At 35.2% G+C, this 72089-nt stretch overlaps 1 non-coding gene across 1 annotated transcript; it reads left to right on the top strand.

Annotated features, from left to right (window-relative positions):
- The first annotated feature begins 45965 nt into the window (after positions 1–45965).
- On the top strand, positions 45966–46037 carry TRNAY-AUA (transfer RNA tyrosine (anticodon AUA)). The gene has a single exon. It is a non-coding gene; the product is annotated as a tRNA-Tyr (tRNA).
- Positions 46038–72089: the final 26052 nt, after the last annotated feature.

Below are 72089 nucleotides of genomic sequence, written 5' to 3'. Positions count from 1 at the left end.
TTGACTGCTACCATTGCTGTGATAAAAAAAGGAAGTCACATTTGGTAGATTGGTCCTGTCTTCGTCTTTAAGTGATAAAAAATTTGATGAGAAGGGTTCCTGCACGTTGTGGGTGGTCATTAAACTAAAAACTTCTAAACAATTCACCTTTGCCTTCTACCTCACCTGGTTTAGAATAAGCTTAGTAAGGGCCGATATAACTTCGTGAATCATCCAGTTTATATTTATGTTACGAATAGTACGGAAATAGTTCATCCTGATTAATGCAGCATGTTGTACCACAACTCTCGTGCTCTGTATGCCAGAAACGAAATGTTACCCTGTCTCATCGAGATGTAACTAATTAGTGTGAAGATACGGTACCGAAGTAGGTAATTGGTGAGCGCGGTAATGAGTTCTTAGAGGAGCAATAATTTCGCTTTGAACCCGTTTTCTGACCCTTTGTGCCGCTGCCACCTCCTCTGTGGTAACTGCTAGTCTTGTCTGCAGGCCCATATTTTAATAAAATTAAGCCTCCGTCTGCACCTAGACGCCACTTTTAACGCTGCGGAGTTCTTCATAATTGAGAAACGGGCAAACTTCGCGTACAGGTTTATTCAAAATGCTATCACAGCTTTGTTACATCATTAGACTAGTTTACAATTTTATATTTCTTTCAAAAAGCTTTTGTCATCTAGTCTGCTGTCAAAAAATCTGAAAGTTATAATTTATAAAACAACTAGGCCTATATATTACCGGTTGTTCTATATGGCTGTGAAACTTGGACTCTGACTTTCAGAGAGGAACAGAGATTGAGGATTTTTGAGAATAAGGTTCTTAGGAAAATGTTATGTTTTATTTAACGACGCTCGCAACTGCAGAGGTTATATCTGCGTCGCCGGAATTTTGTCCCGCAGGAGTTCTTTTACATGTCAGTAAATACTGACATGAGCCTGTCGCATTTAAGCACGCTTAAATGCCATCGACCTGGCCCGGGATCGAACCCGCAACCTTGGACATAGAAGGCCAGCGCTATACCAACTCGCCAAACAGGTCGACTCTTAGGAAAATATTTGGGGCTAAGAGGGATGAAGTTACAGGAGAATGAAGAAAGTTACACAACGCAGAGTTGCACGCATTATATCCTTCACCTGACATAATTAGGAACATTAAATCCAGACGTTTGAGATGGGCAGGGCATGTAGCACGTATGGGCGAATCCAGAAATGCATATAGAGTATTAGTTGGGAGGTCAGAGGGGACAAGATCTTTGGGGAGGCCGAGACGTAGATGAGAAGATAATATTAAGGTGGATTTAAGGGAGGTGGGATATGATGGTAGAGAATGGATTAATCTTGCTCAGGATAGGGACCAATGGCGGACTTATGTGAGGGCGGCAATGAACCTCCGGGTTCCTTAAAAGCCAGTAAGTAAGTAACTACCGGTAAGTAAGTAAGTAAAGTATATTTCTTTCATAAACACTGAATTACAAGGTGGGGCAGAATGAACTAATGATTTTGACTGACGTAATACCTATCCGATAGTTGGGGTGGATTGAAACTATGCATGACATAATATTGTCAAGGTATGCCATTTAAGATTAGGATATCAATGAAATTGTAAAATTTCTTTCTTGTGATGAAGTCACGATCCGACAACTCTACACTACAGAAACACACCCCCACAGGAAAGAAAACAAAAGGCGCCAAGACTAGCAACAACCAGTTCAGAAGAAGGCCAATAACAGGCCGAAACATGTAAACGAGGTAGAGTAATATTTAACACGAGAAAGACATATAATATATATTCCGAAGTGATATAGTGTTAAAAGTTGTATAGACTAATCAATTAATATTTTTAGAGAAAAATTCGCTCCGGCGCCGGAACCCGGGTCCTTGGTTCTACGTACCAAGCGCTCTGACCACTGAGCTACGCCGAATTCAATCCACAACACCGGACCGAACTTTCCTCCTTCAATGTTTCCCTTTGTGGCCTGACTCCAAGTTAGGCATATATGTTGACGTGTATCCAATGTCAACTGCTATTATACTAGAAGCGCACTCAACTGAGTGACTTGTTGGCCGGGAATCCGCAGTTATTATGCCTTTTTAACTTAATTGTTTAACAATTAATACTTGAGGAGAAAATTCACTCCGGCGCCGGGGATCGAACCCGGGGCCTTGGTTCTACGTACCAAGCGCTCTGACCACTGAGCTACGCCGAATTCAATCCACAGCACCGGACCGAACTCTCCTCCTTCATTGATTCCCTTTGTAGCCTGACGTAGACCAAGGACCCGGGTTCGATCCCCGGCACCGGAGCGAATTTTTCTCCTCAAATATTAATTGTCAATATTAAAGATATTATTCTGTAGGACAAATTAATAAATCTATAATATTCTCATAGCTGCAGTGCATATGTCTGTACAGATTACTGTGCACTTAACTGCGGAATCGTCCACACCTGTGGAGTAACGGTCAGCGCGTCTGGCTGCGAAACCAGGTGGCCCGGGTTCGAATCCCGGTCGGAGCAAGTTACCTGGTTGAGGTTTTTTCCGGGGTTTTTCCTCAAACCCAATACGAGCAAATGCTAGGTAACTTCCGGTGCCGGACCCCGGACTCATTTCACCGGCATTATCACCTTCATATCATTCAGACGCTAAATAACCTAGATGTTGATACAGCGTCGTAAAATAACCCAATAAAAAAAACTGCGGAATCCCGGCCAAACAAGTCACTCAGCTGAGTGCGCTCCTAATATAATGGCAGTTGACACTAGACATATACGTCAACATATATACCTAACTTGGAGTCAGGCCACAAAGGGAAACATTGAAGGAGGAGAGTTCGGTCCGGTGCTGTGGATTGAATTCGGCGTAGCTCAGTGGTCAGAGCGCTTGGTATGTAGAACCAAGGACCCAGGTTCGATCCCGGCGCCGGACCGAATTTTTCTCCTCAAATATTAATCGTCAATATTACAGATATTATTCTGTAGGACAAATTAATAACTCTATAATATTAATTGTTTAAGTTGCCTCAAAGTTTTATTATTATTGGGTGTGAATTAAATTTATTTCTTGAAAAACCAGAAACCATTGCAACCGAATAACATATCACTACCAAATAATAATTATTAATATTCATAAAACAATAAATATAATAACTATTTAACTCCTTCGAAATCGGGAAACAAAAAATCACTGATAGCTGAGAGAATATGATAGATATATTAATTTGTACTACAGAATTTATCCGTAATATTGACACTTAATATTATAGGAGAAAAATTCGCTCCGGCGCCGGGGATTGAATTCGGCGTAGCTCAGTGGTCAGAGCGCTTGGTACGTAGAACCAAGGACCCGGGTTCGATCCCCGACGCGGGAGCAAATTTTTCTGCTAAAATATTAAGTGTCAATATTACAGATAAATTCTGTAGGACAAATTAACATATCTATCATATTGTATAATCAAGATATTAATTTGGTGTTGACAAAACAGCTCCTGCTTGGACCTCATCCAAATAAATGAGTCTGACCTTTTACTATCAATCCTCAGTGGATACCATCTAATTTCTTTAGGACTGAATGGAGTGTGTATTCTGTTTTGGTTGTACTCAGTTATCTTGATTGTTGATCTTTACATTATGCCGACCACACTGTGAGAGAGTTCCGGTACTTCTGGATCGTTTTAGTTCGAAAGCATCACACAGTAGTGACAACAGGACGAACCAAAGGATCCAATTTCTGGGAATATGTTACGGTAGGAATTCGAGGGGTAGTTGGTGTGCATAGTGTTGTGTTCTTTTTTTGTGCTCAGTGATTGGTTCAAATATAGCTACTCCTCTTTGGAATATACAGGGACATCATTTTATTGTTACTTCAATTTTTATTGTACCTGAGTTTTTGAATGTACTTCACTCCCACCTCTTCTACTAATGAAGTTCCAACTGTCCTCCACACGGAACCAAGGCCGCATATAGTAAACAATACTGAGTTACAGAGTATAGTACGTTCCAGAAATATGTTCGAGTTTTCCTGTGACGAAAGAACTTTCAATATTGAATCATATTTTCAGACAGGTACTGTCGTCAGTTTGCCTACGTCGCATCCGAGTTCCCCCACCTGTTTCTGCTCGACCCTCTGTAAAAGCTAGTGGCTTGAATGTCTTAGCTCTTTTCTGAAAACATTAATTTCTGTTAGGAATTGGACGTCTACGTAAAATTTATTATACAACTGTTTAAAATAACTTAAATAAAAGGGTCTTGCGACATAACCAATTGAACGGCCAGTAAATAGCACGTCTGAGTAATTTTATCTATGCGGGTCGGAAAGAAGTGAAGATTGAATTTACAATACGTAAGGCACTCTTTTATAAAGTAGGTACAGAATAATTATTTCAACATCAGTTAATAGTACAAACGACGAAACTGGTAATTGGAATTAGATACAATAGTCTATAGTGCGGTAATATGCACAAAAGAACTGAAGCCTGTATCGAAATGAATGGCCACTATTTTCAAAATTGTGTTTAAATATCCATATTATGATCATTTTTCAATTTCACTTCATTCTCTATAGTGTACGCCAATGTGCTGGAGACAGTATAATATACACCGCATAATGAATACGTTCGCATGGATAACTCAGTTCGTGAGTAAAAACACTTAGCCTATTATTAATACTGTACTGTATTTTGATTAAACAAAAACCCAAAGAAAATTATCAAACTCAAAATCGCGATATTTTCTAGTTTACGTAAATGGATCAACTACTTTTGTTCCCTCCTGTACCTAGTAAAGTGATTTTCCAGTCGTGGAAAGGAGTAGCAAACGGTGTTTCCGGTTCTCAACCGTTAATCCAAATATATAGCCAGGTTGATATTAAAAATGTTAGTTAAAATAAAATGATGTCCCTATACATTGCATTAACTGTATATAGGCTTTGTATATTATAATTCTGTGGAAACTACCTTGACCTTTCGATACATACGAGGATTCTTACATAATGAGAACCCGCTCAATCAATAACTTGATTCTACATTAGTAAATTAATTTATTCAGTTGTTTGGGGCTTTCAATTTGTTACTATTGTTCGGAATATATTCAAATGAAATGCTTTTTATTCTGTTTATGTGAGATATGAATTAGTATGTGTGTGTCTATATTAATTATATATACATATGATATACATTTACATAACGTTATGAGTGGCATTTTGTCACAGAGTGAGTTGAATTGTGGAGTGGGTGGCTGTGTGGGTGTCCATAGAGTTTAATATTTTACTCCGTCTTTATTAAAAAGTACTAGTGAGAATGGAGAAAGTTACACAACACAGAACTGCACGCGTTGTATTCTTCACCTGACATAATTAGGAACATTAAATCCAGTCGTTTGAGATGGGCAGAGCATGTAGCACGTATGGGAGAATCCAGAAATGCTTATAGAATGTTAATTGGGAGGCCGGAGGGAAAAAGACCTTTGGGGAGGCCGAGACGTAGATGGGAGGATGATATTAAAATGGATTTGAGGGAGGTGGGATACGATGGTAAAGACTGGATTAGTCCTGGTCAGAATGTCAGGGCTTATGTCAGAGTGGCAATGAACCTCCGGGTTTCTTAAAAGCCATAACTAAATAAGTAATCAGTGAGGTATCTACTACATATTTTACATCCACTTATTGATGAAAAGTACTTACACTGCTTCGTTTTTATATTACTCAATATTTCCGGGTTCTGCAAATCGCATTCGTTGAATCTAGATGATATCAAACACTTTATTTTTGCTGTTTTGGGAAAGGAAATTGTACCAGAACAACAGAAGAAGTCCATAATAGAAATCTACCTTTAAGCTTGGGGAAAAGACTAATGCCTTGTTTCTCCCAGAAATGTTTAATTTGGCTTTATTAGTGTTAAATTAAGAGCCTGTTTATTTTTAAGGTTTTGTTACTGTTTTTTTCATTTACTCAACATAATTTTGTTTAAAACAACACTTAAAAATTTGAAGGGGTTACATCAGCTTCTTGTCTAAGCGGATGACGTGAATATGTTAGGAGAAAATCCACAAACGATTAGGGAAAACGCGAAAATTCTACATGAAGGAAATAAAGCGATAGGGTTGGAAGTAAATCCCGAAAAGACTAAGTATATGATTATGTCTCGTGACCAGAATATTGTACGAAATGGAACTATAAAAATTGGAGATTTATCCTTCGAAGAGGTGGAAAAATTCAAATATCTTGGAGCAACAGTAACAAATATAAATGACACTCGGGAGGATATTAAACGCAGAATAAATATGGGAAATGCCTGTTGTTATTCGGTTGAGAAGCTTCTGTCATCTAGTCTGTTGTCAAAAAATCTGAAAGTTAGAATTTATAAAACAGTTATATTACCGGTTGTTCTGTATGGTTGTGAAACTTGGACTCTCTCTTTGAGAGAGGAACAGAGAATAAGGGTTTTTGAGAATAAGGTGCTTAGGAAAATATTTGGGGCTAAGAGGGATGAAGTTACAGGAGAATGGAGAAAGTTACACAACGCAGAGCTGCACGCATTGTATTCTTCACCTGACATAATTAGGAACATTAAATCCAGACGTTTGAGATGAGGGCATGTAGCACGTATGGGGGAATCCAGAATTGCATATAGAGTGTTAGTTGGGAGACCGGAGGGAAAAATACCTTTGGGGAGGCCGAGACGTAGATGGGAAGATAACATTAAAATGGATTTGAGGGAGGTGGGATATGATGATAGAGACTGGATTAATCTTGCTCAGGATAGAGACCAATGGCGGGCTTATAAGGGCGGTAATAGGCCTCCGGGTTCTCTGAAAACCATTTGTAAAGAAGTTATAAGAAATATAGGGCACGGTATAAGTTTACGGTATGTGTAAGTGATTTTAACTTATCTTAAATTCAAATAGCATGTTTGCTATAACAACTGCTCTAAATGACCATCATTGTTCACAATACATTTTACAATATCTAGCCTATATGTTACAGAATTATAGATTCCACCACACAAGTCAGGCATAAATTTCTGATCTGTAATTTCTTTCAATTATTCGAAATTGTGATGGTCTTTGAAGAAAAACATAGTTTTTTTTATTATTCTTCACTAGAGGTCTGCATCGGACGTTTTCGCTCGAGCGCCAAGTAGTTCATAGCATAATCCGATAGGTAGCGCACATGCATGATGGGTAAAATTGTCACGAGCGATAAATCCTCGATCGGTATAAGCCGAGCGTTAGACATTCTTTCTTGTTACAGTGATGAACTGTGTAGTAACATTATAGATGTTTATCATTTCAAAACTTTGGAGTATTTAACGAACCTCTCCATAGTACAACTACAAAACTTGCTTTAAAATGTAATATAAATGTTGTAGGTAAATGTTTGTTCTTTTTTTTTCCACACAGGAGTGATTTTGTTTTTGCCATATCTGATAGATGTTATTGGATGTAAATGTAATTATTATAAACGGAGAACACAATCACGATAATGCAAGAACTGTATCAAGTTTTGTAGTAGTAATAATAATAATAATAATAATAATAATAATAATAATAATAATAATTATTATTATTATTATTATTATTTTTATTATTATCTCTAATAATTAATGTATCAAACTTTGCGTCTGCAACAGTTGTGCAGCATGATTATTCGTTTTGTTATATTTTCTGTGACGTTATCTCTGTGCTAATATTGTTATTAATCTACTGCTATAATATAATAATATTATGTAAAACGTTTCTACATTGTCGCAGTATATAGGCGGAATACTATGTATGGACCTATTATATTATATATGTGGTAAATCAAATATTGAATAATTATTAATTACCAATAATAACTATATATCGAAGTTTTTCATACTATTTTATTTATAACTTCATGTTCCTGTTTTGGTACGTTCCATTGACTGTTCCATTAAACGTTTGTCATAAACGCAGATAATAAAGCTTTATTTTTACCGTGTGAGCAAAACATATGTGTATCTTATCTGTCGCCTTCCATACAAGGTAAGACATGTCGGTGAGATGACCTTGTACTGTGCTTCTATTTATTACGAGCGTATCACGACCGATCGTATCTCACTCGAGGGTGCGACACTCGACCGAGTTAAAACGAGCGATTTAACTTCAATGTGGCACTCTGTTTTACACATAGGCAAGTGACAGAGGGTTAAGTCAGGCAATTTTACGGCTAGTTAATGGTCCCTCTTCCCACTATCCTTTCGTTGAAGTAGACCTATCTATTTAAAAAGTCTCGTACAATGAGTACAAAGTAAGAGGGTGCTCTTTCCCTGTTTCCAGATAATTCTTTCTCATGTCTTCAAAAAAAAAAAAAAAAAAAAAAAAAGAGCTATTCTCCAGTTCAACGACAATTTCGTGTCGCATTTCCAGGTAGTTTTCCGTGGATACTATTCAAGCAAAGTGATAGAGCTCAATTCAATGGTGTACTTCAGGTCTGGGGGCCCTGACAGTGTGACACATGTTACACATTATTGTAACTATGAAGGACCACGAGGAATCTATAATTATTGGATGAGGCAATCAGTTACTACCTTCAATGAAGAAATAACCATGAAATGTTAGCTTAATAGTACATTATGCAACGAGCCTATAATGAAGGTAATTAAGAAGTGAGCTTGGATATACGAGCTTCTAAATTACCATTATAGGCGAGTTTCATACGACTTTTTATGCTCGACCATATTTCTAACTTGATATTATTAATTTTATTGTATCTGACCTGGAGCAATGTCCCGTATGTTGTGAGATGTGCGCAGACGCGAAAGTATTGATTTTTTCCCAGGAACAGATGTCGACATTGACCTTGCTAGGCCATAAGAACCTACAGAGATAACATTGAAATTAAATTAGACATTGAAAAACGAGATGACAAATTGAATTTATTTGAATATTTATTTATAATTAACGGTAATTATTATAGTAACAGAACATAACCTTCTGCGACAGTAATCATTTCCAGCCTCCGTGACTTTTCGCTAATTCTCTTTCGATTGCATATCCGAGAATAATCGATACTTGCGGTTTTATAACGGTAGAAAGCTGACCTGTCATTGGCTGAACAGTTGTAACCTGAGTCGTCATTGGCTGAAAGACCTGACCTTTAATGAGTAGGTGTACTTTAATGACATGCATTAAAGGTCTGCTACCAGGTGTATAATTACTTCATTTCGGCATGGTCGAACATAAAGATAATTAATGATATCGGTAAAGATAGCCAGAGTGTTCATGAAAGACATTTCACAAAATACAGTTTTGAATTAACTTCATATTGGAAAATTTTCTAGACCTCGCACATTTTTAGGCGGAAACATGGTGGGACATCCGTGACGAGGGATCAACACGACGTCCAGCCTCTTCCTAAGAAAACATAGGACATCACATTATCAAGGACAAATATTCATCTCCTACGCGGAATTCAAACCGACGGCTCTAGCTTTCACGCAGTATTAAAGCTGTGCTTTAGCAACTAACAGCTGTCGGCATATTTAATTAAACTCCGCAAAATTACTTCATACTCCTATGAAGAAGCTTGCTGCAGCATATACAGTGGCTACACCGCCCAGCTTTATAGTTGTATGGGAACCAGGGTCATGAATTAGAATTCCTCCGAGGGCAAGAGAGTGCACATACAAGTTAGTGCTCATGGCAAATACTCCAAGCGACGCCACGCATTCTGATTTTTTCTCTCTTAGGTAAGAGAAGTCAGGCGAGGTGCATATACAGGGACATCATTTTATTTTTACTAACATTTATAATATTAACTTGGCTATACCTTTGGAGTAACGGTTAAGAACCGGAAACGCTGTTTGTTACCCCCTTCCATGACCGGAGTTTGATGATGCTGGCGTAAAATACAAACAAATCACTTTACTAGGTATAGGAGGGAAGGAAAGTAGTTCATCCACTTACGTAAAGTAGGAAATATTGCGATTTTGAGTTTGATAATTTTCATTAGGTTTTTGTTTAATCAAAATACAGTACTGTATTAACAATAAGTGTTGTTTTACTCACAAACTGAGCTATCCATTCTGATGTATTCATTATGCGATATATATTATACTGTCTACAGCACATTGGCGTACAATTTAGAGAATAAAGTTAAATTGAAAAATAATCATAATAAGATTATTTAAATACATTTTTGGAAATTGTGGCCGTTCATTTTGATACAGGCTTTAGTTCTCTTGTGCATATTATCGCGTATAGACTATTGTACCGAATTTCAATTACCAGTTTTGTCCTTCGTACTAGTAACTCATGTTGAAATAACTGTACCTACTCTATAAAAGATTACCTTACGTACTGTAAATTCAATCTTCACTTCTGCCCGATCCGAAAAGATAAAATTACTCAGACATGCTATCTATTGTTCGTCCAAGTGGTTTTGCCGCAGGATCCTACAAAGGGAGGAAATCACGTGAAATTTAATTACTTAACGAGGCCATTTTATTTAAATTATTTTAAACAGTTGTATAATATTACGTAGACGTCCAATACCTAACAGAAATTAATGTTTTCAGAAATTAGCTAAGACATCCCAGCCACTAGCCTTTACAGAGGGACAAGCGGAAGCGGATGGGGGAAACCGGGACAAACGGACGACAGTACCTGTGCGAAAATATGATTCAATATTGAAAGTTCTTTCGTCACTGGAAAACGCGAACATATTTCTTGAACATACTATACTCACTAACTCAGTACAGTTTACTATGAGCGGAAGGCGACTTTCATTGCATACGCGGCCTTGGTTCTGTGTGGAAGACGGTTGGAAGTTTACTAGTAGAGGGAGTGGGAGTGAAGTACATTCAAAAACTTAGGTACAATAAAAATTGAAGTAAAAATATAATGATGTCCCTGTAGTTTATGGTTATACAAATTGAGTGCGATATCAAGTAGGGAAGTAGTGATGACTTCAAAAGAGAGAGAGAGGGAGAGAGAGAGAGAGAGAAGGTGTGTGTGTCAGCATGGATATGGTTCTAAAAGCGTGATGTCCATAGAACACATTGTCTAAAAAAATTTCAAAATGATAATTTTATGTCCTTGTATATCAGGAAAAGGAGTAACAAAATTTATCAAGATGCGAATAGATTGCAACATATTACTTACTTATAAATGGCTTTCAGAGAACCCGGAGGTTCATTGTATTGTATTGTATTGTATTGTATTGTATTGTATTGTATTGTATTGTATTGTATTTTATTTTATTTATTAACATTCCATGGTATTCATACATGCTTACAGCTAGAATATGGAACAAGTCAAAAAACTTAATACTATTATAAAATCTTAATTTATAGTCACAGTCTAGATAAAATATATACAGAAGAGATTTACAATATAGTGTACTAGTACAACACAAAGATTTAGTATCAATTTCATGAAGTGTTATTGAATGTCATGAATTCACCTACAGAATAGAAGGCGTGAGAAATTAGGTACTTCTTTAATTTGGCCCTAAATAATTTTATGTTTTGAGTTTCATTTTTTATATCGATAGGGAGGCTATTAAAAATGTTTACTGCCATATAACGCATTCCTTTTTGATAGCATGATAGACTTGCCGATGGAGTATGAAAGTCATTTTTTGACGTGTATTTATGCTATGAACTGTTTAATTAGTTACAAAGTTTTCACGATTACATACGAGGAAGACTATTAATGAAAAGATATACTGACAAGCCATGGGTATTATTTGTAGTTTTTTTAAAATAGTCCTACACGATTCCCTAGATTTGGCACCTACTATTATTCTAATTACTCTTTTTTGTAATAAAAATATATTGTTACTATCTGTGGAATTTCCCCAGAATATTATTCCAAAACTCATTACCGAGTGGAAATATGCAAAGTATATTGTTTTTGAGGTATTGATATTTACTATCTTTTGCATAGATCTAATAGCAAAACAAGCTGAATTTAGTTTGGGGGTAATTTCTTTAATATGATTTTTCCAATTTAACACATTATCGATTTTTAAGCCAAGAAATTTGGTTGTTGTTGTTTCTAATAGGGCTCCATTGTTAATTATTGCGTTAGAAATTTGCGACGTTGAATTTGGACATGATTTAAATTGAATTAGGTTGGTTTTATTACAATTTAATACTAATTTATTGACTGAGAACCAGTCTCATATTTTGAAGAGAATTTCCTCTGTTGAAGATTGGAATGTGTTGGAGTTATTTGCTGTAATTACTATACTTGTGTCATCTGCAAATAATATGGGATGACCTATATCTTTTATTAAGGGGGCAAGATCATTTATAAAGTGGCTCAGTCGGCTAAGGCGCTTGCCTGCCGGTCTGAAGTTGCGTTCGGGCGCGGGTTCGATCCCCGCTTGGGCTGATTACCTGGTTGGGTTTTTTCCGAGGTTTTCCCCATCCGTAATGTGAATGCAAGGTAATCTATGGCGAATCCTCGGCCTCATCTCGCCAAATATCATCTCACTATCGCCAATCTCATCGACGCTAAATAACCTAGTAGTTGATACAGCGTCTTTAAATAACCAACTAAAAAAAAATCATTTATAAACACTAGAAAAAGTAGGGGACCTAATATTGATCTTTGAGGAACTCCATTATTAATAGTTCCCCATGTCGATGCAGATTTCATAGTCGTATTAATTTCAACTTTCTGTTTCTTATCTATGAGATATGAGTGTCACCCTCGCATAAGCCCGTCATCGATCCCTATCCTGAACAAGATTAATCCAGTCCCTACCGTCATATCCCACCTACCTCAAATCCATTTTATTGTTATCCTCCCATCTACGTCTTAGCCTCCCAGAAGGTCTTTTTCCTTCCAGTCTCCCAACTAACACTCTGTAGACTATGCATCTCTGAATTCACCCATACGTAGCCTACAACATGCCCTGCCCATCTCAAACGTTTGGATTTAATGTTCCTAATTATGTCAGGTGAAGAATATAATGTGTGCAGTTCTGTGTTGTGTAACTTTCTCCATTCTCCTGTAACTTCATTCCTCTTAGCCCCAAATATTTGTCTAAGTAACTTATTCTCAATCATTCTTAACCTCTGTTTCTCTCTCAAAGTGAGAGTCCAAGTTTCACAACCACCCAGAACAACCGGTAATATAACTGTTTTATAAATTATAACTTTCAGTTTTTTCAAAGCAGAATGGATGATATAAGCTTCTCAACCGAATAATAACAGGCATTTCCCATATTTATTCTCCGTTATATTTCCTTCCGAGTGCCATTTATATTTGTTACTGTTGCCAACACCATATTTCAATTTTTCCAGCTCTTCAAAGGCCAAATTTTCAGTTTTTATATTTCCATTTCGTACTATGTTCTGGCCACGAGACATAATCATATACTTTGTCTTTTCGGATTTACTTTCGAAACTATCTCTTTACTTGCTTCCAGTAAAATTTCCGTGTTTTCCTTAATTGCTTGTGGATTTTCTCCTAACATATTCATGTCATCCGCATAGCCGACTTAGTAGTTCGCTTAAGATGACTACGGACCAGAACCGAATTTTGGTTACTTTTTTGTCTTTTACGGAGAAGATACCCGAAGGCTTAAACTACAGCCTGAGGCTTATTGTGCTTCCCACTCCTATTCTGTAAGTAATTGGATAGCGGAACGGCCACGCTCTTGTTTCAAATTAGAGGATATTAATTGGATTTTTCACAGCAACCTGAAGCTTTAAAATTCAGGTTTCTCAAAACTTCACATTTTGAGTAGTTTCCATTTTGAACTGGGCCGTAATTATATTAATTAAATAAGAAACAAAATTTAATGTGTGTTTTAATAATAATAATAGTACTACTACTACTACTACTACTACTACTGCTGCCGCTGCTGCTGCTGCTACTACTACTACACAATAGTCCGAAAAAAATAAATAAAATTATGAATCTATAGGCTATACGGAAAACGAATGTAAATTTTTCTGTCAGTCATAATTAGGGACCGGATATTTTATGTAATTGCATATTATATTCCTTTCAACCTAACCGTATATAAATAACAAATCTTTGCGAATCTTATAATTACCATTACTTACTTACTTACTTATTGGCTTTTAAGGAACCCGGAGGTTCATTGCCGCCCTCACATAAGCCCGCCATTGATCCCTATCCTGAGCAAGATTAATCCAGTCTCTACCATCATATCCCACCTCCCCCAAATCCATTTTAATATTATCTTCCCATCTACGTCTCGGCCTCCCCGAAGGTCTTTTTCCCTCCGGCCTCCCAACTAACACTCTATATGCATTTCTGGATTCGCCCATACGTGCTACATGCCCTGCTCATCTCAAGCGTCTGGATATAATGCTCCTAATTATGTCTGGTGAGGAATACAATGAATGCAGCTATGCGTTGTGTAACTTTCTCCATTCTCCTGTAACTTCATCCCTCTTAGCCCCAAATATTTTCCTAAGAACCTTATTCTCAAAAACCCTCAGTCTCTGTTCCTCTCTCAAAGTGAGAGTCCAAGCTTCACAACCATATAGAACAACCGGTAATATAATTGTTTTATAAATTCTAACTTTCAGATTTTTTGACAGCAGACTAGATGACAAAAGCTTCTCAACCGAATAATAACAGGCATTTCCCATATTTATTCAGCGTTTAATTTCCTACTGAGTGTCATTTATATTTGTTATTGTTGCTCCAAGATATTTGAATTTTTCCACCTCTTCGAAGGATATATCTCCAATTTTTACAGTTCCATTTCGTACAATATTCTGGCCACGAGACATAATCATATACTTAGTCTTTTCGGGATTTACTTCCAACCCTATCGCTTTACTTGCTTCAAGTAGAATTTCCGTGTTTTCTCTAATCGTTTGTGGATTTTCTCCTAACATATTAACGTCATCCGCATAGACAAGCAGCTAATGTAACCCGTTCATGTAATTACCATTAATATATTAAAATTTGATACTACATATTTTTACATATTTACTCCACATTACATATTATTGTTTGATATTACATAAATCTACATATTTAGGGGTTTTATTCATTTCTATTTCTTTAAAAGGAAAAAAAAAAACTTCTGCTGGGGAAGTTTACAATTTCAAATATACAGATTTAAAAAGCCTTTTTACCTACCCAAGAAAGGATATATTTCTTGAGGAAATATAACGTCCTTAATTCCAGAAAGTAATAGAGGCACTCATCCCATACCGCCCACTGTAAATATGAGTGGACAAAAGCAATCTTTCTCATACTACTACATTGTATTGTAAAAAATAATTTAAAAAGTAGCATTGCCTTCATGCGGTGGAGTGGGACGAGGACGACATGATTTGTCTCGAACTATAATTATCTTGCACACATCTTAACAAGCCGTTCCCATGCATTTGTAACCTTACCTACCGTCTTCCTAATCTTTCCAGGTAAAACCCATGTCAAGTCTGGCATGAGTCGTAATAAAGTAGCCGACTTTTGAAAAGAAACTGTAAAGGAACAAACTGGAAAGATGTTGAAAAATTAAAGTAAATAGCTTTTCAGGTTATTGCTTGACCTCTTTACTTTAAATTTAGTAGACCTATATGGAAATGGGATTTTCCGAGCAATCAGAAAGTATGGTTCTCGGCAGGAATAATCCTACCCTTCTGAATAAGACAGGAATATCACTTCTCAAACAACAGTTTGTAAATGCCTATAGTTTGAGGATTTAGCAGATACTTTGTTTCATACAGGGAGCAGCTAAAATGCATTTGTATCACATTTCCTCTTATTTTCTCCTAATCCAGTAAAGCGAAACAGTGCTTGCAGTACTGCTGTGTCACTCATTTCACTCAGTTCTCTAGTTTTAGTACTTACAGTATAAAGTGCAAGTGAGTTTATCTACTGCTTTTAACTAACTAAAATGGCGCCTGTATCTTCAACCATGACGACAAAATAAAATAATTGATTGCAATGGACAAAGCTTTCACTATAGATGGAAAAACAGTAATGTGTCAAGTGCGCGGTAAAAAAGTCGGGTGCTCTATGAAAGCACAACTGGAGAGTCTTACCTATCCCATACCTACCAAATACTGATATTAAATATTTTTATGATTTTACATATTTTGGTACATATTTAGATTATTTTTCTTACATAAATATGTACATATTTCACACCTTGATATTACACAAAAATCCGGTCTCTAATCATAATAAAAAACAGTCACATTGATAAGTCTTTGATACAAATTTGGAACACAGGGTAACTTCATCAATATAATTTGACTACAGTTTAGTACATCGTATACTGAGAATCAAACTGAGGTACTATCCAAAAAGAGAAAGTAAATAAGGTACGCAAAAGAAAACCAATATCACAGACTGTATCATGAATATGTTATATTAATACGTAAAGAAAGGTTAGAAATACGACCTCTATCGTCGATATTACTAACTCACCAGACCGTAGCAAGAGCGAACCAGAGCCTGAACATATATAAAAGTGCATTTCCTGTATATACATATGCTACATATTTATACAAAAGCTCGAGTCAGTGGAAGTTAATGGACGTAGTCACATAAACCTTAATGAAATCCTAAAAAAAATGAAAACTGAATATTTACCAACAAAATTAACTCAAAGGCATACAAATTAGTTGCTCTGTAAACTTCTACAGCCGTTCGCAAAGTGACAAAAATCCCAAATAAACTGAGGCATGATAGTCCTTTCAAGTGATGAATTCAGAGTGAAAATCTTCGAGAAAATAGATGAGAGTGGTTAACTGATTATGATGATTATAATCATCAAAAATGATTTGTAATTAAGCGTTCACAATAACGCCAATAGATCTGATACTGTTGCTGAAGGCAAACAGAGAAAACTGGTTGAATTAATTGAAATGACATTACAGCCCAACTGCAATACTCCAAACAAAAAATGAGCACATAGATTTTTCAGAAGGAATACGAAAGGCGTAGAAATTAAAGAAAATAAAAAATCCCTGTTATAATATCAACATAATAATAATAATAATAATAATAATAATAATAATAATAATAAAAATTTTTATTATTTTTAATTTCTGTTTTTCTTGTTAAATTGTACAGTAGTCTATTTCTGGTCATGTGGAAGAGAAGGCCTGATGGCCTTAACTCCACCCGAGTAAATAAATAAATAATAATACCGGTAATACATTTATTTAATTAATTGTTATTATCTTCAATTTCTATTTCTCTTGTAGTTATATTGTATTTCTGATGGTGTGGAAAAAAAAACATCTGATGGCCTTAACTTCACCAGAGTAAATAAAGAAATAATAATAATAATAATAATAATAATAATAACAATAATAACAACAATAATAATAATATACTAATAATAAATCTGTAGCCGAAAATTTTCTGGTAATTTTCGATTTTCCAAAAATAATTCGTCCTAACATATATAATTAACCACCCTGAAACCGAAAATCGCTTTTTTTTTTTTAATTTTTGTATGTCTGTCTGTCTGTCTGTCTGTCTGTATGTTTGTTATCTTTTCACGCGATAATGACTGAACCGATTTCGATTAAAATTGGAATATAAATTAAGTTCGTTGTAACTTAGATTTTAGGCTATATGGTATTCAAAATACCTTATTTAAAAGGGGGGTTATAAAAGGGTCTGAATTAAATAAATCGAAATATCTCGCTTATTATTGATTTCTGTGAAAAATGTTACATAACACAAAGATCTTTAAACATCATTTCCGATAAGTTTTATCCTTTGAAAAATTTTGATAGGATTGATATTTAATGAGATAAGTGAGTTTCAAAATTAAAATAACCGCCATCTAAGGCGGTGTAATGAAATAAACAAATGAATTCGTCTATAAGGGGCCTTGGTCAACAACAAACGAAAGGTATGAATCATAGCCTACAGAGAATGTTTCTGTGTTTGTAGGAAGTAATATCGGAAGCTAAATTAACCGATTTGTGTAATTAATTATTATTTCACCATTGGAAAGTGTAGTTTCTCTATATGGACATAATGCTATAATGTTATTACATTACCTTCTGAGTGAATTGAGGACAGGTAAGATTAAAATAGCTTCTTATGCACAAACAACTTTATAGGCTATTCTGTGTATTCGTTTCCTGTATTTCTTAAAATAATGTTTATCTCAGGGAATTAACGAACCACAAGAGTGTATTGATTTAGTATGCAGTAATAGTACGTTAGCTTAGCAATCCATTATTTTACAATCCAAATTTTAACTATGCTCAATTGAATCGTGTTAAAATACATAAAATACATATGCATTAAATGCAATGCAAAAAAATTGGGCAATGAGCCAAGCAGATTATGTTGCGCTGTTGTAAAATAAAATTTGTTCCTCCTGAGATTCAAGAGCCCCCATATCAAATTAAAAACTTACTTATCGGTGTACATCCGTTATCAACACATTTTTATATAATATAATATAATATAATATATAATATAATTTAAGTTATTTAAGTTATTTGAAGGGTTCAGAACCATAGTGGCCCAAGGGCCATTTACTGAATACATAGAAAACAAGGGTTAAAATTAAGTTATTATCATAATTCAATGGAAACATATATCAAGTAAAATAAAGTATACACATTAAATCTAAATGATATGTTAGTCTTCATTAAAGTATGGATGCATGTAATAAAAATTAAGAAACGTGTTAAAGGAATTGTCATTGCACCAAATGAGTGTCTCTGGACCAAAATGATCGCATTTTAATTATTTGGATGCAATTTAAATTAAGTAACATATTAAACGATTTATCCTTCTATCAAACACGAATGTTCCCTGGCTCAAACGTCCTATTTTAATTATGTAATTACTTTATATTTATTTCTAACGGGTGCAGCGGAGCGCACGGGTACGGCTAGTAATAATAATACATTGGAATCTGCGGGTTTGAGTGTGTCAACATCGGACCTAAAAGGAAGCACGGTAAGCACTCGACAGGCAGGGACTACTCTTCTTATAAAGTTGTCACCCGTCATGCATAACATTGTAAATCCTGAGATATGGAAGCAGAAATGTCCTGTGTTGCGGGACAGCCTGTGTCATCGCTTCGAGGCCACACCACGAGACGTCGTCGCACGCCAAGTGGCGTGACTTCGGGCTTCAGACCGATGCGATGCCCGACTTTCTGCCTCCCATTCCTCTCCACGCCGACCGTACAAGAACCACAGTTTTACACATGCCGCCTTCCAGCGAAAGGCTGTAACGTGCGACGTTATGATTCAACAATTAGAATAAATAGAGGAGAAGTGGATGCAGTAAGACAGGGAGAACAGTGAGACATTTTTCATTAGATGGCAAAATTTGTTGTTGTGATGTTGGTAACACTGGAGTTGTATGTTGCATGAGTAAAGTAACAGTATTTATGCTCGACCATGCCAAAATGTAGTAATTATACACCTGGTAGCAGACCTTTAATGCATGTCATTAAAATACACCTACTCATTAAAGGTCAGGTCTTTCAGCCAATGACGACTCAGGTTACAACTGTTCAGCCAATGACAGGTCAGCTTTCTACCGTTATAAAACCGCAAGTATCGATTATTCTCGGATATGCAATCGAAAGAGAATTAGCGAAAAGTCACGGAGGCTGGAAATCCAATACTGTCGCAGAAGGTTATGTTCTGTTAGTATAATAATTAGCGTTAATTGTAAATAATATTCAAATGAATTCAATTTGTCATCTCGTTTTTCAATGTCTAATTTAATTTCAATGTTATCTCTGTAGGTTCTTATGGCCTAGCAAGGTCAATGTGGACATCTGTTCCTCGGAAAAAATCAATACTTTCGCGTCTGCGCACATCTCACAACATATGGGACATTGCTCCAGGTCAGATACAATAAAATTAAGAATATCAAGTTAGAAATATGGTCGAGCATAAAAAGTCGTATGAAACTCGCCTATAATGGTAATTAAGAAGCTTGTATGAAAATTATGAAACTCGCTTGCGCTCTTTTCATAAATATCCATACTCACTTCTTAATTACCTTCATTATAGGCTCGTTGCATAATGTACTATTTCATACTCGATTTGATTATAGTTGTAAAGGCGAGTGATGAAAAAAAAATCGTAATTTTTCACTCCAGAAGTAAAATTTTGGCTTGTGTTTAATGAAGGTTATATTGGATATACAAATGAGATATAAATATGAATGTTTTGTTACCTAATACTATGGTATTTGAGATTATGTTTGGCAAAGTTACGTCTTTCTTGTTTTAATTTTGAAGTGATGGCGTCAATTTTAAACGAACTATGCGTAAAGGGAACAGTGAGACATGCCATTGAAGGGTACACTGAGACGTCTCACTGTTCCCATGTACCAGTGATTTGCAAAAACAAACTGTAATTATATTACATTTACCAGTAACTAACATTAAAAATGAACATACTAGTAACTAATTTAGGGACTGTAGCTTAAAATAATGGATACATTACGTTTTAATGGTTTCATAAATAAAAAATTATTCACAAAATTTAAGAAAATGTTAAAAAATAATAAAGAATTACATTAAATTCTTATAATTATAAGCTTTGTTGTCACCAAAAATTCATTTCATTTTTTCGCAAAAGTTTGAAATGTCATGGAAAATTCACTTTTCCAAATGTTCCAAATGTTTCAATGGTTTCGAAGTCAGATATCAAAATGATTCTAAATAAGCCTACAGAACATGTCAAGATAAAGAGACAGCAAGTTTTCCTTTCTTTTGAAATAAATGTAAATCATTTCAATGTCTGTTAATATACACTGTGGTGTCTCACTGTACGCTCCTGAATGGGAACAGTGAGACATTTGCATTTTTTTGACAAACACGTATTGTATATTATATCCTTTATCTATTAACATTTTTCTTTATCTATTATTATACACCATGTTTTAATGTCTATTTCTATTGCACTTGATTTTTAAAATACTTGAATTATCGCTTGCATACATATGTCTTAATATTTTGTGTCTCACTGTACCCACTACTCCCCTACTACTTATAGTAACATACAATACTGCGAAACGAAGTACTAATAATGCCGAGTTACCAATAAATTTAAATGCGTTTTTCACATTTCACTCCAGATTTACCGACAGTGTTGCCAATCCTAGGAATTTATCCCTAGTTTCAGAGAATTTGAGTGTTATCTAAGGATATAGGGATAATTTATCTTAAATTCATTGTTTTTAGGGATTTCTTGATTTTCCTTTTAAAACTAAATCTTATCTTTGGTATCATATTTTATTTTAAATTTGATGTATTTTTTAAATTGGAGTAAATATTTTCTTAGAATTATATTTCCTAACAAGGAGTCGACCTGGTTGGCGAGTTGGTATAGCGCTGGCCTTTTATGCCCAAGGTTGCGGGTTCGACCCCGGTCAGGTCGATGGCATTTAAGTGTGCTTAAATGCTACAGGCTCATGTGAGTAGATTTACTGGCATCTAAAGGAACTCCTGCAGGACAAAATTCCGGCACATCCGGTGACGCTGATATAACCTCTGCAGTTGCGAGCGTCGTTAAATAAAACATAACATTAACATTAGCAAGGATAAAAATGTAACAATTTTTATCATATTTCTTGTTGCTATAGAAACAGAAAAAGTGTCACTAGAGATTACGTCACGGTTCTTCTTCTGTATATTTATTCACATTTTTTTCTCGTAGGAAGGCGATTGGATAAGACAATTGTGTGAATGTATTTGTAAGTGGGACTTTCTTTTTTCTCTGCTGAACTCTCTTAACCCTTAAATTCACAAAGTATCCTATAGGATACAACGGGTTAATAGGCTATATGTTATAATTTTAATGGAACAATAAGAAAAAAATTGGTAGGAAATAGTAATATAAGTTACAAGAGCGGTATGTTGACATTTTCATGGTCGAGGAAAAGATTGAAAAAGCGAAACGTAGTTGAGCTTTTTTAATTTCCGAGAACATGAAAACAAACATACCGCTCGTGTATCGTACATTATTTTGTGCGAAGATCGTTTATTACATACCTGAAAGACGAATTTCTAATTAGTTGCAATGAAATCTCCATCTTGGTTTCTGTTTAATGACGGCAACTTCGGAAAACCAAAATATCTTTCTTCAACATTGTTGCTATAAAATGTTTTCTGTGTTTACTATACTCCAGCAGGCCGTGATATACGTCTGTCTTTTTTTTTCCCCAGTCTATAGATGCGAACTTAAAACAAACGGTAAGGTTATGTAATGATTTATTTTTCATTTTAATATTTTAACGATATTATTTATATAACATATTGCAGTAATAACATCGGCATCTGGAATCGTGTTGATTTTTTCACGGCTTCCTTAATGTTACTTGTATCAGGAATGCAATAAGTTTCGTGGAGCAGTAGACTTTACTTAATTTTTGCAAATATTTAAAAACAATAATTAACATTGCAATTTAGGTGAAATTGCAGTAGTAAGTTTCCAATTTATAATTATTACTATGTTAAACGTCTCTAAAAATAATATGTTAAAAGCCTAAAGCAGTAAAATGAATGTCGCGCTTAAGCGGTAAGAAGAGGGAAATTGTTGTGTGTTACGTTGGGAATATTGAATGTGGTATTTCACACTTACCGCGTATTGGTTCTGTGCGGAAAACAAGCAAATACGCACGATCTCGCACAAATTAAATTTAACCAAAATTTCACAGTACTATAATATTGCATAAAATTGGCTATAAAATATGGCCATTGCGATAGTAGTTTTCTTTACAGTCCGACACGGTTTAATAAACTTGTGTGAGAAATGAAGTTTTTCCAATTTAAGGGTTAAAATTTCGAGTTGTTGTGGGATTGAAATTATGGTGATTTTTTATTTGTGACTTAAGGTGAGTGGGTAGTGATACCTGAGCGATTAAAGAATTTCAGTACAAAAGTTTAGTTCAATATTTATAGGCTTTTAGTATTCAGAATGTAATAAAAATTTCCATGGCTATACAATAAATAATTCTGAATTCAGTAGTATAAAAGACACCTCATTAGTTTCGTATCCAAGAGCAAAAGAAAGGCCCTAACTGATAACTTGTTTTCCCAATTTTCTAAATGTACCTCAACCTTCAGGTACACACTACTTACTACAATCTTCACTCATATACCTTGTATTTTTTTAAGTTATCAAGTAATGTATATTGTAAATTCTAAAGCAAAATTTAGTTAAACATTTCACTCTTAGTGAAACAGAAAAAAAAAATGAACTTCGATTAACACTTTTGCAATTTTTTTTCAATTAATATATATTTTTTCCCACGTGTTATGTGTGTGGTATTCTTAAACACGTAGGTCTACTTTGTAGAACACAGACTGCAGAAAACACTGTAAAAATTTCATGTAAATTGATTCAGTAGTTTTAGAGAAAAATGCACTTAAGTTTGAAAAATATAAACATACGAAAAACTTCGTTAAAAAAGAAGAAGGATCTATGAATTACATGCGCCTCCAAATTTAAAGGGTTTATCTGCAGAGATGCATCCCACAATATGTAATGTTTTAAAAGCAAGTTTTGTACTTTTATAAAAACACAAAATAAAAAATCGAATTTTTGACCCCTAATCACTACTCGGTTCCCTTAAGCAACTAATATATCTAGGTATTTAAAATTAAGTAAGAAAAAGGTAGATTCGTGTGCATAAGTAGGCTTACTGGGAATATGCTGACAATTAAATTAATCTTCCCTTTAAAAATAAAGGTAATAAACTTCCATATGAAACGTTTACTTTGTATGTGAAGATATTAATGTTTCATTATTCCAAAAATTTATAGCGAAGGGAAGAAGGTAAGGAATACTCATAAAATAAAAACTCGCAAGACCCCCCTAGTTGGTAGTATTTTATAGGGGCTAATGAGTGCAAGACTAGTCTATTAAATGCTTTTCTTGACAGTTTGTGTTCTGTTTGTTACTGTAAGTTCTGTTAACAAAGATTTCTGTTCAATTTTAAGCTGAAATTATATTTTGAAATTAGCGATTTTTATTGAAATATAGGGAAATAGTAATATGCGTTACAAGAGCTGTATGTTAATGTTTTCATGTTCAAGGAAAAGATTGAAAAAGCGAAACGTAGTTGAGCTTTTTTAATTTCCGAGAACATGAAAACAAACATACCGCTCGTGTATCGTACATTATTTTGTGCGAAGATCGTTTATTACATACCTGAAAGACGAATTTCTAAGTAGTTGCAATGAAATCTCCATCTTGGTTGCTGTTCAGTGAACGGAAACTTTTAAAAACTAAAATATCTATCTTCAACATTGTTGCTATAAAATGTTTTCTGTGTTTACTATATTCCAGCAGGCCGTGATATACGTCTGTCTTTTTTTTTCCTCCAGTCTATAAATGCGAACTTAAAACAAACGGTAAGGTTATGTAATGATTTATTTTTCATTTTAATATTTTAACAATATTATTTATATAACATATTGCAGTAATAACATCGGCATCTGGTATCTTGTTGATTTTTTCACAGCTTCCTTAATGTTACTTGCATTACAATGCAGTAGCTTTTGTGGTGTTGTATAGTTTACTTAATTTTTGTAAATATTTAAAAACAATAATTAACATTGCAATTTAGGTGAAATTGCAGTGGTAAGTTTCCAATTTATAATTATTACTATGTTAAACGTCTCTAAAAATATGTTAAAAGTCTAAAGCCGTAAAATGAATATGGCGCTTAAGCGGTAAGAAGAGGGAAATTGTTATGTGTGTTACGTTGGGAATGCTGAATGTGGTATTTCACACTTACCGCGTATTGGTTTTGTGCGGAAAGCAAGCAAATACGCACGATCTCGCACAAGATATTATACATTTTAGGGATTCCTAATCTGAATTGGTTGGCGACGCTGTGTAGCGAGCTTTTTCGATCTACATACACTTGAGAGGGAGGTACATCATTGGCCTGGAAGAATTGAATGAAATTAATATTTTTTGTCTCAGCCCCTATAAAAGACAAATGAACAAAAATTTCATATTTAATATACGTTATACTCATAAAACACTATTCAGAATATTAAGACAGCTAATAATTACTTTTAAAAATAATATCAAATTTGCATAATTATTTTTATAACCGTAGAGCATTTATATAATGAAATCTACGATTAATTAAATATCTACGTGATTCTTTTACAGGTTCAAAGACCTACATCAACAACATAGTCTACAATCCTTTGCCTATTCCTTCATCAAATATATTTTTTCTAATGAAACATTTTAGGAAATTTAATATCTAATGAATGTTACGAACACCGTTGCTTTAGTAGCCTATATATGTAGCCTATATACGGGTACACTGCATCAGTTATTCATACATTTCAAAAGGGCATATGACTCGGTTAAGAGAGAAGTTTTATATGATATTCTTATTGAATTTGGTGTTCCCAAGAAACTAGTTCGATTAATTAAAATGTGTCACCGTGAAACGTACAGCAGAGTTCGTGTATGTCAGTTTCTATCAGATGCGTTTCCAATGCAATGTGGGCTAAAGCAAGGAGATGCACCATCACCTCTACTTTTTAACTTTGCTCTAGAGTATGCCATTAGGAAAGTCCAGGATAACAGAGAGGGTTTGGAATTGAACGGGTTACATCAGCTGCTTGTCTATGCGGATGACGTGAATATGTTAGGAGAAAATCCACAAACGATTAGGGAAACCACGGTAATTTTACTGGAAGCAAGTAAAGCTATAGGTTTGGAAGTAAATCCCGAAAAGACAAAGTATATGATTATGTCTCGTGGCGAGAATATTGTACGAAATGGAAATATAAAAATTGGAAATTTATCTTTTGAAGAGGTGGAGAAGTTCAAATATCTGGGAGCAACAGTAACATATATAAATGATACTCGGGAGGAAATTAAACACAGAATAAATATGGGAAATGCGTGTTATTATTCGGTTGAGAAACTTTTATCATCCAGCCTGTTGTCGAAAAATCTGAAAGTTAGAATTTATAAAACAGTTATATTACCGGTTGTTCTGTATGGTTGTGAAACTTGGACTCTCACTTTGAGAGAGGAACAGAGATTAAGGGTGTTTGAGAATAAGGTGCTTAGGAAAATATTTGGGGCTAAGAGGGATGAAATTACAGGAGAATGGAGAAAGTTACACAACACAGAACTGCACGCATTGTATTCTTCACCTGACATAATTAGGAACATTAAATCCAGACGTTTGAGATGGGCAGGGCATGTAGCACGTATGGGTGAATCCAGAAATGCATATAGAGTGTTAGTTGGGAGACCGGAGGGAAAATACCTTTAGGGAGACCGAGAGGTAGGTGGGAAGATAATATTAAAATGGATTTGAGGGAGGTGGGATATGATGATAGAGAATGGATTAATCTTGCTCAGGATAGGGACCAATGGCTGGCTTATGTGAGGGCGGCAATGAACCTCCGGGTACTTTAAAAGCCAGTAAGTAAGTATATATGTAGCCTATCTTTAAATATCTAAATAGTGGCTTGTACAGCAAATGCTGCAAACTAAGTAAATTAGACGTTTAAAATAAAAATTTTTTAGATTTATTTTCATAAAGAATACGAGACATTTTGAACGTTATTTTCTTCCAAAATAATGAAACATACTCCCTCTCAATTTTTTTGTGCCAAATACTATTTATTGAACCTATCCACTTTCAAGTTTTGAGTTTAAACGCGAAAACGCAAGTAACAATGTCAGAACGATCAGTGGGTTTTTCATGTGAGACTAAATAATAGGTAATTCATGTCATTGTGAAATGTACGCGAAAGATAAAAAAAAAATCTCAGGTTTGCTATGCTTTCGAACAATAAATATAGCATCTTTGTATACCTGCTGCATGGAGAGCTTGAAATGTAGAGTGTAAAATCATTTCATCCTGCTAAGTGATCTTGCTGAATTGATCGGGAGACTACAAAATTTTCTAGGTCTCTTATTTTATCAGTAAGTAATACCTTTTGGTTTTTGCTTAGGAACTCTAATTTTTGCGCTCTCTCGAGCCAATACTGAAGAGAATGATGCATATAAATATTTACACCACGCCACCATTAAGTATATGAAAAACATCTAGCCCCACTTGATTAATAACTATAAAAATATTTCATTTTTAATAACAATATTATTATCTTACGTAAGTTTTGTAGTTATATACTACATAGCCGCCATTCAGTAAATTATAGAAATGAAGATCTAATTTAATATATTCTCTACATCTACTTATATAACTCCAAAAGTTTCACTTTCATATCATAAATATAGCATTAATACGTATAATTAATGAAAAATAGTCGCATCATGGCATTAATCGTAATAATATTTAATTTCTAATGGTAATAATGTCCTCAAACCATCTCAAGTTTTGTAGATTTTAATATTCAATACACAGTTGTACTCAGAAAATTACACACCGCACAATCTGAGCTTGAAATTATTTTTAGAAGTTTTGAAGTTTTTAATAACCAATTTATTTATTTATTTATTTATTTATTTATTTATTTATTTACTTATTTATTTATTATTTTGCTAATAATTATAACATAAAATATAAAATATACAGAGAAACTTTAGCTCGCCCCTGAAAGAGTAGAACTCGTGCTCAAGGGCGGATTCCTGAATTGAAATTAATAATTATACATTACAATTATAATTAATAATTATACAATACAATTTGCAATTACAGTTTATAAATTTAAATTTTAAATTTTTTCAATTTTTATAAAATCCATACATAACTTTTTAAATTTAATACTAGAACTATTAGAATTGACAAGATTAGGATATGTAAATATAAATTTGTTATATATTCTTGGGCCCAAATTACTACTGTGATTAAATACCGTAACAGTGTTGCATTTTGGTTCAAACAATCTTAAAGAATTCATACCTTTTGTTTCATGACTATGAGAGTATAATTCAAAATTATTTGGATTTTTATGTATGAATTTAATTAATACAATATAATAAATTCGTCTTACGTTAAGTACATTAAAGTCTAGAAACAAATTTTGAGATGGAAAATCAGTAGGTTTATGAAGACATATTTTAATTATTTTCTTTTGTGATAAATAAAGTGGATCAAAATTGGATTCAAATGAGCTACCCCATCCTATAATTCCATACATAATTACCGATTGAAATAAAGTTAAATATATTGTACGTAATAAACATATTGACAAGTAATTCCTCAATAAAACAAAATAATATTTTTTTTCGTAATTTATTACAAAGGTAATTAATGTGTTGGTTCCATTTTAAATGATTATCGAAAATTATGCCAAAATACTTAACTTCAGAGAACTTTTTAATAATCGAACATTTACACTGTGTAAGACAACAATCAGAATTATGTAATTTAATACTTAATATAGATGTAGGAGGTTTGTTACACTTTTCAGATAATGATAATGGAATAATTATGGTTTTATTTTCGTTGATAGAAAGATAATTTATGCCAAACCATTTTTTTTTTATTAATTTAAGTCCATTGTTTGAATTATTATATGCATCATACCAGGTTTTTCCACCAAAAAGTAAAACTGTGTCATCTGCATAAGAATAGTGAACACCATTGTATTGTTGTAAGTCAATTTTTAATAAGTCATTAATATATATTAAAAATAGAATAGGGCCTAGAACTGTGCCTTGGGGAACACCTATTTTAATAATTAAAGTTTCACTTGAATAATTTTCAATTTTAGTTATTTGAATTCTGTCGTTAAGATACGATTTTATTAAGTTTAAAGTATTACTTTTGATTCCTAATAAGTGTAATTTCTCAATTAAGATGTCATGTTTCACTGTATCAAATGCTTTTCTTATGTCCAGGAAAATACCAATACATTTGTTACCTTGATCAAATCCTCTAATAATTTTTTAGTAACTTGATATGTCAGCAATCCTGTAGGTCATGGCCTTTGTGTAATAGTCTATTGTGTGTGTGTTTTGTTTTATTCTGAAATACAATTAATTAGTACTCAAAACTGACGAAAGATGGATTTTGGAAAATAGGAAAATGATGTATGAAAATTGACATTTCACTGAAAACTACTATTTTTCTGAAAAAACTTTGGGTTCCAAACATCGAAATGAAGGGTTATTTATTAAAATCTGTTCAGCCGTTTTCCCGTAATTTCCAAATTATATGTATGGATATGGCACAGTTTCCAAAAATAACGTTAAAGTGTAATCAGTATGATGGATTCGTATATTTAAAATTAGATAGTGCTAATGCATTATACCTCCTCTAATGTAGGCCTGCGTAGCTTCCGACTGTACGGTGCTTAGATGGACCACAAACTGTTCATCAAAATCAATCATTGTCAAATGGACCAGGCCGGAACCCATCTCGTCTGTGTGGACATTGATGAATGATATTATAATTGACATGTTTTTATTATCAACTTGGCCGCTGTGATTTCTCGCTTATCAGCACAAAAGGTCACAGTAAGAGAACTGTATAGGAACTATTTGTTACTTTTTCGTCTATGCAATTATCTGCCATTATTACTGCTTGCGTTTTCGTTGAGAACCAAGTTATGAAGAATGCTTTAGATTAATAACAAACTATCTGTTGTGTTACGTATGGAGTTCTGTGTTTCTACTGTAACTTCATTTCTCTTAGCGCCAAATATTTTCCTAAGCACTTTATTCTCGAACACTCTTAACTTCTGTTCCTCTCTCAAAGTAAGAGTCCAAGTTTCACAACCATAATGTTAGTGCAAACACTCGTGATGCCCCACTTCGATTACTGTGATATTCTGCTTACTGATTTAAGCGTTACTTCGGCGCAGAGACTGCAACGTGTTCATAATATGTGCGTCCGTTTCGTCTGCAATATTCGCCGGGCTGATCACGTAACACCATCCCTCGAAATGTTGTCCTGGCTCCGTCTAGAAGGTCGTAGAAAAATCCACTGTCTTTCCCTTCTCTTTCACATATTGCATTTCTCCACTCCTGTCTATCTTGCGTCTCGTTTTCAAATTTTATCCACCCATAATAATCTAGACACACGATCACAACACTCCTCAATATTATCCATTCCCTCCCACCGAACATCCTCATATTCATCTTCTTTCACTGTGGCTGTTCCTCGACTTTGTAATTCCCTACCGAGTAATGTCAGGGACTGTCAGACATCAAACCAATTTAAGAATAGACTAAGGAAATATTTTTCTAACAATTCTTGTTAACAATAATAGCTCTTTCAGGTTTCTCAATGTTTAATGGTTATATATAATATACGAAGCGTGTTCTTAAAGTAAGTTCCAAAAGGGTGTAGTAAGTAAACTGGAAGATATTTACAAACTATTTTTGTTGTATTGTATTCCCCACACTTCAATTACTTCCCAACATAATCTCCACCATTATTGAGGCATTTATCGAGTCGTGGCACAAGTCTTTCTATCCCCTCATTGTTGAATTCGCCCGCCTGCAATGCAAACCACTCCCGCACTGCTGTTTTCACTTCGTCGCCATCAAAACGTTGACCACAGAGGAACTTCTTGAGGTACAGGGAGAGATGAAAGTCACTCGGAACCAAATCCGGGCTGTAGGGGGGATAGTCAATTTGTTCCCAGCCATATTTCGAGATGAGATTTTGGGTGTCGTCGCCATCAAAACGTTGACCACCGAGGAACTTCTTGAGGTGCAGGAAGAGATGAAAGTCACTCGGAGCCAAATCCGGGCTGTAGGGGGGGATGGTCAATTTGTTCCGAGCCAAATTTCGAGATGAGATTTTGGGTGTCGTCGCCATCAAAACGTTGACCACCGAGGAACTTCTTGAGGTGCAGGAAGAGATGAAAGTCACTCGGAGCCAAATCCGGGCTGTAAGGGGGATGGTCAATTTGTTCCGAGCCAAATTTCGAGATGAGATTTTGGGTGTTGTCGCCATCAAAACGTTGACCACCGAGGAACTTCTTGAGGTGCTGGAAGAGATGAAAGTCACTCGGAATCAAATCCGGGCTGTAGGAGGGATGGTCAATTTGTTCCTGTCCTCATGATTTTTTTTCATCGACAGCACGCACCAAATTGTCATTGACCAAAGATGGCCGACCGGTATGCTGCTCGTCATGCACAGAGACGCGGCCCTCTTTGAACTTCCTAACCCATCTCCTGACCATTCCATCACTAATGGCATCATCACCATACACCTTACAAAGTTGACGATGAATGTCAGCTGGTTTGATGTTTCTCGCATTCAAGAAATGGATAACAGACAGCATCTCACAGTCGGCGGGGTGCTCGATCACTTTAAACATTTCAACTGATCATAACTAACCACACACACGGACTGAAGCTCTGAAACTGCATGCACAGCTTGCCTGAAGACTGAAGAAGAAAATATGCATGCGCAAAATAACGATTGCAGCGATGTGACGGCTATAATTGAAAACGGAACGTACTTTAAGAACACGCCTCGTATATCACAGAATAAATATTTAAATTATCTCATCATCATTATTATTATTGTTATTATTATTATTATTATTATTATTATTATTATTATCACGATTTCTTACCAGTGTTTATTATTGTCACACTAACATTACTTATCCAACTTTCATTATTTACTTTCATGTTGTTTTATGGTCTAGATATTAATGTAATAACTATGTAAGCAATTGTATTCTATTAGAATTAGAGTCTGGCTGGGCGGAAGAGAAGGCCTACAGGCCTTAGCTCTGCCAGATTAAATAAATAAATTATTACAAAACAACCGGTAATATAACTTTTTTATACATTCTAACTTTCAGTTCTTTTTTCAAATCAGACTGGATGAGAAAGATTTTTCAGTCGAATAATAGCGGACATTTTCCATATTTATTTTTCGTTTAATTTCCTCTCGCGTGTCGTTTGTATTTCTTACTGTTGCTTCAAGATATTTGAATTTTTTCCACCTCTTCTAAGAATAAATGTTCAATTTTTATATTTCCATTTTTACTAAGTTATATTCTAGTCACGAGACATAATAATTAGCGTCAGACAGACACTGGCCTATACGGAATTTCCTGTATGTTTCACCGGAACACATTTTAATTAATCGAACTACTTTCTTGGGAATACCAAATTCAATAGGAATATTATATAAAACTTCTCTCTGAACCAAATCTAATGCGTTTTTGAATTCTATGAATAACTTGTGTACTGTGCCCTTATACTCCCATTTTTTTCTCAAATATCTATGAAATATAGAAAGTCTTATCAATACTCGATATATTATACCGAAAGCCACATTGATGACTCCGAATTATTTCATCTACATAAGGAGTTTTAATCTTCTGAAAAGAATATTGGACAGAATTTTGTATGACGTCAACGAAAGTGATATTCTTATAATGTTACTGCAGTTAGTCTTTTCCCTCTTCTTAAGAGAAACTATAGGTACAAATATGGACTCCTTCTATTGTGCTGGTACAATTTCCTTTTCCGTGTAAATTTCACTAGATAATGCGTTTCCAACCTCTTGTCTTAATTCTGCTGGAATTTGTATTCTTCACCTAACATAATTAGGAAAATTAAATCTAGACATTTTAAATGGGAAGGGCATGTTGCATGCATGTAAGGATGAGATTCGTACAGTGTTAGTTGAAAGACCTGCTGGTAAAAATCTTTTGGGAAGAATGAGACGTAGATGGGAAGATAATCCAAGGGCTGGATAAAAAGTTATGGCAACACTGCCGTTACATGACGATGGTGCGTTCGAGAGCTGCCACCTGTGCGGACATGAACAAGGACTGTTAGATGAGTTGGTGCACCCAGCGGCGACAGTACTCTGTCAATCTACTGCAGTGTGTAGAACGTTGACTTTCATAGGGATAGTGCGAGCGCCCTAAGACCACGTTTACAAAACTAGAGCAACGTTCCTGGATCAAAATTGATGTGGCACGAGGTCGTAGTGCACAAGAATGTTTTCAGAGACTGCGTGAAGCACCACCACCTTCGTCCAGCTCTCAGGAGAAAACGACGACACTTGGTGGTGCAGAAACCCATCATTCTTCATTAAAATCCAAGGAGTCACACCGCTGCTGCTGCTGCCACGGACCTCTGACGCCGCTGGCAATGGGAGATTCTGAAACAGCCACCGTAGTCATCCGATATGAGTCCATGCGATAACGATCTCTTCGCCAAAGTGAAAGAACGACTGTGAGGGACCCGGTACAATACCAGAGATGAACTTATCCGTACTATAAGGCGGTCAACACGGAACTTCAACAAAGATGGACGGGCTGATGGTGTACGACGCCTTCTAAACATTTGGCAAAATGTGATAAATAAGGGGGGCGACTATATAGAAGGTACGTAAATGTTGTACCCCTGTGAATAAAGCCATGTCAGAATTATCGAACTGTTGCCATTACTTTTTATCCAACCTTTTGTATTAAAATGGATTTGAGGGACGTGGGATATGATTGGATTAATCTTGCTCCGAATAGGAACCTTTGGCGGGCTTATGTGAGGGCGGAAATGAAGCTCCTGGTTCCCTAAAAGCCATTTGTAAATAGGCAATGAAATCTTTATTGTAAAACATTCCACGTGAAAGAACATACGATCTACCGAAGTGTACATAGCTTGAAACATATTGTTGTATTAAATCAATACGTAAGTTTAAGAATTTACGTAATATTGTCTGAAAACATAATTAATTAAAAGGGATAACAGAAATTATAGCAGATTAACTTAAATGATCAATAAAATAATGACTATTGCTAAAACTATTTACATCTTACGTGATTTGTCTTCATAAAATCCATTCGTTTTTGTCTCAGAAATACTCATGTTATATTTACTTGTTTGTTTTTATTAAATTTCGGCACAGCTGTTTGTAATTTGCCCACTGAACCTATAAATCTTACTTGATCTTCTGCGAACAATATGGTGGTCAGGACCATATCATTAATTATTTCAAAACTGGTCTTTAATTGTTCTTCCTATTATATAATGACCTCGAACAATGCAGGAGACACTGGACAACCTTGTTTAATCCTTCGTTTGTATCTATTGATTTATCCATTGTCGATAGTTATGTTTGCTCCGAAGTACAGACTTTCAATATTACTGTTATTTTGTGAATAGGAAAGACTTTCTTATACTAATTTTCCAAAGTTTCTTTCAGACATTCTATCAAAAGCCTTTTCGTAATCGATAAATTATGTGTACGTTCCTAAATTAAATTCATTTTTTTTTTATTATCTGCTGCTGGTACTATAAGTATCCTGTCTGCATAACACATTGTTCCTCTATTAATATGTGCTAGTTAACCCTTAAATTGACAATGTATCCTATAGGATACGACAGATTAATAGGCTATATGCTATAATTTTACTACTAAGACTTAAAATCATCCGTCCTCAAGTGAGGTTGACCACTGGGATCCGGAATTAACAGACATAAAAGATAAAGGGTAATGAAACGGGCAAAATACGGATTAGATTTGTACATTAAAGCAAAAATTTACGTGTTAATATATAGATGATAGTGTAAAATTTGAAGAGAGGCTTTCAGAATTTCCATTACAATCTTCTGAATCTCATAAAAGGGAATTTTAAAGGATTTAAGAATATTACATGTAAATTTTGGTAAACAACCCCTCGCTCCAAATAGTAAGCCTGCAACATCCCAGTTGTAAAGCGAAATGCCATATTTTTCACTGAGGTATGGAAGACAAGGTAGATATTTAGCTCGCTTGTCATCATTAATCTGGAGTGCTTGATTCGTGTCTCGTTCAAAGCAAATCGTAGGGTCTAAGATCATCGCTTTCTGGGTCTTCTATTGATGGCAATTATATCGACTCTTCTATGAGAATCAGCATCAGATATACAATGAATCTCCTCATGTACTTCCCATCCTCTGTTTCTTAGCAGGTTGGCAATTGCTGTACGGACACGATGGTAGGAAAATTAAAATTTCACAATGCTATAATATTGCACAACATATAAGATATGGACATTGCGATAGTTGTTTTCTTTACAGTCCGACACGGTTTAATAAACTAGTGTGAGAAATGAAGTTTCGCCAATTTAAGGGTTAACAACAAAATATATGATCAATGAAAAGGTGTGGAACAAGTCAAAATTTTACAATATTACAATTACAATTTTTACAAATTTTTACAATATTTTACAATTTTTACAGTTTTACAATTTAGTAATTTTCTACAATGATGAGGTGAGGTCCGAGGATTCGCCAAACGATTACCCGGAATTTGCATTTTGGTTGGGGAAAACCTCGGAAAAACCCAACCAGATAATCATGTTTCACATAATTCTAAGTTGAGTACTGGGTAGTACACTTTCTAATGTTTTAGCGTGAATAGTATGGTACATTGATATGCATTTCATGTAAGGGAATGTTATGATTACATGACAGCTTGTGACTGAATGGCATTTCTCACGCGTTCTGCCTTTCTGATATTGGACTGTGTATCTCCTAGACATTGCACCTTCACATTATAGTTTATTCCGGTCGATGACACATTTTCCGCTTGGACGACACTTCAATAATTTTGATGAAGTCCGTATGACATATGACATTTAAACCTTCGAGTACAAAGTATGGTATGTTCTTCAAATTAAACTACTGGCATAAGAAGACAGACTGCCAATTTAAATTTTAAATATGGTTTGCTTTTGTGTTATTTAAGGGGAAAGGATGGTATTTTTTAACTTTTCTTCCTATTTGGTGTAAAATATTTTTTTGTATGTCGAGAGCTCATAGCTGTAGCAACTCAACCAAATATAAATATTAAAAAAAAATTATTTGGGGGCCCAAATTTGAAAAAAAAATATACCCAATGCAGGATTGTACTAAAACCGATATATCTAAACCGTTTTTAAAGATAGATTCAAACAGTTTTTGCAATTTATTTTCAAAAGTATGTTCTACAAACTGACTGTGATAGAATTTTGATATTAGTCCCTACGTTTGTAAAATAAACAATTAAATTTCAATAACGATTTTCTGATTTCCTTTCTTGCAAACAAACGGACGTATTTTTGAAATGATATAAGTTAAAAAAATTCTGTTACAGAGAAAAGTTTCCAAATAGTCTAAAGAATGTGTGTTCTAAATTTCATGCATGTATTTTTAATAGTTTCAGAAATTATATCCATTTTTGTCTGGCAATGTAGCAAAAAAAAAAAATGAAGTTACTGCAAACCGATAAAAGGGGGCGTGTGATTTAAAAATCCATAGCGCAGGAAGTTTAAAAATGACGTCTCAACATCCGATAAGGACACAATTACCCACAAAATGTTATGCAATGCATTCCACACATATCAAAGAGTGTTTTAAAGATTTTTTTTTTTATTTGAAAATTTAATTTACCGGAAACAACAATAAAAGTGGGCGAGTGATTTAAAAATCCATAACGCAGGAAGTTTAAAAATGGCGACTCAACATCCGATAAGGGCACAAATACCCACAAAATGTTATGCAATGCATTCCACACACATATCAAAGAGTGTTTTAAAGATTTTTTTTTATTTGAAAATTTAATTTACCGGAAACAACAATAAAAGTGGGCGAGTGATTTAAAAATCCATAGCGCAGGAAGTTTAAAAATGACGTCTGAACATCCGATAAGGACACAATTACCCACAAAATGTTATGCAATGCATTCCACACATATCAAAGAGTGTTTTAAAGAATTTTTTTTATTTGAAAATTTAATTTACCGGAAACAACAATAAAAGTGGGCGAGTGATTTAAAAATCCATAACGCAGGAAGTTTAAAAATGGCGACTCAACATCCGATAAGGGCACAAATACCCACAAAATGTTATGCAATGCATTCCACACATATCAAAGAGTGTTTTAAAGAATTTTTTTTTATTTGAAAATTTAATTTACCGGAAACAACAATAAAAGTGGGCGAGTGATTTAAAAATCCATAACGCAGGAAGTTTAAAAATGGCGACTCAACATCCGATAAGGACACAATTACCCACAAAATGTTATGCAATGTATTCCACACATATCAAAGAGTGTTTTGAAGAAATTTTTTTTTATTTGAAAATTTAATTTACCGGAAACAACAATAACAGTGGGCGAGTGATTTAAAAATCCATAACGCAGGAAGTTTAAAAATGGCGACTCAACATCCGATAAGGGCACAAATACCCACAAAATGTTATGCAATGTATTCCACACATATCAAAGAGTGTTTTAAAGAAAATTTTTTTTATTTGAAAATTTAATTTACCGGAAACAACAATAACAGTGGGCGAGTGATTTAAAAATCCATAACGCAGGAAGTTTAAAAATGGCGACTCAACATCCGATAAGGACACAATTACCCACAAAATGTTATGCAATGTATTCCACACATATCAAAGAGTGTTTTGAAGAAAATTTTTTTTATTTGAAAATTTAATTTACCGGAAACAACAATAACAGTGGGCGAGTGATTTAAAAATCCATAACGCAGGAAGTTTAAAAATGGCGACTCAACATCCGATAAGGGCACAAATACCCACAAAATGTTATGCAATGTATTCCACACATATCAAAGAGTGTTTTAAAGAAAATTTTTTTTATTTGAAAATTTAATTTACCGGAAACAACAATAACAGTGGGCGAGTGATTTAAAAATCCATAACGCAGGAAGTTTAAAAATGGCGACTCAACATCCGATAAGGGCACAAATACCCACAAAATGTTATGCTATGCATTCCACACATATCACGGCGTATTTTAAAGATTTTGTTTTTAATTTACACATTTTTCACCAAAAGATACCATCCTCTCCCCTTAATTCGTCGTTTAATAAATGTTATGTTTCTGTCTAAAAATTACTGAATCATTCTAATGACTGCAGCGCTTCGTAATGGAATGTGATATATTGATTATAGCACGGCTTTGTAGTTGATCACACAGTAACTACTGAGCTAACTGAATAATAATATTCAACTTAAATATCTCCCTGTGTCTTGCAAGAGAAGATTTTAATATTTGTTTAGTACATAAAGCGATATGTCAAGTCTGTTCTTACCTTTCTGAATCTTGTAATTCCGCATGAATGAACACTTTTAATTTTCATGTTTTAAGTGTTTATTTTCACGAGGTGGCAGCTTGACTTATTGTCAGTTACTGGACGCGTACCATATCACATTAATCAACTCATAATTCGTGGGAATTTTCTTTCCTATTTGTGCTGTTCATATGACATTTTCATTGAACTCCGGTTCAGAGCGTGCCTACTGAAGAACTTGAAAGTTATAGGCTTTCTCTTTAATCGGATGAAAGCATTTTAAGACTGATTTCATTTAGGGTGACCATAATTTATTAGGGAAAAAGTAGGACACCATGTTTTCTAAAATCCAGTATTTATTTGATTTAAATTGAATTATAAGACGAATACATATACCAAAATAAAACGTAAATAACACTAAAACAAAGAACAAAAGTTAATAATTTCAAATTATACTTGTTAAGAATAGTATTATAAAAATAATAAGAAATTAAATGCACTTTAATAGTGCATTATGCAACGAGCCTATAATGATAGCAATTAAGAAAGCGAGTATGGATGTTTATGAATTTTCATACGAGCTTCTTAATTACCATTATAGGCGAGTTTCATACGACTTTTTATGCTCGACCATATTTCTAACTTGAAATTACTTATGAAAAAAAAATAAAAAATTATTTGATTAACAATATTTTCACCGTTACAATTACACGTATATAAAAACTAAATATAAACATGTACATAGAGATAAAAAATTTTACAGGAGAAAAAGTTCGTCCATAGGACTGGACTCTGGAAGAGTACCCAAAACGCTCATAGCATTTCCGCGTTGAATAGCAATACTTAAGCGTTGACGCAAATAAGTAGTGCAACGGCGATCACCAGTAATGGAGATCAAAATTTGGCCGATTTGAGATATCAAAACTTTAGCGTCATGACTCCAAGGACCGAACGTCTCCACAGCAAATGGGACAAAGATATAATTGTCTAAAAGATGAGCATATTTATTGACTTTCTTCTTGACGGCTAATTCAGCAGCAGATGCTGCGCGTCTGGAGGTATTCGGTAAGTGAGATGGAGCTATAGTGTCAACGCAAGTGGAGTCCCAAATTAAAGATTAGACCATAGAGAATTCTCTTGTTCCCAGTCTCAATCGTTGGGGTGTCATCGTGAGCCTAAATTTATCTATCGGTCGTACCAAAGAATCAATATATACGTATGTAATTCAATTTATATTGGAATATTTTTTACCCCTTGACAGCTTACGCCCGCTTATATCATACCCGGCCTTTTTTTAAATATTACTTGAGATATTATATCTAACAAATTCAGAACATATTAAATATATTACTTTTTATTTTATATACAGAATGCAGATAGAGTATAATTTTGCAAGAAGTCATTGTTCAGCATAAATAATAATATTCTGAAAGACATCCTATGTTATAGAAAATGAAGTGACCGTTCTTTCCACAACGCTTGACATACTACACTGGCAACCTGATTACACAGATAAAATTTCACAATAACACATTATTGGACATGGGCAATAATATTTTGAAAGGTATATATTTTAGAATTAAGTAGTATATCGAAATGATAGCCGCCCAAATCTTGGATTTAAAATATCGGCATCCCTATCAATTCAAATGAACAAAAATAGAGAAAATGTAAATTAATATCTTATTTTCAGTGGGCTTACATATATTCACATACTACATTAGGAACATGACAAAAGTATCATTGATATGCATACAGTTCGTTTTCCTGTCTTTTGTATAAATGTGTATATATGTTTAGGTGTGCTCACTTGAAAGCAAGTTACGCAATTATTGACAATATGAAAAACACGAAGATTTAGGTGAATGTCTGCAAGTTTTAGCGACTATCCTTGAGCTTTATTTTACTACGGTCATTACGAATGCTAGTTGCACTGAAATGGCAGTTGCTTAAAATCGAATGGCATGTTACTGGCTATCATAAGAATATGTGGGATAATAACATCTTTTCCTTTCGTTTTGCCAGTTAATACTGCCACTTCTATTACGTTTGTCATGAGTTTTTTCACACCAATTCCTATTCCATTGCATAATTCTTGTGGATCAGTATTTCGCAATAGTACTATTGGTGATTCAATATTAAGTATTAAATTATCTGTTGGCAATTCTTGTGATTTCAAAGAATTTAAGAATTCAGTTTGATAAAACACAGTCTGCTCACTATCTACAACTGTCTCGAGAAATACATATTACGGTTATGGGCTGCATAAGGATACTTACTGCATGAATTGTCTACATTTTGGCCTTCATGATGTATCTACAATGTTATTTTATATCGTTTTGCTTTTTCCATGGCCTCATGAAAGTCGATGTTGAATACAACAGACAATAATAAAGAACAATTGACTATAGAAGATTGCATTTTAGTATTATACATGAATGTTTGATCGTATTTATTTTTATTGTTTACTGTTTAAATTAATTTAACGTCCATTTTAACAATTTTAATATAGCCTATGTTCTTCACCTGGTTATGAAGGTTAAGTGTGCAAACTTTGGTACATATTGGTCAAAGCGTGTAGATTTGTATAGGGCACATACATACATACATACCCACATTCACTTTTATATATTAGATTAACGCTAATTATTATAGTAACAGAACATAACCTTCTGCGACAGTATTGGATTTACAGCCTCCGTGACTTTTCGCTAATTCTCTTTCGATTACATATCCGAGAATAATCGATACTTGCGGTTTTATAACGGTACAAAGCTGACTTGTCATTGGCTGAACATATGTAAGCTGAGTTATCATTGGCCGAAGACCTGTACTTCAATGTGTAGGTGTACTTTAATGACATGCATTAAAGGACTGCTACCAGGTGTATAATTAGTACATTTCGGCATAGTCGAGCATAAAATTCATTAATATTTAGCCTACCTCAAATCAGAAATTAGGATTCCAAAGGGATTTATTTATTTACTTTACTCCAGTCACACATAACAGAAGCTGCTATTGCATTCAGCAAATCAGGTTTTGCAAGCAAACATGAATGAAAATCATTGCAATTATATTAAGAAAAATAGTTATTTGCCGTAGCCTTAAATCAAGGAAATTTATTTTCAAGCTCTTCTGTAAATTTACATAGTCTCTTTGGAATTGTTATAGGTAAGGAGTAAAACACAGTTCTAACATTCACTGTGGACGATCATCCAACCAGAATGGAGGTATGGTATGGTTAGCACGATGAGCCCCCCAAAAGGTCCCATACACTGGTCGAAATTTCATAAGAAAATTCTTTCTCCACGAGAGCTCGAACCAGCACACAAATTCTGGACATGATAAGCAATGTTCTTTTTTGCACGATCGTGTTTTTTGCTGTATTTACTGGTATTGTTGTTAGCCCTTGAAAGTTAGAATTCCCACACAGAAACTTTTGCTAGGGAAACCATTCTTCATAACATAAAACTATAGGCTACTGAAATAGACCCATTACAGTGCACATATTGTTACTTAGTTACCATTACAATATACAGAGCGTTCGCCTACGGGTGAGGCCAGGAAAGCGGCATGTACGCCGCTTTGTGCGCGCAGTTGTTGAGACACGCTCGACAATCAAGGACATCAAGGTCGACAAGTTATCAGTTGTGAGCCAGATGTTGCAGTATTTAACATGTACAGTGCAGTTTCTTGACACAGATGCATAAATATTCAGCGTGTGTTTAAAATTGGTTAATAATGCAAAACGCAAAATTCACGCTTGAACAAAGAGTTTTTATGCATGATGCATATGTGAAAACAGAGTCATGTAGAGAGGTGCGTAGGCAATTTTAAGTGAAATATTCGGGTGCTCCAATTCAGGGTAGAGAAACTGTTAGACGTCTTGTTAACAAATGAAGGACAACAGGGTCGATAAATGCTACAATTCCTAAGCGAAAACTAAGAGTATTGACGGGAGAAAAAATTGATGAAATCAGTGCATAATTTACACGCTCTCCTAATAAATCTCTAACACGTGTTTCACAGGAAGTTAGTGTTTCAAAAAACATCAGTCTTTACTGCTGCTAAACTTTTAAAATTAAAACCCTACAGAGTATAGTATAGAAAGCGGAAGCTTCCGGATAGACGATTCCTGCAAGCGACACCGCAGGCAGGCCGCTTTCCTGGCCCCACCCGTAGGCGAACGCTCTGTAGTTTTGCGAAGGCTTTGGAATAATATTGCTCTACATTTTCAATGCAAAATATATTGCATTTACAGTTTTAAAAATATGATCATGGAAAAAATGTTGTACAATACACGTTTGTATAAAGTATTCCCCAACCTTGTATCTTAATATACTATTACGTGCCATAAATATATTATAGAGTTTCTCATTTTTACTTCCCCTTGGAAAAAAGTCTCGCTAACGATTTTATCGCTCAGCGATCACGATTCATACCGGAACTTGATGCAGTGAAATAAGTTTAATGAAATCCTATTTCTTTTTATTAATTCTGTTGCATGTTGCTGAACCAAAATGAAAATGATAGGATAGTTGCTGGTTAGTAACTAAAGTTGTTTCATGCTGGCATTGAATTGAGCGCTGCGAATTTAAAATAAATGGCCTTTGCTTTTATTGACCTTCCAATCCACACTTCAGCATGCAATATTTTAATGTCTGTGTGCACGTTATTATAAAGAGACCATTTAAATTGCGATCAGATATACAGCTTGAATAAATTCTCTCGATCTGTTGATCTGTATGAATATGTACTAAAATAAATATGTATTAGAGAATCAAGATTGCGACACAGTGCATTGAATGTAGTGAATATTTCGTTTTAAATGTAATACAGTATGTACCTAAAGACTCGTTACGTCTTACGTATGACGATACGTTTCCTGAATCCTAATGATACTCTTAATAACACAGATAAACAAGTGGTAGATATCTGAAGTGATGTTTACTGTTTGTAATGTAGTTTTTCATGCTGATTTCAAATCTGAAAACCGTTTTGCTCTATCACCTCAGGTTTTGAAATTATCGACGAAAATTTATTTTTAAATGGAACACTGTTGAATTTTTTTGTCATTTTTCGTTATTTTTAATGTAATGCAGAAAAATGTCGTCGTTTGTGTTATGTTGCATTAATATACTTTCATTTGTTTTTTTTACCTATTTTCAATGACAATGACAGTGGACGGTGGATATTACGGCATCCAGATGTTGTAGAAATTCACCAGAAGTGTTTTGCTACGTATGCGGCTATGTAATAGACAAATCCCATTGGAAGACTTTTACGCCGTTTGCGAAGAAATCATATGAACTATACTTTGATTCGAAGGTGGATAATAGTAAGTCGTAGGCACCACAGTTCATCTGTTCGACCTGTGCATGCAACTTCTGCGGTTGGTTAAGTAAAGAAAAGAAGAACAGCCATCTGGTATTTGGAGTTCCTATGATATGGCGTGAATGAAGCAACCACATCACAGACTGTTATTTCTGTTTGGCAAACGTCACTTCTCCAAAACTCGTGCATCTGTATAGTAACCTGATGTTTCTTCAGTTTCTAAACCAATACCATATCATCCCGTCACTTGTCCAATACCAAGAGCATCTGCAGAATACACAGTTACTGAAGAAATGCAAGAAGAATGTCCTCTTTCATCTCCTGCCAACGACTCAAACTCTGATTACTACCAACCTGAAGAAGATATTCATTTGATGAATGATGTTAACTCATACGGGATCATGCGATCTCATACGGGACCTGGCACTAACGAAAAGTCAAGTTGAACTGCTCGGTACATCTTAAAAATTTTAATTTCCTTGCACAACGAATTCACAGTTTCGGCACAGACACAAAGAACTTGTGAAGTTCTTTGCAATGAGTGACACTATTTGCTACTCCACGGATGTTCAAGGTCTTATGTCAAGTCTCGGGGTGGAAAACAGAATTGAAGCATGGCGACTATTCATAGACTCATATAAGACAAGTTTGAAGGCAATATTATTACAAACGGAAACAGAAATGCTTCAGTACCGGTTGCATATTCTAGGCACCTGAAAGGGACGTACGAAACCATGTCTCTACTTCTTAAAAAAAATACGCTATCGCAAGTACAATTGGCGTATCTGTGGTGATTTAAAAGTTATTACAATTCTCATGGGAATGCAGACAGCGTACACCAAGTACTGCACTTCATCTGCGAGTGGGACAGCAGAGATAGAAAGAACCGCTTTATAAAGGAAAATTGGCCAGTCAGAGATATAATGCAGACAGGAAGTAAGTTATTATGCCTCGGCTTCACATAAAGCTGGAGCTCACGAAGACTTTCATGAAGGCACTAGACAATGACTCAGATGCTTTTGGATATCTGTGTAACAAGTTTCCAAAGTTGAGTTACGAGAAAGTGAAAGAAGGTGTGTTCATAGGTCCACAAATAAGGAAGATCATTGCTGACAGCCACTTCCAAGACTTACTGGGTGATACTCAAAGAGATGCAAGGGTGGCATTGAAGTCAGTCGTAGCCAATTTCCTTGCAAATCATAAATCGACTATGTGAATGTTGTGCAGAGGTGCATCAGTGCATACAGACAGCTAGCTTGCAACACGTCCCTCAAAATGCATCTCCTGGACTCAAATCTTGATTTCTTCCTCGAGAACTTAGGTTCAGTCAGCGACGAACATGATGAACGTTTTCATTGAGACATCTCGGTGATGGAGTCACGCTATCAGGGTCGATGGGAGTGCAGCGATGTTGGCTGACTACTGCTGGACGCATGAGCGCGACATGACAAATGCTCAGCACAAATGAAATTCTACAGCCAAGAAATTCAAACAAAAAACACACCTTAAATTAAGGAAGTATATTCTATATATGTACATATGTATTTTACACGTGTATTATACCTTCAACTATGTTACTATTATAATGATGTGCCATGTGGCACATTTGCATCATTTTCTTAGCTAAAGCCATGTTCATTATTACTCCATGTAGCAATAAATGCTCTACTGAAATTCCTGTCTGAGAGTTGTTAAACATAATGGTTGATATATATTTTGATGTACCGAAGTACATATGATATTTCCATGCAGATATTCTGCGTCATCATATGATGAAAGAGTGATGGAACGGAGAAAAATTCTCTCCGGCGCCGGGATTTGAACCCGGGTTTTCAGCTCTACGTGCTGATGCTTTATCCACTAAGCCACGCCGGATACAACCCCGACGCCGGTTAGAATCGTCTCAGATTAAGCTCCATCTCTTGGGTTCCCTCTAGTGGCCGCCCTCTCCACTACGTCATAGATGTCTATGAACGAAGGACCGAAGTCCATACATGTGTTGAGGTGCACTCGAATGAGTGACTGGTTGGCCGGAGAGAATTTTTCTCCGTTCCATCACTCTTTCATCATATGATGACGCAGAATATCTGCATGGAAATATCATATGTACTTCGGTACATCAAAATAAATATGATATGCGTAATAAATCACTTTGTGATTTAAGACGGCGCCCATACCGTCGGATCCCGGCCAACCAGTCACTCATTCGAGTGCACCTCAACACATGTATGGACTTCGGTCCTGCGTTCATAGACATCTATGACGTAGTGGAGAGGGCGGCCACTAGAGGGAACCCAAGAGATGGAGCTTAATCTGAGACGATTCTAACCGGCGTCGGGGTTGTATCCGGCGTGGCTTAGTGGATAAAGCATCAGCACCTAGAGCTGAAAAACCGGGTTCAAATCCCGGCGCCGGAGAGAATTTTTCTCCGTTCCATCACTCTTTCATCATATGATGACGCAGAATATCTGCATGGAAATATCATATGTACTTCGGTACATCAAAATATATATGATATGCGTAATAAATCACTTTGTGATTTAAGACGGCGCCCATACCGTCGGATCCCGGCCAACCAGTCACTCATTCGAGTGCACCTCAACACATGTATGGACTTCGGTCCTGCGTTCATAGACATCTATGACGTAGTGGAGAGGGCGGCCACTAGAGGGAACCCAAGAGATGGAGCTTAATCTGAGACGATTCTAACCGGCGTCGGGGTTGTATCCGGCGTGGCTTAGTGGATAAAGCATCAGCACATAGAGCTGAAAACCCGGGTTCAAATCCCGGCGCCGGAGAGAATTTTTCTCCGTTCCATCACTCTTTCATCATATAATGGTTGATGTCGTATATCTCAAGAACGGTGCGTAATAGAGTCAAATGGTTTGCATATTCGGAATCAGCATGTTCCAGTTGTCTTAGAACGCTTGTTGGATACCAAGATATCCACCGGAAGTGTTTTTTTTTTTTGTTATTCAGTGTAAGCGACAATATCTGAGCAGCATTTCTTGAGATCTAATAACTACTCCACTTAACACATCATTGTTTGCTAATTGCTGATGACAAGTTAATTTTAACAGATTTAAAAGTACAACAGAACCCCGATTATCCGTCACCCTATTAAGCGATTGTTGGATTATCCGTCTGTAATTCTCTCATTCTTTTGTTGCAGAAAAAATATTGAGTATTGCACAATACATTAGTCCGAGTGATATTACAAGCCTCTGCCCTTACACATTATGATCTACTGTTCGAGTGACCTGTTTAATTTCTCTGCAGAACGTCTTCCAGAAGTGCCAAAAGAATACAATATTGTGCTAAGTAGCGAAGAGAAGTGCATATAATTGATTGGTTTTGGAAAAGAGGAACTGTGGTTCATCTCACATCGGAATACGAAATTAGAGTTAGAATTGTGCGGTCCACACCTGTGGAGTAACGGTCAGCGCGTCTTGCTGCGAAACCAGGTGGCCCGGGTTCGATTCCCGGTCGGGGCAAGTTACTTGGTTGAGGTTTTTTCCGGGGTTTTCCCTCAACCCAATATGAGCAAATGCTGGGTAACTTTCGGTGCTGGACCCCGGACTCATTTCACCGGCATTATCACCTTCATCTCATTCAGACGCTAAATAACCTAAGCTGTTGATAAAGCGTCGTAAAATAACCTACTAAAAAACAATTGTGCGAGATTTAATAAAAAAACAAGGATAAAGTGTATAAATTACTTAAATCTATAACATGAGACCTATACTTTTCCTATCTTTCCACAGAAATCCATGATAGGAAGTTCCCTTGACCCTTGGGAACCCGTCATTCATTCATTTATTCATTCATAATTTTCTGTCACTGCAAACCCAGCATTCTCCAGTCTTTCCTATTTTCTGCCTTCCTCTTAGTCCCTGCATATGATCCACTTATATTAATGCCGTCTATTATTTGATATCTTCTTCTGCCCCGAAATCATCTCTCGTTCACCATTCCTTCCAGTGAATCCTTCAGTAGGCAGTTTCTTCTCAGCCAGTGACCCAACCAATTCCTTTTTCTCTTCCCGATCAGCTTCAGCATTCTTTTTTCTTCATCCACTGTTTCAAACAGAGCTATTTTACTTAAAACTTATGGTCCACTACCTAATGTGTTACAACACATGACTACGGAGAAATCACGAAAACTGCATTATGCAACACTTAATTTATGAAAGTTTTCTGTGGTACGGATTATCCGATTTTTTCGATTAACCGTTAACCTTCATTACCACGGATAATAGAGGTTCTACTGTACTACAAATGAGGAAATATCATACGGAAATGTCTTTAGAAGAAACGGAATGTTTAACATTTAATGGAGACTATCCTGTAAGATATATAATATATATATATATATATATATATATATATATATATATATATATATAGGTAATTTCAGCGGGTTATTTTTTAGAACATTTTAATACAAATTTTAATGCAATTTTATTTGTTTTTGCATTCTTTTCAGGATAAAAATGGTTTTATATGAAATATAATAGATTTTATTTCATTTGCAGTTACATACAAAAAGTATTTACCAAGACTTTATACTATTTATATTTTGTATAATTTTAATTAACTCTATTTTTCTACGAATGTTTATAGTTAGGCTTAATCGACCCATAATAAGCTTTACGAATTATGTAGGCCTACCGAAAAGCCCCTCTAAAGTAAAAAGGACCATAGTATTCCAACTTAATGTTTCCTGTAATATTTTCTATTATACAACAGCGAAATTTGAACTATTTGTAAGAAAAATACTTATGAAGGTTAAGAGCAACTTATAGGGTAAACATTGGTAATTTCATGGCAGTGGTTATTTCGTGATACTTTTTCTTTGCTCTTTTGTGAACTAACCAATGGTGTTACGAGATCCAAATTTTCGCCAAGGGACTGCATATGTTGTCCAGTTTCCAGAAACATACAGCTAAGCTTTGTGTGACTATTGTAGTTGCTTCAGTGAGCTTTTATGTTTGGAGAGAGCAAATTTGCGTCGACTTCTCAGGCGTACAAATTTTGTGGATGTTTGTAATTACATTACAGGCTTATTGCTAAAGGTAAGCATATGATGTTTGGTACAAAGATTTATTGTATCTTCATGAAATTTTAGGAAATGTTTTTGGAATTTTAGATACATCTGTAGTCGCCATATAGGCTTAACTTTACTGATAGAAATCTTAGCTGTTTGAGGCGAAATTTTGTTGAGCATTTAGTGTTACAATTTTTAAAATAGTATAAAATGTATTACAATAGGAATTTTAGAAATCTGAAGACAAGATGTGATAACAAAGAAGAAAACGAAGACGCAATGGGTTCAGTGTAGCTTCTGTTTGATTTGTTATCGTGCTAAGTGTCAATGATAAGTGCTAGATGACTTACTTGCAAGAATTGTAACAGAAGATGGGACATGGCTCCACCATTTTGGACCGGAGACAGAGGCAGACAATGGAGTGGCGTCATGCAAAATTCACCAAAGAAATAGAAATTCAAAAGTACACCTTCGGCAGGAAACGTTATGGCTACTGTGTTTTTCGATTCAGAAGGACTCTTGCTTGTGGACATCATGCCACACGGAACCACCATTAATTCTGACAGGTATGTTGCAACTCTCAAGAAACTTCAAGTTCGACTGAGTCGTGTTCGACAACATCGGGAGAAGCAGGATGTTCTGCTATTGCACGACAACGCACAGCCATATGTCAGTCACAAGACCACAGACCAGATCAGAAAATTCGGATAGACAGCACTGAAACAGCCGCCTTACAGTCCTGAACTGGCACCGTGCGATTACCATCTCTTTGGTAAACTGAAGGATCCCTTCGCGGAACGAGGTTAGAAGATGACTCCCTTGTGCACGCTGCTAAAGAGTGGCTCAGACGAGTTGGTTCAGACTTTTACCGTGCTGGTCTACAGGTCCTCGTTCCTAGGTTACGTAAGGCAGTTGAAAGGGACAGGGATTATGTGGAAAAGTGACAGTTTGTTCCTTAAGGATGCATCTACATACTGTGAAAATAGCAAAGCTGTAGGATAAAAATATAATTTTTAAACAAACGTTATGCATTACTTTTGGAGTTACCCTAGTAATATAGGCTATAGTAAAGTCCGTAATAAAAGTGTTCACCATTTCAGGGCAAAGAAGATCCCTTTTCAATTTCAATTTTTACTTTGATTTCATTCTTATTATGTGTTGATATGTATTTCTATGTTTTCTTGCTATGAATATTAGACGGAATTACTATGTTTGAAGTCTTGTAACAATAAATGAGAATTTCATTTGACTTTAATGAATTTTTCCACAATTCTTCTACCTCTCACGAAATTATCAATGCAAAGCACGAAATTACCAAGGTTATCACGAAATAACCAACCTTTCACCTTAAGTTGTAAAATTGGTTTTTGGCACATATTCAAGAACGTATCCAATCTTTTATGTCTCCAGATTTGTACAGCAAGTTATCGTCTTTTAGATGAAAAAATCGGAATAAGGATATATTTACACATTTGCATTTTAAATTAATTTTCATGAAATTATCACGAAATTACCAATGTTTACCCTATAAGATTACTGAAAATTACTGACCTTAATCTGCCAGATCATAAATTTAAGAAATACCACCATAACTGGAATAATGAATAAATACGGATTACTTTTCCGATTTATCTTTACTGCTGACCGAGAGTAAAATACTGCCAAAGCCCTTGACACATTTAATAAAGGAGACGTTAATCGGTTCACCGAAATGGACTTCTTGTTGGTCCATTATGATGGTGATGATAATTTCAACGTAATATTATTACTATTATTTTTAATCTGGAAAAACTTTAGTAACTATAAGAAGAGTATTGTTCAATATTCCAATTAAAACATAAAAATTAAAGGTCAGAAAAAATATTTTTGCGGCTCGTTAGTTCGTGGAGTATTGGAAATTTTTGACACCCGACGCTGAAATCTACACCCACAATTATTTCCGATATAATATGATCCGATATTCTGCCTTCAATTACATTCCAATATCGAAATAACCGGCACCATATGATTGTGAAATAGCCGACTGTAGGGGAAACCTGTGTAAAACGGCCACCTTAATTTTAAGTGTTACTTTACACAACTTTCGGTGTGCTCAAGAGTCTAAATTTAAAGGTGTGAGTTGTATATCATCCAAGGACAGTGATATGGCATTTTTTAAATTTTGAAAAAATGTATATATTGTCGAAATTAAAATTTTTCGGAAGTGTAATATAATGGCCGTTTTACACTGGCATCTGTGTAAAACGGCCCAGTGTATATTATGCTAGAAAAAAATATGATAGAAAACATATTCAGTTGAAAAATACATATAGTTACACGATATTATTTATTATCGTGAAAGTGGAACATGTTAATCTAATTAACTAAGATCATATAATTGAAAAGAAAGCATTAATATGGTATCAATTATAACATGAATTAGGACATTTAAATTTAATAGTCTAGCGATACAAACCGCAGGTGAAATCATCATCTGCTACAGGATCAAGTCCAGGAAACTTCATGAGCCCATTTCATGCACGACATACAGCGACCCATCCTTCACCACTAGCTGAAATGGAGTGGATATTTTCTTGACAAAATATGCATTCAGCATCATCGTCATCGTCTAAATTCTCTTCACTACTTGTAATTTCAATGTTCTTAGTATTCTTCTTTTCCAAAATTATTTTATGATACACGTTTCTTTTTCTAACTATTTTCTTGAACCTGGCTGCTTCAGCTTTCTCTTTTAGTTTTTCAGCACATGGCATCTATATTCCTTTCTTCGACTCGCCGTCTCAGATTGGTTCTAGACAAATCATACATTTTGCTTGCCTTTGTAGTTCTCATTTTATTTTCCTGAACAGCTTTAATGGCTTCCCTCACATTTTCCCTGCTCCAAGAATTTCTATCAGTGTTCCTAAATACGTCTACTTATAGCCTAGTTGATACTGGAAAAGAAACCGAATTACTTGTAGAAGTTCTAGTGTTTCAATGTATTACGTCAGAGATATCAGAGTAAAACCATCAAGCGCGGTGTAAAACGGCCAAGCACTGTGTAAAACGGCCAAGCACTGTGTAAAACCATCAAGCACGGTGTAAAACGGCCAAGCACTGTGTAAAACCATCAAGCACGGTGTAAAACGGCCAAGCACGGTGTAAAACGGCCAAGCACTGTGTAAAACGGCCAAGCACTGTGTAAAACCATCAAGCACGGTGTAAAACGGCCAAGCACTGTGTAAAACAGCCAAGCACTGTGTAAAACCATCAAGCACGGTGTAAAACGGCCAAGCACGGTGTAAAACGGCCAAGCACTGTGTAAAACCATCAAGCATTGTGTAAAACGGCCAAGCACGGTGTAAAACGGCCAAGCACTGTGTAAAACCATCAAGCACGGTGTAAAACCGCCAAGCACTGTGTAAAACGGCCACGCACGGTGTAAAACGGCCAAGCACTGTGTAAAACGGCCAAGCACTGTGTAAAACCATCAAGCACGGTGTAAAACGGCCAAGCACGGTGTAAAACGGCCAAGCACGGTGTAAAACGGCCAAGCACGGTGTAAAACGGCCAAGCACGGTGTAAAACGGCCAAGCACGGTGTAAAACGGCCAAGCACGGTGTAAAACCATCAATCACGGTGTAAAACGGCCACGCACGGTGTAAAACGGCCAAGCACTGTGTAAAACGGCCAAGCACGGTGTAAAACGGCCAAGCACTGTGTAAAACGGCCAAGCACGGTGTAAAACGGCCAAGCACGGTGTAAAACGGCCAAGCACGGTGTAAAACGGCCAAGCACTGTGTAAAACGGCCAAGCACGGTGTAAAACGGCCAAGCACGGTGTAAAACGGCCAAGCACGGTGTAAAACGGCCAAGCACTGTGTAAAACGGCCAAGCACTGTGTAAAACGGCCACCGTGCATGGCCGTTTTACACCGAACACATGCATCTAAACAAACAAGCTTATAGCATAACACCGCCATCTTGAAGTAGTTTCGAACACATGCATGTTGAACTTTATAACCTCTATTATATCAAGCAGTAGATAAACATTTCACGTTATGTATATTATGTATGAAATTATATCAAATAATAAGTAGTTACTTTAGATCAGAACCTCCAAAAACAGTTATCATATCGAAATAATCATAAATTGTGAAGACAGCCATCCACGAATTTACTGACCACTTTCAGAAGCAGTTCTGACGTAATGCACTGCATAATCGGTAATATGGCAATGCTGCTAAAGGTATGCTTACACATGGCCGTTTTACCCAGGTAGGCCGCTTTAGACTGGTCTCCCCTACTTTCTCAATATAAATTGTTCACGGCAACTAATAGGCCTATAATTATTAATATTTTATGTAAACATGTGTCAAATAAATTTGGGTGCAACTACCAACTGACAATGTGACAGATACATTTATCTTTGCCAATTCACAAATCTGTAGTCATTTTAACACGGTTACGACAAAATCATTACAGCAGTTAAAGGAAGAGAAAAGAGGAAAATTTTTCTACTAGTAGTAAATATTATGGTATTTCGCTTTGGATTCAGTCTGTGCAATCTGACTTCAAAGGAAAATGCGTTGTCTTGTCTTCTAAATAGTGTGTACCATCTCGGCGATTCTTAAAGCTCTTACCGAAGTCAGGTAACATATTACTGATTAGTTCAAATAATGCAATCTTAATTATTATGGAAAGATACAATGACCTCAGCGTTTTGTGATTTCTCATACACCTAGATCATCTGAAAAGTATTTTCACAGTCAAGTATATACAGTCACGAAGCTCAATACGTAGGGAATATGCATCCATAGATAGTTGCTAACCACTAGGATCGCCACTATCGCCTCATCACAGACAATGCGAAATAGTACCGTCACAGTCTATTGTTCCTAGTACCCTCAACAACTCAAGCTTCGTGACTGTGAATACTAGACTGTGGTATTTTCCTATAAATACTCTACTCAATTGTCTTTGAGTTGCTAGGTGACGAAAGATTTGTTTATATCTGTCGTTGGTATTGTTTTGAAACACATTTCTAGAAACATTTGTTTTATATCTGCCTTCAGTTTCTAATTGGAGATGTGCGACTACAGAATCGCAGTTCAAGTGTTCTGCGTTTCTTTTGAAAGAAAAGGCATGAGTACAAAAATAAGCAGATGCAGAAATATTTCAAATGGGAGGTAAAGTGGTGGTCAGTAGTAGGACGATATCAAATTGGTTTAAGGGATTAAATAATAGTGATTTAAGCCTTGAAGACCACGATTTCTAAAGAATGAAGCTTTATACATCAAATTGGAAAAGCAATCAGTAGCAGTGAATTGTCAGTAATTTTTGTTGGATCAAAGGCCAAAATCTGTTTGTAAGATTCTTTCAACTCCTTCATATATTTCTGCCCTAGGGAAGGTCTTTGAATGTAAACCGATCTTTCCTATTTTATTCCTTCCTCTTAGTCGTCACATATGATCCATATATCTTAATGTCGTCTATCATCTGATATCTTCTTCTGCACCGAACTCTTCTTCCGTTCACCATTCCTTCAAGTGCATCCTTCAGTAGGCAGTTTCTTCTCAGCCAGTGACCCAACCAATTACTTTTCCTCTTCTTTACATGTAAAGAGCAACTTAAAATATGGATCACAACTGTCAACTAACGTTACATTTGAGTGCGTGCCCAGTAGGTGGTTAATAATAGAAAAATTCAGTCTTATCCATTTGGGTATGGATAAAATTAATTTATTATTATAAAGTTATTATGATATTAGGAAAAATTTCTTGCTGGTTATATTATGATTAAAAGATAGGAGTTTCCATGTATGACAATCAACAATACATAATCTGAAAGGACAAATGAAAATCGCAGATTATTAAAATGGCTACTTCAAATCAACAGCGGGCACAATGTGTTCTTTCTTCTTCTTCTTCTTCTTCTCCCTTCAAGGTTTAGGTGATATCACCTGTTCCGGTCTCTATCGTCCAGCCACCTCTTGCGAGGTCTACCCAGATCCCTTTTCCCGATCGGGCGATAATTCATTATCTTCTTTGGTAGCCTATTCTCTGCCATTCTGTCAACATGATCTTTCCATTTTGTTTTATTTTCTTCTACCATGTCGTGTACTGAGAAAATATTGAGATCTGATCTTATTGTTTCATTTTTTATTTTATCGGCTTTAGTGCATCTTCTTACGTATCTCATAAATTTCATCTCTGCTGATTGTATACGTGATTCTTCTTTTTTTGTTATTGTCCATGATTCAGAGCCATATATAAGAGTAGGTACAGCCATAACTTTATAAAATTTCATTTGAGTTTCTTTTCTCGCTTTTCTTCCTAAAGTTCTTCCAATTGTTCCACATATCATCTGAAATCTATTAACTTTCTTCTCAATATCTTTCTCATAATTAAAACTAATATCACATCCTAGATAATTGAAGTGGGATACTTGTTCTAAAATGTTTCCATTTACTATTATTTTAGATCTAACAGGATTTTTCCCTTTAAAAGCCATTATCTTTGTTTTGTTTGCAGATATAGTTAGATTGTAAAATATTGCGTTTTGGCTTAATCTATACACTGCTCTTTGTAGGTTATCTTCTGTTTCCTGGATAATTATTTGATCATCAGCGTATAGTAAAGTATTTAAAGGTGTGTTAGATTCTATTTTAATCGCAGTCTGTATTTCATCTTTCCACTTCAAAACTAGATCGTCAATATATAAATTAAACAGAGTGGGTGATAAACTGCACCCTTGTCGAACACCTAAATTTGTTAAAATTGCTTCTGACACTTTAAAACCTGAGCTAATAACTATTTTGGTATTTACATATAAACTCTTAACGGCACTAATAAGGTGCTTAGGAAAGCCTCTTATTTCCAGTATTTTCCATAAAAGGGGTCTTTTCACTTTATCGAAAGCTTTTTCATAGTCAATGAATGCTAAGTGGGTTTCCAAACCAAACTCTCGACGTTTTTCAATAATCTGCCTCATTATAAATATATTATCACTAGATGAGCGTCCTTTTCTAAACCCTGATTGTTCCTCTGATATTACTACATCAGCAATAGCTTGTAATCTTTGATTAAGAATTTTTCCATAGATTTTATATCCTGCATCTAATAAGGTTATTCCTCTATAGTTTCCTGTGTCATTTCTATTACCTTTCTTGAATAGGGAAATAACTTTGGCTGTATTCCATTCCATGGGCACTGAACAATTTTTCCAACACATGTTCAGAAAATGAAGGAAACAGAATTTTAATATCATTCCACCATATTTAATTAGTTCAGCATTAATTCCGTCCAATCCAGTAGCTTTTCTATTTTTTGTTACTTTTAAAGCCGCTTCTAATTCTTTTATGTCTATTTGATCTATAGAACTACTGTCACTTTCTACATAATAATTCTCTTCACAGTTTTCATCATACCATAAGTTTCTGTAGTGTTGTATCCATTGGTGTTCTGTAATAATGTTAATACTTGCAGTATCTTTCTCTACTTTATTCAAATGTTTCATAAGCTTAAAGGCTACGTTCTGTCTTCCGTGGATGTCATGTTCAATGTTAGCAATAAATCTTTCCCAAGATTCACTATGAGATCTTTTTATCAATTTTTTTGTTTCATTTCTTTTCTGTTTATATATTTCCCAAGCTTCATCCGTTCGTGTTTGTAAGTACGATTTATAAGCATCCTGCTTTTCTTTAATACTATTAGCTATTTCTGTGTTCCATATTTTCAGACCCCTTTTCCGATTTGATGTTTTACTTTTTCCAAGTACCTCATTAGCTATTTTCAATATTGCTGATTTTAACCTACTCCATTCTTCTTCAATATTGTCTTTAGTTTCAACCATTTGCAGTTCACGTGTGAGTCTTTGTTGGTATAAGTTCCTTATACTCTCTTCCTGTAGAAGATGCACCTTAAATTTAAAATTCTGATTTTGAAGTTTCGTTGAACATTTTAGTTTCTTCCATCTTGTGTTCTTTGGTATGCTAAATTTGAGAGAGGTAAAAGAGTTCAAAGAGAATTTCGACGTGAGTATGGTGTGCGTAATGTACCTAAATACGATTCCATAATGTTGTGGTATCGAACATTTGTAGAAACAGGTTCTGTGTTAAAAAAAAAAAAAAAAACATGCAGTAGGTCGCAGGCGAAACCCAGTACGAGAATCAGCTATCTCTTGACTTCGCCCACAAACTCCCTACATCTAACCCCTTTTGACTTCTTCGTGTGGAGTTTTGTTAAAGACATTGTCTATTCACAGAGCCCAGGAACATTGATGATCTGAGATTAAAAATTACTCAAGCTTTTCAACAAATCACCCTTCTTATGTTACAGCGGACATGGGCTAAATTGCATCACCGTTATGAGTTGTGCAGGGTGCGCAATGGGGGTCATGTTGAGCTCTGAGGAATCTCCCATCTTTCAGTGTTTGTATGCACAAAGTTTCAACAAATAAAGTTCATCCATGTTGAATCTTTCGTACACTACTTTTAATACTTGAATATAAATAATTGATTAAATGGCGATCTTACTACGTGTTAATTGTGTAAGCATGTGCGGCTTTCAGCTGTTTCGGTGCTTCTTCACACCATCCTCAGAGCCTACTAGATCTCGGCGTCATCTCGAACTTCGCTGCCTGTTGTGTGGGTGCGTTCGATTGTTGAAAAGTGGTGTCAAATAGTGTGTGTGAAATATACAGACACACTAAAACACACCCTGATCAAATTCTCAACACACAGATCAGTTTCAGAACACACACACTATTTGACACCACATTTAAACGCTTTTCAACAATCGAACGCATCCACACAACGGGCAGCGAAGTTCGAGATGGCGCCGAGATCTAGTAGGCTCTGAGGATGGTGTGAAGAAGCACCGAAACAGCTGTAAGCCGCACATGCTTACACAATTAACACGTAGTAAGATCGCCATTTAATCAATTATTTAAATAAAGTTCAGTACTAAATATTTTACGGTGCTTTTATTTTATCCATACCCAAACGGATCATCCTGTAGAAATAATTTACAGCAAGTCTGTACCACGACAAATATACAATTTGGGGAATTAAATTTAACGAAATACTGGAAGATATCTGAAAGAAAATAACAACCTGCAAGTCGAAAGGAATATCAAATATTGCCAGAACACGTAAGCGATGGAGGTACTCTCTAGATAGGAGTATAAAGGTAGTTTTATAATGTAGGAATGAAGAAAAAGGTAAACTTGACAAGAGCAAATTTAATTACCGCGTGTACGTGTTGTGTGCAGAGCCGTCACTTGATGCGGAAGTGACTCCCTGCGGAATAGATTCCCTTGATGGATCTAAGTGTAATGGTGTGCGAGCTAGTGATAATGAATTGGGAATTACGTGGGGTCATATCTCCAATGTTCCGCCTCGGGGCTTGAACTCCGGAATATGAGGTAACCCCGAGACCACCTCCCCGTAATTATGTGCAGGTAATGAGATATTGATGTGGACTCTGATGAGATGACGGCATCTCCGAATAGCGTCGCAGTGCCCAGGATGAGTTGCAGTCACAGGGCCTGCATGACCTATTTATTAAATAATTTGAAATATTTGTGAGAATGAACGAAATTCTCTGACAAGATTTGTCAAAGTGTTAATAAATCCTCAAAATAATAATTAGATTTTGAGAGTTTTAAATTATCTGTAAGATACTATAAACGTTAATTTAAAACTTCAAAGTATTAAAATAATTTTAAAAAGGTAATTAATATACATTAAATATATCTAACTGCTGTTTCGAAATTGTGCTTCGTCAGAGGTCTTACTGTCTTGGAAATCACTTGACTAACAAAATTTCTTGCCTTAAAAATCGATAATGTGTTAAATTGGAAAAATCATATTAAAGAAATTACTCCCAAACTAATTTCAGAATGGTTTGCTATTAGATCTATGCAAGAGAGAGTAAATATGAATACCTTAAAAGAGTATACTTTGCATACTTCCACTCGGTAATGAGTTTTGGAATAATATTCTGGGAAAATTCTACAGATAGTAATAGTATATTGCTACTACAAAAAAGAGTAATTAGAATAATAGTAGGTGCCAAATCTAGGGAATCGTGTAGAACCATTTTCAAAAAGCTACAAATAATGCCCATGACTTCTGAGTACCTATATTTTTTCATTAAGAAACTTCCTCGTATATAATCGTCAAAACTTTGTAATTAATGTAACAGTTCATAGCATAAATAAAATAAATAAATAATCCGTGGCGCTACAGCCCATAAAGGGTCTAGACCGACCATCCGGCTGCTGGCCTCACAACCACATGCCGGAGCAGAGGTGGACGATCATCCAACCAGAATGGAGGTATCGTATGGTTAGCACGATGATCCCCCCCCCCCAGCCGTTATACGAGTAGCTGGTATTCGCAACCGGATTTCGCTACCTATCGTAACTCCCCAAGTGCATTACGATGCTGGATGGGCACTGGTCCCATACACTGGCCGAAATTTCAAGAGAAAATTTCTTCTCTCATGAGGGCTCGAACCAACGCGCATTCCGTAACGCGAGTCCTAGGCAAGATGCCTTAGACCGCGACGCCACGGCGCGGGACTCATAGCATAAATACTCGTCAAAAAATGACTTCCATACTCCATCGTCAAGACTGTCGTGCTATCAAAAAGTAGTGCGTTATATGACAAGAAAATAACCTCCCTATGGATATAAAAAATCAAACTCAAAGCATAATTCGTTAATCTTCGCTGCTACTTACCTATTAGAGTTTTACGAAATGTTTATTTGGCCATTATTCAGTCTATCATTCAATATGGTATAATTGTTTGGGGTGGAAGTACAAAAATTAATCTTAGTCCGTTAAATTTACTACAAAAACGAATAATTAAAATTTGTTTGAAGAAACGTTTCGATTATCCAACTAAATTAATTTATTCTGAATTTAATGTATTTAATATTGAACAAATTTATAAGTATACGCTGTTAAAATTTTATCATAAAAATCGTAATAAGTTTGTATTACAGACACACAATTATGACACAAGACGAAATATTAATTCAACATTAGTAGAACCTAAATGTCTCACATCTGCTGGTCTAAAGCATAGCATAAATTTTGGCCCTCGGTTGTACAATGCTTTAACTAAATTACACCCAGAACTTCTAACATGTAACCCACTAACATATAACAAGAAAATTAGAAACGTGTTAATATCTTAAATTTGATTAAATAAATTTATAGCCTATGTGTATGAATTAATCAACCTATATTATATTTGTATTCTATAATTTTGAAATATATATTAATCCTACTTTTCACGTGCGATATTATTCTTCTCTAGTGTTAATATTATAGTATATACTTAATTCCATTGCCGCTGTAATTATATTTTAGTTCCTATTTTATTTTACTTATTTATTTATATTATTATTATTATTTTTTATTTTAATATTATATCTGAACTGCGACCGAGCACGAGCGCTGCTCATTCGGTCTCAAATTTTGTTAATACTACTGTATCTTCTTTTTATATTGCTTGTATTATTTTATTTGTATTTATCTTTGTTTGTTTTTGTAATTATAATTCTTTATTCTGTATATTTGAATTTAAATAAATAAATAAATAAATAAATACTAAAAAAAAAAAAAAAAATAAGATTATTTAGGGCCAAATTAAATAAGTACCCTGCCTAATTTCTCAGGTCTTCTATTCTGTAGGTGAATTTATGACATTCAACAACGCTGTATGATTATTTCTGTCTTGTATTAAGTATGGATATTAACCCCATGTATTGTAATAGTATATTGTAAAACTCTTCTCTACATATTTTAACTAGACTTTGACTATAATTAAGACTTTGTAGTACTATGGTTACATCAGCTTCTTGTCTATGCGGATGACGTGAATATGTTAGGAGAAAATACACAAACGATTAGGGAAAACACGGAAATTTTACTTGAAGCAAGTAGAGCGATCGGTTTGGAAGTAAATCCCGAAAAGACAAAGTATATGATTATGTCTCGTGACCAGAATATTGTACGAAATGGAAATATAAAAATTGGAGATTTATCCTTCGAAGAGGTGGAAAAATTCAAATATCTTGGAGCAACAGTAACAAATATAAATGACACTCAGGAGGAAATTAAACGCAGAATAAATATGGGAAATGCGTGTTATTATTCGGTTGAGAAGCTCTTATCATCCAGTCTGCTGTCGAAAAATCTGAAAGTTAGAATTTATAAAACAGTCATATTACCGGTTCTTCTGTATGGTTGTGAAACTTGGACTCTCACTCTGAGAGAGGAACATAGGTTCAGGGTGTTTGAGAATAAGGTGCTAAGGAAAATATTTGGGGCTAAGCGGGATGAAGTTACAGGAGAATGGAGAAAGTTACACAACACAGAACTGCACGCATTGTATTCTTCACCTGACATAATTAGGAACATTAAATCCATACGTTTGAGATGGGCAGGGCATGTAGCACGTATGGGCGAATCCAGAAATGCATATAGAGTGTTAGTTGGGAGACCGGAGGGAAAAAGACCTTTAGGGAGGCCGAGACGTAGATGGGAGGATAATATTAAAATGGATTTGAGGGAGGTGGGGTATGATGATAGAGACTGGATTAATCTTGCACAGGATAGGGACCGCTGGCGGGCTTATGTGAGGGCGGCAATGAACCTTCGGGTTCCTTAAAAGCCATTTGTAAGTAAGTAAGTAAGTTATTAAGATTTTTAAAAATATTTTTTCATATTCTAGCTCTGAAGCGATGTACGATTACCATGGAATGTAAATAGATACAATCGCCGTTCGACATATTAAAGTACAATACTTTTTTCAGATATTTTAACACTTTGAAGTTTTAAATTTTGTATTATTTTGTATTAACAACTGTTGGGTTATAAAGTGAAATATAATCAAATAATGATATTCTCTCCTTTCTTCTTCTAAGGTAAAATAAATACATAAATTAGGGCACATATGAATTTCTGCAATTGGAACCATATGTTCCTTAACAATTTTACATTTTCCCCTTTTCTTACTGTTCTTTTAGCGTTTTTGAAAAAAAGAAAAGCATGTCTTGTAATATTATTTCTCGTATAAAAACTTATTGAGCAGTACTAAAGAAAATTAGCACTTACCCACTGACAGTCCAGAAACATTAAACATACTTTAATATTAACACTGATAAAAATATTAATTTGTTTGTTTTTCATTTGTAAAATGTGTAGATCTTACGACTCTTTCTAGCTATCATAAATACCCACATATTTTCTCTTTCTCTCTTATACCGAATTTTGCACATCTCTGTCCCCTCTTACTTATTTGTTCGATTTCACAACCTTTCTCGCTATCATAACTTAAATACTCTAGAAATTCCACTCCACACATCATCTCTGTTCTCCTCATCTTTCGCTGTTGCTGCTTCTTCATTGGAATTCTCTGCCGCCTGAAGTCAAGGGCTGCCGAACTTTGATTTCTTTTAAATATAAATTAGAATAATATCTTATGATGAGTTGCCAGACCTAACGCGTAGTAAATATTTAATGCAAAGTATTCCACTGTGTTTATTTTTATTTTTTGTTTAAACTTCATTCAATTGTCTCTATAGTTATTATGTAAATAGTATTTTATTCTAATTTAATGATTAACTGTATTCCAGTATTTTTGTTTTTATTTTTTATTGTGTACATTTTATTCAATTGTCGGTTTCTGGTTTAATTACAGTATGTCAATCATAGTTGCTTGTAACTTAATACTACTATCTATTCCAATGTGTTTATTTTTATTTTATTGTGTATATTTTATTGAATTATCGGTTTATGGTTTTATGTGATTCGTATTTTGATTCTAACAACTTTAATATGTAGCTATTCCACTGTGTTTATTTTTATTTTATTAGGTAAATTTTTATTTAACTGGCTCTTTTGATATCATTATGTAAATCGTATCTGTATGTAATGACTTAAATCCGATACAGTTGTATGTTCAACTATGTAAGCAACTTTTAATCCTGGTTGAGTGTAAGAGAAGGCCCTACGGCCTTAACTCTGCCAGGTTAAATAAAGCCATTATTATTATTATTATTATTATTATTATTGTTATTATTATTATTATTTCATTGTGTACAATTAATCCATTGTCGGTTTCTGGTTTTATTATATGCATCATACTTGCATGTAACTTAATACCAATATGTATTCCATTGTGTTTATTATTATTTTTATTGTGTACATTTTTATTGAATATCGGCTTCTGATTTTATGTGATTCGTATTTTGATTCTAACGACATTAATATTATGTATTCCATTGTGTTTATTTTTATTTTATTAGGTAAATTTTTATTTAACTGCCTCTTTTGATCTCATTATGTAAATTGTATCTGTATGTAATTACTTAAACCCGATCCAGTTGTATGTTCAACTATGTAAACAACTTTTAATCCTGGTAGAGTATGAGAGAAGACCTTAAATTTTCCAGGTTAAATTATTATTATTATTATTATTATTATTATTATTATTATTATTATTATTACACAATATTAATATGCGTTACAAGAGCGGTATGTTGAAGTTTTCATGTTCGAGGAAAAGTTTGAAAAAGCGAAACGTAGTTGAGCTTTTTTAATTTCCGACAGTTTAAAGAAAACATACCGCTCGTGTATCGTACATTACTTTGTGCGAAGATCGTTTATTACATACCTGAAAGAGGAATTTCTAATTAGTTGCAATGAAATCTCCATCTTGGTTTCTGTTCAATGACGGCAATTTTGCAAAACAAAAATATCTATCTTCAACATTGTTGCTTTAACATGTTTTCTGCGTTTACTGTGCTCCAGCAGGCCGTGATATACGTCTGTCTTTTTTTTCCCCCCAGTCCATGATGAGTCTGGAATCTTTGTTGTTTTTTCACGGCTTCCTTAATGTTACTTGCATCACGAAATGCAGTAACATTAGTGGAGTTGTAGAGTTTACTTAATTTTTACAAGTATTTAAAAACAATAATTAACAGTGGAATTTAGGTGAAATTGCAGTGGTAAGTTTCCAATTTATAATTATTAATATATTGAACGTCTTTAAAAATAATATGTTAAAAGCCTAAAGCAGTAAAATCAATATGTCACTTAAGCGGTAAGAAGAGGGAAATTGTTATGTGTGTTAGGTTGGGAATACTGAACGTGGAATTTTATACTTTCCGCGGATTGGTTTTGTACGGAAATAAACGATCTCGCACAAAAACATTTTGTGACATAGACAATCAACTTTCAGTATTTCATAATTTTTAATAATATGCTATGTAGAACTATTTAATTAATTAATTCCATGTGGGTCCTGCCATTGTGCGCATGACATTGTAGTAGTTAAGGTTCTGCGCTACAAAACGTTGGTTCGGGGCCAGATTTCCATTGGGACCATGAATTTTTTCAACTGGCATAATCCTTCCGGCTCTAACAGGAAAAAATACTTCCACATAAACCTGCTCTAGTGACAAAAATATCAGCCTGAAAACTGTGATTTACAGACAAATACATTTTATTTACATGAACTGATTGTAGACCTTTAGGCGTACTAAAGCTATCCTTTATTTAAATATGGGGGTGACTGTATGAGTTCGTATTTTCAGGTTTTGAACGTTGTGCAAAATTTGCGAGTTTTGCACTGTATCACAGATACAGAAACACGGTATAAAATAAACAAAAAATATCGCATAAAATATTTCGCACGTAATGTAGTCATTGCGATCCGGAACAGTACAGTGAATTTATTGTCGAACTTGTTTTGTAATATGGAGACTGATGTTATAGTACAAAGTACCTAAGCTCAGTTAAACCCTGTGCAACATTAAAATGTCGTATGTGATTAAATAGATATAGGATTAGTACGAGGGCTATTCATAAAGTAACTTCCGTTTTCATATAGCGTGCGTAACAACAGAGACAGTGGCGCCGCTCTTGCGATGGAGTATACCTTGAAGAAGTACGCATCGAGCAGCGGTAGAGTCAAGGTCGTGTCTTTGTTCCTCTCTGAGCCACAAGCTGTCAAAATGTGTGCTGCAATCTCGCAAGTCCCGCCAGGTGTGAGGTACTTTCTGTAATAAGATTTCTTGTGGCCAAGAACTGTAAAGCTAGTGAAATTCATCGCCAACTTTGTGAAGTTTATGGGCCAGACGTAATGAGTGAAGGTGGTGTAAGACAATGGTGCTGTATGTTCAAAAATGGGCGAACCAAAGTCCATGATGAAGAGAGAAGTTGTCGACCGAGTATCTTGAATGCAGATCTGATTCGTTTGGTTGACGAAAGGGTTAGAGTAAACCGCAGGTTCATCATGAAGACGTGGCTTGGCTCGAAGCGCTTTGACGATGACGAAGAATTGAAAATCAGCGTCGTAGGTTGGCTTCAGTCGCAGGCGGCCGAATTCTACGACAGCGGAATTTCAAAGCTCGTCAAACGCTACGACAATTGTCTCAATGTGACTGGAAACTATATGGAAAAATAAAATAGAGTGTATACTTTCAAACGTACTGTAACCAAATTCTGTAAAGTCATTCACAGGTTTGTAAAAAATAAACGGATGTTACTTTATGAATAGCCCTCGTAGTTCGATGAAAAAATCTGTAGTAAGGTTATATTGCTACCGATTTAATGCTGATGGTAGAAGTAGAAACATTCAAATATCTTGGAGCAACAGTAACAAATATAAATGACACATGGGAGGATATTAAACGCAGAATAAATAAGGGAAATGCTTGTTTTTGTTCGGTTGAGAAGTTTTTGTCTTCTAGTCTACTGTCAAAAAATCTTAAAGTTAGAATTTATAAAACAGCTATATTACCGGTTGTTCTGTATGGTCGTGAAACTTGGACTCTTACTTTTGGGAGAGGAACAGAGATTAAGAACGTCAGAGAATTTATTTATTTATTTATTTACTTATTTATTTATTTATTTACTTATTAATTCATGAATTAATTAATTAATTTATTTATTTATTTATTTATTTATTTATTCTGGTGTAGTTAAGGCCATCAAGCCTTCTCTTCCACAACACCGGGAATACAAATACAATAATAGAAATAAACAGAGAAAAAAAATACACTATATACAAAGCAAAGCTACACAAGAAATAAAGAGAGAGAGAATAAACCACTATAAACAAAGTAAAGCACAAAAAAAATATACACAGGTTGCAGTCACACAAACTTTAAATGAGTGATTAAGTATCATAATTAATTGTATCCTAACTAATTAACTAACATAAGCAAGAAACTTGCAATTTTAATCTAGATTAAAAAATAAAAAGAAAAAAAAACACAAATCAATACTTCTAGCAATACCTAAAAACATTAACTAAGACAAAATTTTCCAATTTAATTTTGAATTGTGATAACGTCCGGCAGTCCCTGACGTCATTAGGTAACGAATTCCAGAGGCGAGGTATTTCTACAGTATAGGAAGATGAGTATAAAGACGTTCTATGATGAGGGATAGAAAGAAGTGCTTGATGTCGGTTTCGAAGAGTTGTAAGAAATTGAAAGCGCGATAACAGATAAGGTTCGTAGGAAAATATTTGGGGCTAAGAGGGATGAATTTACAGAAGAATGGAGAAAGTTACACAAAGCAGAACTGCACGCATTTTATTCTTCACCTGACATAATTAGGAACATTAAATCCAGACGCATGAGGTGGGCAGGGAATGTAGCACGTACGGACGAATCCAGAAATGCATATAGAGTGTTACTTGAGAGGCCGGAGGGAAAAATACCGTTGGGGATGCCGAGACGTAGATGGGAGGATAATATTAAAATGGATTTGAGAGAGGTGGGATATGATAAAGACCGGATTAATCTTGCTCAGGATAGGTACCGATGTCGGGCTTATGTGAGGACGGCAATGAACCTTCGGGTTCCTTATTAGCCATAAGTAAATAATACAAGTAGAAAGGATTGGTAGTATCACTATTATTTTTCACAATTACAGGTTGTTTTAAACTCCTTTTATTTCAATGCAGGTCATTGTTCATTTAACGGATTAAGTTCTGTTTTGCAGGGCAGTTTTTTCATTCTTGGTTACCACATTAGTTCTATAGCCTTCATTGCCCTTCCATAAATGAAATTCATTAAGCAAGTTGCGAGAGAAATTTAAAGATTTAATCATTCAAAATATCATTTACGATACCAACTAGCTTGTACCATGTTTATGAGAAATCACCAACATTTGCAGGAACAAGTCGTCTGCAACGAAACTGCAAAAGGATGACCTTGAGTTCGATTCTAGCTAGTTACACTGATAAACATATCTAGGTCTGTAACTACCAAAGAGAACGTTTCTGGACATGGGTTCCTATATGAAAGTTATTCATAATTGTCTCTATTATCCCTAAGAATTTGTAACATAATCACTGAATCACCCTGTATAGCTGTTATACTGCATAAAATACAGGGTGATTCACGAGGAAAGGTAAAAAATTTAGGATGCGATATCTTAGGCCATTTTGAGTGAAAAAGCTTATATATACACAGGTCCGTTTTCGAACGATGGCGGAGCTAGGTGCACTTTTTTTGGTAAAACGTCTCGCCCCAATGTGAATCAGAAGTTACCATATGCTGCTGACGTGAAACAAGGTCACCGATGAATGACGTAACATTGGAATCTGCATTGTGAGCGATGTAGATAAGAGAAGAGAAACGAAGTGGGTGGTGGGGCGTTACAAATGTCACAACAAATACGCTATCACTTATCGGTCCACAGCAGCTACCTACAGTACAGTAGTTATACAGGTACAGTTATCGGAAATGTTAAGTTGTGTTTTTCAAGATACCTTATAAATTTTCGACTGCAGAATATGCCGATATTGTGTATGTTTATGGTTTGTGCGTTGGAAGTTCCTTGCGTGCCGTCGCTGAATATGAACGACGCTTTCCGAACTGAAGGGTACCATATCGAAGAGTATTTACTGTCTATGGGGTTGGATGAAAGTCTTGGTATAGCAAAGGAACGGGGAAACGAGAGAGGCGCTAATCGACCTATTTTGGATGCGGTATAAAGACAGCCACGTGCAACTCTCTCGAGCGATGAGCGTGATTCACGCCCGAGCGCAACAGTGCATTGAAGCAGAAGGAGGCACCTTTGAAAATGTGCGAAAACATCGACCTCGACTTCTAGAATATTAGGCATGTATGCATACGTGAATATAAACTTTAAATTTGTCCGTTATCTGTCTTTAAATGCGAGTTAGTACAATGGAATCTCAGAAGTTTTTGTGAAATCAAAGAGCCATATCTTCGTAACCGATCGAAAACGGACCTATATTCATATGAACTTTTTCACTCAGAATGACTTCAGAATTCACATCCTAAATTTTTTACCTTTCCTCGTGAATCACCCTGTATATGTAATAGTAAAGAATTACATTTTAATTGCCTAAATCATTTTTTAACGTTAATTTATGTGTAATATTAATGTGTAATATTAATGAATAATGAATGTGTAATATTAATGGAGTTCGACAAGGTTGTCCACTATCACCAACTTTATTTAATATTTATATAAATGAAATTATTTTAAAATGGAACCAAATCTACACATCAGGAATCAAAATAACCAGTGCTCTAACATTAAATACCTTACTCTATGCCGATGATCAAGTCATAATTTCCAATTCAGAGGATAATTTACAAAGAGGATTGTATACATTAAATGAAATATTAAAAGATTTTGGGATGGAAATTTCAGCACAGAAATCAAAAGTAATGGCATTTTTAGGACAAGACCCAGTGAGAAGTAAGATAATACACAATAACCAATGCCTCGAACAAGTGCAAAATTTCAATTATCTGGGTTGTGAAATATCTTATCAAAATGAAAAAGATGTGAACAAGAAAATTACCAAATTTACACAAATTCTAGGAATAATAAACAATACATTAAAAGCTAAATTAGTACAAAAATCTACAAGAATAAAAATATATAATACACTAGCATTACCCACCCTTCTATACGGAAGCGAGATTTGGACATTAAAGAAAAAAGACATGAACAGAATCAAAGCAACGGAAATGAAATTTTTCAGGAGAACAGCAGGATATACTCTTTTAGACCGAAAAAGGAATGAAGAAATTTTAGAACAATTAGAAGTAGAGTCAGTAGAAGAAAAAATCACCAGATACAAATTCAATTGGCTAGATCATGTAAGAAGAATGGAAAATTCAAGAATCCCAAAAATTATGATGCAATATAAACCTAGAGGACATCGTCGACCAGGAAGACCGTTAAGAAGACTGCTAGATGGGGCCGAAACAGGTCTACAGAGGCCTAATTCGTGAAGGATGATGATGATGATGATGATTAATGAAATAAATTTATGACAGAGGGATTTTTAATTATTAAAAGTGATAGCAAGTATAATTATTACATTAATTTATTTTCATGTTCAAATGTTGCCGACATGCATGTAATTTCCAATTATATGTGCATGTTATTGTGTACATTGTGAGCACTTTGTTGATAGATAATAAATTCTCCAATGTATACGTCGTTTGTGATGGACACATCTTTAAGCGTCGACTCTGACACGCTATACGAGGTGTATTATTAATGAAAACTGCATGTTCCGCGTTGTTTGATGTAGTGCGGTGACAAGAAAAATTAGCAAAGGCCTGTTATTGTAATTGTATCGTATTAGCTGCATGTTCGGACGGCAAGGTGCCGATATGACGAAACGCGTTAATTGAAACTGTGTATGCTTCATTACTTTGTCATGTCCATAGCAATAAACACACCGCATTTATTGCTTGCGTGTGACGGACTAGCCTGGTTTAAAATGGTATAGTAACAGCACTTATATATGTAGAAAGTTACTTAAATCATGGGAAGAGCCCTGTTCTGCCTATTTATTCTGCCTTTAACGCGATTTTTCACTTCGGAATATGTATGATAATAACTTTCTTGTGTTAAATTTTAACGTACCTCGCTAATATGTTTTCGCGGGATATCAGCCGAGTTAAGATTTTGGAATGCTCCAAGCTTTCGACTGCTATCTCTGCAGCCATCTTCAGGGAAGTGATGTCCGAACAGAAAGTCGAAAGTTTATATAGATGTTAGGCTGTCTCAGGTAAAACGGGATTGGTTGGCGGATCGGCCAATCCGGGGCCGGGAATTGTCATCGCTCGTAAGCTCCGCCCCTCCCAGGATTCCTGCGTGAAGTTTGGCGGGCGGCGAGCCCTGTTCCGCCGGTTGGAATCGGTTGCCGTCCTCGGTCCGTGATCTTCATGACCTTGATTGTAAGAGGGCCTGAGTTGGTCTAAGGCCGGTGTCCATGCCTGACTGAGCTGGAGTCCACTGTCTCTGTTAAAGTTGTTTTTCTCCAGCTTGATCTCTATGGCCTCCTTGATTGTACGATCCCAGTAGTGGCTTGATTTGTTAATGACCTTGGTGTGGTCAAACAGTATTTTATGCTCCTTTTCTATGCTGTGTTGCGCCACTGCAGATTTTTCCGGGTAATACAGCCTCAGGTTCCTCTTATGTTCTTTGATTCTGTCTTCTATTGTGCGGCCAGTCTGCCCTATGTATACTTCGCCACACTCGCATGGAATCTTGTAAATCCCTGGAGTCCTTAAGCCCTGACAGTCAGGGGGCGGAGCTTACGAGCGATGACAATTCCCGGCCCCGGATTGGCCGATCCGCCAACCAATCCCGTTTTACCTGAGACAGCCTAACATCTATATAAACTTTCGACTTTCTGTTCGGACATCACTTCCCTGAAGATGGCTGCAGAGATAGCAGTCGAAAGCTTGGAGCATTCCAAAATCTTAACTCGGCTGATATCCCGCGAAAACATATTAGCGAACCAACGCCGAGAAAGCCTCAAATCATACATTTAACGTACCTTGTTAACATGTTTCGACCTATTTTCGGTCATCTTCGGAACTGGTCGTTGTTGGTCTTTGCGCCTCTTGTTTCCTGTGTGGGTGCGTTCGTAGTGTAGAGTCAAAGAGTGTATGTGTTTTGAAATTGAGTTGTGTGTTGAGAATATCGTTGGGGTGTGTTTTCGTGTGTCTGTGTATTTCATATAGTTCTAGTGTTCAAATTACATAAGTTAGGTCAGATACAACAGTGTTCATGAATGAGATAGTTATATACAATAGAAGTAATTTAATACAGTTATAATGATTGAATAAAATTAATAAAATCGGTTAAAAAACAGACATGTTTCGGAGGTATGCTCCTCCATCTTCAGTGGTAGTACCACGACTGTAACAGGAACATAAATTGTGTAAATCTCGTGGTTAATAATAAAATTTTACAAAGATACATAATCTAAATATCAACAATTGTTAAAAATAAAATAAAATGACCTAAATGTTGTTTGATTCAAATGCATATTATGAGCTTAAATACAAATTAAATTGATTAAAATAGTTATTTAAAAATCTTTTAAATGCAATATCTAATAGTACAATATATATATTAAGTACAATATGATTAACCATAATATATAAATAGTGTATGATATTCAAATTAACAAAAGGCAATGTTAAATTGTCAAGATTATTAAAAATGAAAAGTATGACAAAACCTGAATATTAATCATTTCAAAGTATTTGGTAATTAAGATTAGTAATGAAATTAGAATGAGGAAATAGACATTTAAGATGTCTTGAAATATACTACCTGAAGATAAAACTTGTATTTATATAATAATAACAACAATGAAAACTGAGTAGGAAGAATGGACAGAATTAAAATCAAAATATTGAACTCACCGCTGGTACAGATGTTCGATCGTGTTTGAAATTATGTGCCTGTCTGTCCTATGTAGAAGTTGTTGCAGGTGTTACATTTGAGTTTGTATACGCCTGTGTGGTTGTATTTGTTTGTTTGTGTTGTTTGTTTGTTGAGATGCTTTTGTAGAATGTTATTTGTTCTGTATGCGATATTGTAGTTTAATTTCTTGAATGAGGTTGCAATTTTATGTGTGTTTTTGTTTTCGTATGTTAGTGTGATGTATTTTTTGTGTTCTTGTGTTTGTGTTGTATTCTTCTGTTTTTTTGTGGTTTTGTTTTGTCTTACGTATTATGTTGTCTATTATGTTAGGGTTGTATCCGTTTTCTTGTGCTATGTATTTGATTGTGTGTAGTTCTTCGTTGTAATCCTGTTGGTTCATTGGTATGTTGAGTAGTCTGTGTATCATTGTTCGGAATGCAGCTTGTTTGTGTTGTGTGGGGTGGTTGGATGTGTTGGGTATGTGTGTTGTTGTTGTTGTTGTTGTTGTTGTGGGTTTTCTGTATTGTTTGAATGTGTGTTTGTTGTCTACTTTGTTATTGTGATGTCTAGAAAATTTATGGATTTTTCAGCTAGTATTTCTAATTATAGAGGCTACTCTCATACCTAGAAGTGGTGTTATGGTGTTGAACATTAATGAGAATCAGTCGTCCTGTTGACCTGTAACTGATGCTTTGTGGAGAAAGAGGAAAATGGTAGGCCTATAATAAAGGAGATGAAAATTAAGATACCTGCTGTAAAGATGCTGGGTAGTTATCTGGATCCTAAACTAAGGTGGAACAACCATGTCAGTTATATGTAAAAGGATTTCTAGAGTAATTTATCTCTTGAGAAGCCTCATGTACAAGATTCCCAAACATTATTTACAACAAGTTTACTATGCACTATTTGAAAGTATTATTAGATACGGATTACGTTTGTATGGAAATAGTCCTTATCTTCGAAAAAGTCTGTTATTGCAGAAAAAGGCAGTTCGTATTTTAACAATGTCACCACCCAGACTATCATGTAGATATGACAGTCTACAACCTATATATTTTTTTAGCTTTTAATGTATGT

This window comes from Periplaneta americana, chromosome 13, assembly GCF_040183065.1.
Source record: "Periplaneta americana isolate PAMFEO1 chromosome 13, P.americana_PAMFEO1_priV1, whole genome shotgun sequence".
Taxonomy (NCBI): domain Eukaryota; kingdom Metazoa; phylum Arthropoda; class Insecta; order Blattodea; family Blattidae; genus Periplaneta; species Periplaneta americana.
This window is presented reverse-complemented; position numbering and strand designations above follow the sequence as displayed.